Source organism: Cinclus cinclus, chromosome 6, assembly GCF_963662255.1.
Source record: "Cinclus cinclus chromosome 6, bCinCin1.1, whole genome shotgun sequence".
In the NCBI taxonomy this organism is placed as follows: domain Eukaryota; kingdom Metazoa; phylum Chordata; class Aves; order Passeriformes; family Cinclidae; genus Cinclus; species Cinclus cinclus.
The window spans coordinates 18,913,199-18,985,287 of record NC_085051.1 but is presented as its reverse complement, the minus strand read 5'-3'; the positions used below and the strand labels follow the sequence as shown (position 1 = coordinate 18,985,287).

General features: G+C 37.9%; 1 protein-coding gene across 5 annotated transcripts; it reads right to left on the bottom strand.

Moving 5' to 3' along the window:
• Positions 1–21,358: 21,358 nt before the first annotated feature.
• PPP6R3 (protein phosphatase 6 regulatory subunit 3) lies at positions 21,359–71,787 on the bottom strand. 5 transcript variants are annotated; one of them, XM_062494189.1, is made up of 26 exons: positions 71,655–71,787; positions 57,903–58,073; positions 52,394–52,521; positions 50,172–50,404; positions 48,969–49,155; positions 48,017–48,154; positions 47,397–47,462; positions 46,635–46,747; positions 46,053–46,166; positions 45,234–45,363; positions 43,979–44,131; positions 41,896–42,045; positions 41,354–41,418; positions 38,819–38,934; positions 38,348–38,433; positions 37,081–37,167; positions 35,393–35,490; positions 33,446–33,500; positions 32,644–32,774; positions 31,899–32,017; positions 30,407–30,560; positions 29,200–29,306; positions 28,131–28,281; positions 25,242–25,259; positions 24,791–24,913; positions 21,359–22,827 (listed from the first exon to the last, which is right to left on the bottom strand). In XM_062494189.1, the coding sequence occupies exons 3-26, from the start codon at positions 52,403–52,405 to the stop codon at positions 22,776–22,778; spliced, it is 2,658 nt and encodes an 885-aa protein (XP_062350173.1). In that variant the 5' UTR covers positions 52,406–52,521; positions 57,903–58,073; positions 71,655–71,787; the 3' UTR covers positions 21,359–22,775. The 5 variants fall into 5 exon arrangements, with proteins under 5 accessions (XP_062350173.1, XP_062350174.1, XP_062350172.1 ...); XM_062494190.1 differs by lacking the exon at positions 25,242–25,259 and having other exon boundaries at positions 35,393–35,439; positions 71,655–71,784; XM_062494188.1 differs by lacking the exon at positions 25,242–25,259 and having other exon boundaries at positions 71,655–71,783.
• Positions 71,788–72,089: the final 302 nt, after the last annotated feature.

The window sequence follows — 72,089 nt, the reverse complement described above, 5'->3', positions numbered from 1 at the left end:
CAAGATTTATAGGATTTAAATAAAGGAGCAGAAGCTCCTTTACCAAACTCTGAATTCTGATGCTTACCTGAAGGAGGTTGGTTCTTGGCATAGTTTTCCATTTAATTCCTCACTCACTGATGACTTCCTCCTCCTTTGATCAGCTTCAGGGGCAGCTCACACCTACCAAACACAAGGGAGTTTCTGGTCCTGCAAGATCCCAGGAGGAATTCCTGCCTACCCAATCCCTATAGGGCTGCATGCTGTTTAACATCCTTTCTCAATGGTCTGGATAATGGGAATGAAAGCACCTTCACCAAATCTGGTGGTGTCACCAGACTGGGTGGTGCATTGAATATGTCAGAAGGGAAATCTTACAGGTAGAGCTGGACAGGCTGGAAGATTGGGATAGAAAGGACAGTATGAAGTTTAACGAAGACAAGGGCAAGGCTATGCCCCTGGGATGACATAACAAAAGTTACCAGGACAGGCTAGAATCCATCAGTCTGAGGAGGAGCCTTGGCGAGAAGGACCTGGAAATCCTGGTGGACAAGATGATATGACCCCACAGTGTGCTGCTGCAGCAAGGAAGGCAAATTGGATCCTAGGCTAAATCCATGGAGCATAACTAGCAGAGAGAGAGTTGTGATCATCCCAATCTAGTCAGCACTTGTCAGGCCACACCTGTGCCCAGTCCTGGTCTGCACCATTCAAAAAAAAGACATAGACACATTGGAGAGGGCTCAAAGGAGGGCCACAAAGGTGATCAAAGAGCTGGAGAACCTGCTCTGTGTGGAAAGACTTAAGGAGTTAGGTCTTTTCACCCTGGAGGAGAGGAGGCTCAAGGGAATCTCATCATAGTTTTCCTGTTCCCAAAAGTCAGCCACAAAAAAGCATGAATGCTCTCTCTTCATAAGGGCACACATGGAGAGGACAACAAGCAAAGGGCACAAGCTCTACACAGAGAGGTTTCATTTTGATGTAAGAGAGGAATTTTTTACAGTGAAAACAATGTCCCAGGGCCTTAGTGGAGTCCCCATCATGGAGGTTTTAAAGTCAAGTGGTCAGGGTGCTAAACAGGAGATGATTTTTCAAGATCCATTCCAACCTGAGCTAAATTACAACAACTGCTTTACCAAATTATGTGTACTAAAGTGAGAAGCTGCAGGAAAGCAGGTCAGTGCTTTCACGGCTCTTATCTTTTAACAGGACAGAGTGCCAGCTGCTTCATTAGCAAGTATGTTGCAATTTTATAATACAAAAAGCCTCACAAGCAGGCATTTTAGACATGAAATGCATTCACAGTAATTCAAAAAGGAGCTACAGAATAATACTTACATCAAATATTTTCCATAAGTATTTTTATGTTAAGTTCATTGAAATGTAAATAAAACCCAGGCTGACTGTTAAAAGATAGATATTCTGCTACAAAATATAATTGTGTATCTTGTTTGTTGGCTTTTATTTTGTTAAAGCACAAAATAGAGTTAGCAGGATGATCATATGCAGCCTTCATTATCATACTGTAAGTGCACCCTGTTAGTCTTTTTCTGCTATCATAAGAAATAACCCACTCCATCTGACAAGCTCGCTGCATAACTTGAAAACAGGTTAGAGAATAATGGGTGGAATACCTTTCTTGTTGTCCTTGACATCCTTTAATTCCAAGTGGACCTGAGCATTCCTCATCACATCTGTGCATATTCTGATGTTCCTATATTCCTCCCAAACAGTCTGTCCCTTTTTCAGCATTTCATAAACTTTCTTCTTCCTTTTGGGTTTTGCCTGAAGCTCTTTGCTCATCCATGCAGGTCTCCTGCTCTGCTTTGTGTGATTTCGTACTCATAGGAATGTACCAGTCTTGAGGTTGAAGGAAGTGATGCTTGAGTATTAATCAGCTCTCTTGGACACCATTACCTTCTAGATCCCTAACCCATGGGATTCCCCCAGGTAAATCCTTGAGGAGGCCAAATGTATCTCTCCTGAAGTCAAGGGTTGTGATCCTATCCATTGCCTGGCTTCCTCCATGCCAGATCCTGTACTCCATGGCACTGCAGCCAAGGTTGACCTCAACACGCACGTGGTTAAAGGTTGGACTTGGTGAACCTGGAGGTCATTTCCAACCTTAGTGGTTCTATGATTTCATGATTCTATGATTCCCCAGCCAGTCCTTCCTTGTTAGTCAGTACAATGTCCAGCAGCACACTCTCCTCGATGGCTTCCCCACCACCTGTGTCAAAATCTCACCATCAGGGCTCTGCAGGAACCTCCTGGGCTCCTGTGTGCCCACATGAGTTGTTTTCCCAGCAGAAATCAGGTGAAGTTCCCTGTGAGCAGCAGAGCCTGTGACTGTGAGGCTCTTTCCAGCTGACTGGAGAATTCCTCATTGACTTCCCCTTCCTGACAGAGTGCCCTGTAGCAAACACCCAAGGCAATGTCACCCATTGTCCCTTAATTCTTACCTGTGGGCTCTTGTTTTGTTCTTCACCCAGGCCGAGGCAGAGCTCGATTCATCCCAGGTGCTCTCTCACATGAAGAGCAGTTCCACCACCTCCCCTTGGCAGCTGGTCTTTCCTAAAAAAAAAGAGAATATTCCAGACTGGTGAGCCATCCCACCACGTCCCTGTAACTGCAGTGAGAATGTGCACACACATCTCTAATTCTGCCTGTTTTTCCCCATGCTGTGTGTATTAGTGTACAGGCATTTCAGAGAGGTAATTGATACTGTTGCCAAAATACTCTGATAAAACCACTTTGGAGTCTTCTAAGTACACACACACACACACACAAAAAAAAAAAAAAGCTAGAAAACATAACAAGCCCCCAATCAAAGGCCTGGTTTGCAAGACAAATGTGGGAATTGATTTTGTTCTACCTATCCTCTCAAAAGACAAAGCATAGGATATCCTAGATGTGGATAGACCTGACACAATATTTGACCAAGGAGAGGCTTAATCTGGCTGCTTGCAGAGCTACCTGGCCTTTTGTGTACAGAGACGGTATGCTCTGAGTTTTGCAGTATTTATAAAGTGGAAAATTCCTCAGGTGTTGGAGCAATGTTAGAGCTTTTTCCTAGTGAATCAGCATGGCTACTTTATATGAGAATCTTGGTTCTATGCAATTTTCAAAACTCTTACTGCTGGTAGGTAAACGTGAATTTGCAGGATTCAAAATGAGCATTTCCTCCCACTTCTATCAAAGGAAAAGATATGTTTACTATATACAAACTTTTCCTATACTACTTCAAAGGACCTCAACTTCCAGAAGAAGATGACTCATTTTTTTTTGAGTGAAAATTAGAGATTTCTATTAACTACTAGCAAATAGTTGCAAGTTCTTCAACAAAAAAAGAAAAAAGCAATATCTCGTTGAGTCCTTTGGATTGCCACCTTTGGAATTATTACACACATTTATTATGTAGCACCAAGCAAATTCTGATAAAGCCTGCATTTTATTATTTCTATTTTCCCCATCCACATCCATTTAATTCTTTAATGTCTTTTTCTATGGGTAAAAAGGAATAAATGTGAAACATTTACCAGAGGAATATGGTACCTTCTGGTTGTTGTCTTCGTTCTGTGTTTCCAAAGAGGTACTTGAGGATATTTTTGTAAAATTATTTCCATCTGAGTCAATGATAGTATATTCATTTCCAAAACAAACAAACAAACAAACAAACAAACAAACAAACAAACAAACAAACAAAACTAAAATAAGAATGCTTCATACCTCTTTTTGGGACTACTATTTTGAACTTTTTATAGGTTTGTGAAGACATCATTGCAGTTCAGATGTATAAGTACCTAAATTAGAGATCACTGAGGTCTCAAGAAAATTCTGAGTATTTGTTAGCAATTTTTCTCTCTCTGCTGAAAACGTGAGCAGCTATAAATTGTACTGAGAGTCTTGGTTAGATTCTAAAGGTTCAGGGTGTAAATGCCTCTTTACAAAAAAAAAAAAAAAATACACTTGCCTATATTACCTAGAAACCTTTAAGAACAGATTAAATGTTTGTTCTTCAGAACTTCAGCCATCAATGCCTGACTTTATAAGCCAATCTTCACTGAAAGAGCATACTTCTTCCCTTTTTACAAATAGTAGAAGCTCATCATTGACCTCAAAATTTAATTACCTAAATGTACAAATGCTGAGGTAAAACACATGGGTATTTTTTTTAGATTAATTCTGCATATTTATTCTTTCTTTATTTCTTTCCTTCTTTCAGCACAGCAGTTCAATTATTACTGAAAATTTACAGGCTCCATTTTCCCTAAATAACTGAATAAAGAAAATCAAATAAACCAGGAAAAAAAGAAATATGCCTGTCAGGCAGATACCTTACTAGTTTTCTTGAATAACTCAAAAATATTTATCAAATAAGCTTTGTAGACACTGAAAAATACAAGTATTATAAACTGCGAAAATAGTTTTGCCTGTTTTTCATTAGAAATCTACAGAAATTTCATAAAGGTTTCTGTAACAAGCACTTGTATCAATATAGACTTTCCCAACATGATAAAACCAGGAGTAATTATGCTTGTTCTTTTTGCAGCTGTTTTTTCTCTGTGTGTCCTGGGTATCATTAATATATCATTGCAAAAAGAATTAATATCAGTAGCTGCAGAGTCTGGCATGACCCACAAGTTAACAAATAAATGAAGTAGTATGGGTGGTCTAAAGCTTTACCTGCTGGGTAAAGATATGCACACATGCATAAAATAGACCTTTGCTTTTCCCATCTGATTTTGGCTAACCAAAATGGCTTTTTCTGGTCTTTGCAAGTTAGTAAATACACACTCTGGTGAAGGTTATAAGGAAATGTTTCATAATCAAAGCCCTAATATTGAAAAACTACACATTCTGACAGACAACTCAGCTGCAAGATGATATTCCGTGGCATGAAGAGCGTTTTGCCAATAGAAGGTTTTTAAAATACTGAGAATTTTAGAGATTGTATCTGGTATTTTGACTTGGGAACAACAGGTAGATGAAGAAAGGTGGATTGGGGCAAGGTAAGAAGGAATAAAGTTGTCTTTTTACTTGCAAGTGTCTCTCTAGACTACGGAGAAAAAGACATTTAAACAGAAGTAAAATTTATTTTGCCCACCTACCTTTAGGCAGCTGTGCTGACCTTTTCAGCTACCTGAGCTCCATTCAAGACACTGCTTCAACACTGGAACTTGGAGAGCAAATCCATCTCTAGATAACTGTGCTCTTCAGGATGAGATGCATCATTTTCTGAAGCAAAATGGCTTGTTTTCTTTCAAATATTATGCCACCTTGAACAAAATTGCTTATGTAAATACCCTGCAGGGTGGACATGGAAAGTTATTTACTTCCACAGTGGTGAAAACGACATGCCAATTCTAGTTACTTTACTGAAAATGAGAGTACCAGACTTGTTTATAAGGGGAGGACTTTTGAGCTCCACCAGCTTTAGGCTGTCTATTCTGTAGGTGTATGGAGTTGGGCTAGATTTAATTTCCTTCAGCAGCTCATATATTTGAAAGCACACCAGTGTTTCAGCTATTGCTGAACAGTGCCTGCACAGCATCAAGGCTTTCTCTGCTTCCCGTGGGAGTGTACAAGAAGCTAGAGAGGGCCCAGCTGGGATCCCAGTCCCTTCAATATATGTTCAGTGTATATCAATATTCTTAGTAACCGACTGGTGTGGCAGACTGTCTGCTCTGGCTTCCTCACTTGACTTTGTCATAAAGTTTGTTTGTGTCATGCGAATGTAGTCTTCTTTCAAAAAATTATGCTGGACACTGGTATTCCAGGCCTTTGTAAGAAGAATCACTACAGCAGTCAACTGTGATAGGAAGTACATTCTGCATGTTTTGTAAGCAAGCATTTATCCCCACGGATGAATTCAAGACTCAGGTGAAATTGGACCTTGGCTGAGTACAAAGAAATAAGATGCAGTTACAAATTTGAAAATAATGTTGTCACAATTTAGCTTATAATCTTTCAAGTTCTTTGTACTAACATGAAAACAGTATCCAGAGTCCCACAGGCAGACAGCTGGTAAAGGCTTGTAGTTTGTATTTTAGGAGCTAAATTTGAAGCATCAGTGGTTGCAAGATTTCTCTGTGTGCTGTGGGGAACCAAAGCAAGTGCTTTCTTTGCCTTATTTAGCAGCAGACGTCTTCTGAGTGACTGGAGAACTTCCCTTCACCTTCCTGCAAGGGAAAATGAGACACTGCCTCTTCCTTTGCTCCTCTCACATAAACCAAGATCCCTCAATTTTGAATTAGGTCATTCCAGGCTTCCACTGGGAAAAATAAAAGCAGCAAGAGGAGGAGCAGAATGGAAGAAGGATCACTGTCCCATCTGGTAAATGACACAATGTCTTTGATAGACACTAATCAAAATGAGTATTTTCCTTATTTTAATTCTTTACCATGCAAGCGAACTGAAAATGCAAAAATAAGTAAAACTTCTGCCAAGTGATTCTGAAGAATATTACTTTTGATTAATCCTTTTTCTGTTACAGACTTCAACATGAAGAAGACTGGATTTTTAATAAAATAAAACCTGTACCCATTAAGTTGAAATTTTCGTTTTATTGTTTCCATTCATGACTGTGGTTCCAAATTTCAAACTGTGCTTGTTAAAATGTGGTTTTTCTTTTTCACTTGTAAACCAGGTAAGAAAAAGTCAGTTAATGGAAAAAAAACAAAAAAAAAAACAGCTGAAAGATTGTGCATAAAAGAGCACAACACATGTTAGAGCTGGTTTCTTCTGTAGCAAAGATCCTATAGATACCATGTGCATAATAATTTTTAAATGCATTTATTGTCATTTTTGAAGGCTAAGAAAAAGCTTACCCTTTGAAGTGGCAGTTCTGTTCTTTTCTCACATGAACCACAGATATTCAAAATAGCTAGATAATTTTCTCTTCCATGATTTCTGTCACCACAGAGATCTTCCTCTTGGTTTCTTTAAAGAGCACCACATTTTTCTGTCAGTTTTCACTGTGTGGCCTACAGTTAGAAAATGACATTGATGGTTTATATAAATGAAATTTACTCATTTTGTGTATATTTATGGTTAGCTTGCTTATTTTATTAGCATTTTATTCCTGCATTAGCTCCTATTTGAAAAATGTATGTGATATTTAGGGAAATTTTAATGCTTCGAAACACATTTCAATATTTACGGTTGTCTAGAATATTTTTTATTAGACTTTTGTAAACTAAGACCTTTAAAATGCAATTGGTGTCAACCATGAAGCCTTGTGAGTCATTCTGTGCTATTAAGAACCAGTTCCATCTTGAGAAAATATGGCATTTTTAAAACAAAATACTAATTCACAGAATATTCAGAAAATACTAAATAGCAAAATAGTCCTCTCATTTGCAAAATAATCTCACTGTAAGCAATGTGAATTACATTTGTTTTTGTGCACTTCCATGCAGCCCGATCGGTTTTCTGGACACTGCTTTATTGCTCCATCTGATTTATTGGATTTTCTCCATATTGAATTTTGCTGAAATTGTTCTCACCCTTTGCCTTTTTGTTTGTTCTGAACTTCTCCCTCCCCACTCCACCACCCCACCCTGGCAATGGAACTGCTCCTAAAGCATCAGGACTTGGCTGAAGACTGTATTAACACTCCTTGGGGTGTAGAACTCTTGTCCCAGTCATACATCAATCGGCTTTTCTGAAATAAGCCTTACCTTTACAGTAAATGCAGGATGGAGAAGTGTTAACCTCCCAACTTCTTTATTAAGCCATGTTTAAATAGATTTCAATAAAAATAAATCCCTAAATTCAGGGTTCTAACTCTGTATTAGGATATCTTAATATCTTTTAATTTAATCATGATTTGATTGCCTTTGAATTTTAATTAGCCTCTGCATCCAGAGGCAGAACTGTATGTTTTTGTAAATTTGTGATGCTTATTATTTGCAGCTCCACATTTAGTTGAGATGGGACTAAAAATGTCCAAACTGTCAGCCTATACCCAACCTTATTTAGGAAACATTTCCAAGTAGCTTTACCTTATAACACTCATCAAGCGTTTATAATTCAAGCAATTTAAAACTGCTACAGTCAGATTTAAGAAAAAACCTAAGATTACTGTTCCTCCCCTAAATATTACCTTGGAATGACATGCATGGTAACTCTCCCGTTCATCCTCACTTTCCCCTCCTTAGCAGATTTTTAAGACGGATAAAGAAGAGTGTCTTTAGTTATTAGCATATATGAGGGTCATGAAAATCAATATGTATTTCCAGTTTCAGTTACTGCTGGGATCATTCCTTTGGCCTAGCTCCCATTTGCTGCATTGTTTTCAACAGAGCATGACCACAACACCCCGGTGCCGCTCCACCCCTTGCTCCACATCTCCCTCCTCACGGTACACTAAGTTCTCTCTGTGTTTCTGCTCCTAAGGTGTGCAGACAGTTTGTCCCTGGTGAATCACAGCCAACACAAGCATGCCCTCTTGCTGAACTTTGTTTTTCAGTATTTTACCCACAGCTGCCCAGGGAAGTGGTAGAAACCTCTCTCCTGGAAACATTCAAAAAATGTGTGAAGGTGACATTTGGGGACCTGGTTTAGTGGTGCTGGGTGAAGAGCTGGACCTGACCACCTTAGGAGCCTTTTCCAACCTTAACAATACTGACAATAAATGGCATTCACTGGTGCTGCTTGCTGCTTTTTCAACCACGACATTCACTGTGATGCAGTACATGAATAAAAGCACATTATTTCATGTGTATCTTTGTTAGGCTACTGACAACCATATCTGAGTGAAAACAGGAAAATTGGGATAAACTATAATTACCCAGAGTGGCCTTTGAACAAAACACAGAAGTCTGTGGTGCATTCGTGCAATGAGTATAATGAGATGTTGATGAGTGCAGGCACACAGAACAGCTCCTTTGGGAACCCAGCCACAGGAGCTCCTCCTCTTTCAGGGTCTGCCCAGTGCTTAACGCAGCCCTAGCAGGCACTCAGGCTCTAGGTGGGTGTCAGGTATGAAGCTCTCCATGTACCTTGACTACAGGTGTTGTGCAGGTTATATGGTCTTGATTTTCCTCCAAGCCATTCAGCTGTATGGCAGCCTTTTCCTTAAAATTGCCCTTATCCTACACCTTTCATTTTTTGCTGGTTATATTTCCCTTTCTGTAATTTTTCAATTATTCTTTTGAATGGGGGCTTTTCCATTACCTATATATGTTTTCAAACTTTGCCTGTTCTGTCACAGGCATATTCCTGTCATAGAGGTTTGTCTTTACTCTGTGTGGATTAAGTAAGGATTTGGATTCAAATCCCCTTCAGGTGCTTTAAATCTTAGGAAATTAAAGTATTGTTGGTACATATTGAGAAATACCTTTCTAAACACTATCTTGGGATGTAAAAGTCAACAATCCTTGGCACCAGTACTGAACCCTCTTTCATTTTTACCTGATCTCCTGCAACCTGTAACCCAAAACAGGCTGACATTCACGCAGAAGGAGACAGTGGGTCCTGAAGCGTTGCTCCTCATCACTGTAGAATGAACCTTTAACTCACAGAATCACAGAATGGTTTGGAAAGGACCTTTAATGAACACCCTGCTCCAACGTCCCTCTTGTGGGCATGGACAGCTTCCAATGGATCAGATGGAGCTCAAAGCTCCATCCAGCCTGACACTTCCACTTCTCAGTGCAACCTCTTCCACACAGCACAGGCCACACACACTTGTTACTTCTTCTAGCAGTACTGCTTCGGCAACACCTGGGGGTGAACAGAAGAATATCAGCAGCACAAAAGCCAGCAACTGATAAGGCCTCTCTTCAAGATCTCTCTAAATTCATTTTTGGACACTGACTATCTTGTCCAAAACAAGATTTGTGACAGGAAGGTTGAAAGATTGAGAATAGTTTTTGCAAAACATGGGGAATATGATTCCTGATCCAATTTCAAAATAGCTACAGACATAAAATAGAGGAGAGGTATGTTCTCTTTCTTGAATCTATTACCTTTTGAATTAAGAAATATAAATTTCTAAGGTATCATAAAGTCTTAGGAAAAACTAAAAAAGAAAAAAAAATCTAATTTTGAATTCTTGCTTCCACAACATCGATTTTCATTTCTGCAATAGTTTTGTGAGCCAGTAGGGTGGTGCCAATGCAACCAGCTATAACGCAGCTGTTTCATTTGCTACAGCAATTTTGAGTAACGTAATTGCACAATTACTCTTTTTGCACTTTCCTAATGAAATGATCCATCCTCTACCCTCTGAAGACTGTATTCTGATATGCAAATTTTTACCTATGTCACAGATAGCAAATGTATCTTCCTATGATACAAAAAGGAGAAAATAAGTGTCTTGTGCAGCTTGGAGTCTGGACTGGGGTTTTTCCATCCTAGATACCTTAAGCCTTATTTTTCCTGTACACTTTTGTAAGATTTTTTTTGCATTGCTACCACCTAATGGTCATAATATCTTGTCTTAACTCTAATGGTAGCAATTTTGTCTCACTCATGTCCAGCTTTCAGACAGAAATCATACAATAGCTTTTGTCTTTTTATAAAAAAGTGGAATAGTAGTAAAATACTAAAATTACTGCCAGACTTTCATCACTCATTTTTTTCTATTTGCATGGTAAAGTCTTTTTCCTCAGTGTTCCTGAAATTCTAATAACAAAGAGGGTTATGATTAATTTGCAGATAGAATACCCCTTTTCTAAATGCATACTGTTCAATAAATGAACAAGCTGCTTACAGTAATTAAAGTAATGTCATGCTGTGTTCAAATTGCTTGTGCTAATAAAGCTAATTGGCAACAGCAAGCATTAACTGTGATTAGTCATATGCATCTAATGTCATCACCAGTGCCTATAATTTTCTACACAGAGGGCATTTCACATCTGTTTTAAATCACTTGTCCGCCGCCTGCATTGGTGCTCCTTCCAATATTATTAAATCAGAGATTCTTTTACTACAATAGATGACAAAAAAGTTGATTTTCTTTTTTCAAAGAAAGAACTGCGTAGTAGTGAATAAGATATGAAGCCTTTCCAAGTAATTTATTCTGAAATAAATGCTTGATTTCAGTTAAATTAGCAAATCTGCATTTTCCTTCTTTTGCATATAGCGTAATATTCCCTTCAACAGAACGTAGATTATTTGCAACAGGACATTCATTTTCTCAATTTAGACTGCACACTGTGTTTCCCCATAAAATGGATGAGTCAAAAGATCCATTTTGTATTTGCTTTGGAAATTTGCAAGCAATCATTATCAGGAAGACAACCTTTTGCACCATACAGTAACTCATATCTGTGAACAATAACTATTTGGTGTGTCTATCCAAAAAGGTAAATGTTAAATTATCAAGACTCAGGGGGCTGAAAATAGAGTTTTAGAGACACAAATTATCCAATAATTCATACAAGTGTTCATCGTGAGTTACATTTACTAGAGGTCTCCAACTTTCTAAGTTCTCTGTCCAAAAGGTTACACATTCTTCTAGAAACACAATAGTGTTCAGTTCTGCAGCTGAGGTTTTTTCCTGTGCTGAACTAATATTTCATGCATTAATCTGTTTGCTATAGTTCTTAGTTTGCTTTTGTCCAGCTGCTTGGATTTACTGATCTATGTTTTATTGATGTTTGGTCTTATGGCTCCATTTGATGGACTACATAAAAATGCAGAGCTATCCTGTCACCTCAGGATCAGCAAAGGCAAACCAACCCCCTTCCCAAATTGCATAGATAGCTCAAGGAAAGTAAAGAGAACATGTGCTCTACAAACTGCTCTAGGGATCCTTTTTTTTTAAAAAACAGCAATTTACCTGACTTTATCCACTTAAGATTTCAGTTCTATGTCCATTATTCAAAATGTTACCTAGCTGATTGCAAGTTCTTTTTTTTTAATCCCATTTCAGAGTATTATCAGGTCATGACTTTTTTTCATAATTTTTCATTTTCTAAGACTATGAAATGTACTCATAAAAATCCTCATAAATTTGGAATTTGACATGATTATACTCCTATGGATCATATGCAATACTGTGACCCAAACTCTGCGGTTAACATGATGATAGTATCAGCACTCTTTCATAGAAGAATCTTAAGTTTCACAATATAACTTAATTGTAAAGAGGTAAGTCTTTACCCATAACAAAACATCCAGTTTTGAATCAGCTTCAATTTCTTGGATTGTTTTTGCTTATGTAGACCACAAATGGCTTAATTTTGTTGGGGTTTTTGAGAGATCCAGTAAAAATCAAGCATACATATTTGAAATCACCTTAGAACTGCAGTTATTAACTTTCATTTTATCAGATGACAACATTAACTTCATGGTATCTTTTTTTACTTATCTAAGCAACTTGTGAGTTCAGAGGACAGTTATCATATGGCTCACTTTCACCTATGTAAATGAGCAGCTGCATGGTATTTAGTTGCTGGCTGGGGTCAAGCCATGACAAGTCCATAGACCACAAGTTTTTATTTTTCACAGCTTGGATAACTTTGCAAGTTTTCAGAGCCTTTGTAACAACAGGAGTACTTGTATTTTAGGAAAGAGTAATCCTGTTTGCTTGGGCACACAAAATCAGTAATGTACCTCTTTGAAATCTCTAAAAAAACCCCCAAAGTTTTACCCTTGTATACCCAAGAGTACTCAGCATTTGTTTTCCAAGCTCATCAGCACCACTAAAATCCAGTTCACTCTTTCTATGCAATATGGTGAACTCTGTTACTTAACAAACACTGTCCAGGAAGCACAGTTAGGATTCCTGGTCTTTTGGGTGACTGGGCATAGGTGGTTAGTGAGAATGTTTTATAACTGAAGACTTCAGGAGCCAAGTTCAGATGCTGTTACAGAAGTTTACTATGATTGAAAAGACAAAGAGAGTATACATGATCAAATATCATGCAACCACAAAAATTACTGATGTTGAGACTGATTATGAAGAGAAACTAGTTTGTAACCAAAGGAGACACTGCAATGACAGGAAAAAGTTTAAGTTTCTCATGTTTGCTTTTAGGGGGTTTGGGTGGATAGCCTGCATTGGCTCATACAGTGATGTATTTGCTGTAATCTGCCTTAAAGCGAGTCAAAATTTCTCTGACATCAATGCTTCCTGTCAAGGGCAGAATAAAGAGTAACTGGTTTTGGTTGATTAATACTACTCTGTACTAGAGGAATGGAAAACTACAAAATAGGGGCTATTTTTGTGGGGCTTTAAGGACTAAGTATGCACAGGTTGTTAATAAGGAATAAAATTAGAAAATAAGCAGGTAAATGCAATCTTTTGGGCAAACGGAAAGTTAAAGGGAAGTTGTGCCTCACAACTCAGATTTGGTATTACAAATGGGGTTGTGACCTTTAAAGCCAATCCTAACAATAGAAACAGAACATGCATTTAAATTAATTTTTTTAATTACTGATCAAAATTCATATGCATCTGAGGCACTTGATTTGCCTGATGCTATTTTAAGATGTCATAGGATAGTTACTTAATTCCTTTAAACTTTTCTAGTCACTGATTCATCTTGTTTCCCTTCTCAGTTTGAAAGCTTTAAGGTTCTTGCACTCACTTCAGATTTTACATTCTATGAAGTTACTCACCAGTCTAACAGGTAAGTAGAGCAGTAAGGGGCAAGCTGACCGACCTGATAAGGAAATGCAGCACACTGCTTCTTATATAAGTACTGTTCAGTGCTATTCTTTAGGAATATAACTTCCATGTTATTTGCACTTAATGTTCTGCTGACTAGAAAGCAGGAAATTTGAAAATGTAATTAAGAAGCTGGTCATTCTCTTGCCTTCCCCAACACAACATCAATCTATTGTCACAAGGATGGAGGAATGGAGTAAAGAGCATTATAGGGAGAGAAAAAGTGTTTTTGTGAAAGGACTGTATCGTTCAGTCTTAGTTAACATAATGACATCATTACACATGACAGATATTTCCCTAAGCTTTCCTGATAACCACTGGAGAAACAGGTTCCTCTAGAGGATCACTCAAGATCTACTTAGAGCAGCTCAGGAATACTGCCTTCTCAAACATACAAGATGCCTATATCCATAGATGGGTATAGGCAATTGAGGTTTTAGATGTTAATCTTACTATAATCAACTAATAATGTTTACTGATGCCTACAACACCAATCATTTACAAAAAGTGTTATTCTGGTCATTGTTCAAAGGTTTTCTGCAGAAAATTTTTCACCAATACAAAAATGCCCAGTTCTGACTAAATCTCAGTGTAATGACTTGTCAGGTCTTTTCAATTTTAACATATTATAAATTCCCTGGCAGTACTTCAGTACAGCCAAGACTGCCGAGGTTTTGTTTTCTTAATTATGCAGTTAGTAAGATTATTCTGGTGTACTTCATTAAGAATATTTAAAACATTCTTGTAATAGGAAATTGTCCATTTTTTTTCTTCCTTATACTTTCTCAGGCACAACAGTCAGATTTATATCAGTCATTGCGGTGTGATGGATGATATGTGCAATTTACTGCGCTGTTTACTGTGTGTGCTCAAACTGTGAAAAGGGGCCACTTTTTCCCTTTCTGGTTTTGGAAGGACAGCCAACCGTGTCTGTCAATATCACATTAACATCTGTTGGGGAACATGCCACTACTACTGATTACCTGAAGTTGTAAACAGCTGTAAAACTTGATGAAAATAACAAAAGCTTTGATCTCAAACCCACTTAAGCATTCATATTTTTATTTAACAGCTCTAACCTATTACAAATAAGTTTGGCTCTTTTAACTAAACAAGTATCTTCCTTTAATGATACTGACAGTAGCAAAATATATTATGGGAACAGATTTAGAAACTTTAAGGAACTTATAAATGTGTAGAAATGCATTGTGGGGGAAAAAATACCATGGGTGGGATGAGTGGTCATGTTTTCCCTTCTTGTATTGCAACTTGGCTGTGCAAGTCAGAAGGTTTTGAAGTATTGGCTACTACAATCTAAGCAAACTGAACTGCACAAACCCTCACTGAACTTCATGTCAGCCCACTCCATTTCATTTATTTCACTTCAGAATTTTTCTTTTTTTTTTTTTTTAGCATTTCATTTCTTCAATTTCTTCTCCTGTCTCTTTATTTCATATTTTTCCCTGATTCCAGCACCTCAGGAAGTATAATTTTGGTAAGTTCTACTTATTTTTAGTCTCCCATAGAGGAAAAATACATCCTATTTGGATTTCTAATATTTTGTCATTTCTCAAGAAGTGAGTGAGGACAGGGAGGAGAAACAGAGCTAGAATTTCAGCATCAGTGATCTTAATTATGCTGTGTGAAGCCAAGTTAAACTGAGCTTTTCACAGAGCATGTGACAGACTAGGGTTCAAGCTGATCCAGAATGAAGTGAAATTCTAGTCTTTGTTACAAAGATTTGTATAAGATATATTTTTAATTACCTCTTTCAGTTTTACTTGGCAGCTATCACGTCTGTTTAACTTGTAAAATCTATGAAAAATAAAACACTTTTACTTCATAAACACCTATGTCTTCAGTATGTGTTTTTAGCCGCCCTGATAAAAGTTCATTCTATCTTTCCACAATCACAAATAGCTCTGTGAAGTCTTCCATAAGACATCAAGCAAAACAGAATGACAAATATAATACTGCCAGGATTCTTACTGGGGAGTAAGGAAGAGCTTCCTATAAATAATTCACAACCTGCAAACACTTATCTGACACTCTATTTCTTATTTTCATCCTTTAACTGAAAAAAACAAACAAACAAAAAAAACCCCAAAAAACAAAAACAAAAATGCCCCAAAACACCACAAACAAACAAAAACATTTCTATGACTGGTTCCTTTCCCCTTATTTCTGTAAGGGATTTTCCTGATAAATCACTTGGAGAAAAAGGATACAATGAAAAGCATTGGGAAATACTGACATGGATTATTTTCTCCTCTTTGCTTCTTCGACTAAGAGTGGTTTGTTTCAAAGTTCAGGTATTATTACTGTATGACTTCATCAGTTCCATCCTCAGCCAGCACAGAAGCTGCTATGGCAGCAGCAGAGTTTACTCGTAGACACATTCAGTGAACTGATAATGCCTAATAAATGCCTGTCAGCTTAGCAGTCAGCCTCATTACATTTATTTCTCCTCAACAGAAAAGCTGTAGCTAATATAAATGCTTGTGTTTATTTTTAAATTTCTAAGACATTCTTAGTGGCTTGTAGCACACATCAAGGTCATAGGTTGTTTATATACAAGTCATTCTTGCTCCATTACACTGTCTGCTCTGAGGTCAAAAAAGCTTGTCTGTCATAAAAACATACAATGAAAATTGTCAGAGATAGCAGTATTCAAGCACTGAAATACTGGTTTGTGTCAAAGCAGGGGCAAATCCAAAGTCCAGAGGCTACACTAAGTCCCTACAGTCAGATAAATGCCTGTGGAATACGTTGATGACACATATGGCTGGACATTAGAACAGTTGCAAAAATAATCTTAAAAATTCACTAGTTACTCTTTCAAACACGTCATATTATCAGTCATATGTTTTGTGAGTAAATGAAGACTAAATTGACAGTCCTCACAGCAAGTTTAGACAGAGGAAGGTTTCGTACGACAACTGATGTTAACACAAAATCAATAACCTTCTAATTTTATCTAGCAGCAGCAATCATTCAAGTTTCTGAATCTTCATATTCCAGAGGGCCAGATGTCACTACATAACACATAGCCACACCTTGAGTATAAATTCTGACTTCAATACGCAACTTATTCAGTGCATTTCATTAACGTGTATTTTCTTCTCCTACTGCAATACACAACTTCAGTTTTTCCCTTCATTAATAACGTGCCACATGCATCGCTGCCATGAACTATGAAAAAGAATTCTCCCAGGAGCCCGAGGCCATTTGAGGATTCTTGTTTAGAGCAATCAATTATTCCACAGGCAGATAGCCAGCCAGAAAGATTTCATCTTTTTCTAGCTCCTCAAAGCACTGCAATGACCAAAAAGTGAAAGGAGGCCTTGCCTGAGATTAAGAACTGCACTCAAAGCTTTGCTGTTTCCCTTCTTTATTTCTTTCAAGTCGGTATCTTGATACTTGAAAGCAATCACCTTTCCATTTGAGTGTTGCCTACCTCTAACTGTTTTGCATACTTTGTGTGAACACAAAGAATTCTCGCTCCTAAAAAATGTTTTAATGTGACTAGATGATCTAGTTTCTGTACAAGTGTCACACTACACCGCCATTACTTTCTTGATTCCTTTCCAGACACTTGGCACAAAAATGTATCCAGAAGTAATACCTACTCTCTCACTCAAGGAACTGGTTAGTCATTTAACACATAGTCCATACCTTCTCATATGATAAAAAAGGACATTGGAGAACAGCTCACATGGAAGAGCACCAAGCATACACATGTACTAATTCATGCTTAACATAACCTTGCCCTGCACTTAGTTCTGCAATCCAAGTCCTTTCCTGAGTTTCTCCATTCTAGATCACAACCAAGATTGTAAGAGACTCCCAGTTCCATGCCTTACCACAGGCTCAAATGTATCACGTAGCTGGACTAAGAGAACATCAGAGAAATCATCTGACAAAAGCTGAAGTTTACCTCTGAAACCACAGGCACCAGTTCCTCCTCCCATCAAGACACCTTCAGGCTGGCCAGAGACCACTGAATGTCTACACATGCAGACACAAACCTGAAGCGCTTTAGAATGGGCTGTAACCTTTGCACAAGTATCTCTTCATTCTTCCTGGTATTTTACAGTTCAGTAGGATACTTTGGAAATGCACTGCACCAGCCATATTAACAGAATGTATCCTACACACTGATGTGCATGCACACAGGTGTGAATCTATATTTATTTAAACAGTTCAGTTAAAAACTTTCTTCAGTGCTTCCACATAAAGACAAGTATGAATTCCACATGAATCGTGGAACTAAAGCTTGAAACAATTTACTTACCAATAAGTCGCCCACTACTTTCCAAGTTCACAGATTTGTCTTCGGAGTAATTCAAACTAGATAAGCAATGTACTAGCATTAAAAAGTGGCAGGTTTTGTCAGCCCTTTTATCTTTTTAAGCTACTTGATTCTGAAGGGACTAAAGAGAAACCATAGGGCTCCACAGTCCCATGAATATCGCAGTTCCTTGTTACTACCTTGTCTGTCAATATGCACAATCCTCCATGGCCCACTCCAAAGCACAAGCCTGTCTCATCTGAAAGCACATCTCAGAATTTTAAGTTTAGCAGTGACTAAAGAAAAACAACCCTTTTAAAAGAATACAGAGTTAACAACTGTTTCTATAAAGATAAAGGAGGAAAGGTGCTTTGGAGAACTCCCATCAACAGAAACAAGATCACTTGAGTTTTAGCAGTCTTAGCTTATTTTAGCAATCTTGTGCCTCTGTCTGATATGAGAATCAGTAGAAGAGAGTCAACATTTTTTATCTTTCATTTGAAAAAATAGCAGAGAGATTTCGCAAACACTTAACTCTGTTTGGTGTAAGGAAAAGCAGGTTTTATTTGCAATATCTGGTGTCAGGCTTCAGTGCCCTTGCAAAAGAGCCAGGCTAGTGCATTACCCAAGGTGAAACTGTGACAACTTTAGACAGATAATTGGTGTAGATAAGGGGAATAGGAGAACCCTTCCCAGGTAAGAAAGATAGAAGTGTGGCACATAGTAGAGTTCAAAAGCAGACCTAACTGATTTGTAATAGGTCCAGGTTCCATCTGAAAAAATTATCTCTATTAGACCCTTGAGAATCAAACACCCATCTACCTAAGTATCACCCACAGACCACAGTAGTAAGAGTACCAGATAAACTTCCCCTGTGCAAATGGCAAGAATTATATCTCATGGGACATGAGCAACAAAATCTACACAATCACAGCTAGGCGAGGCATAGCTTGTTCTGAGTGGCTGTATGCCAACAGACAATTATGATCTAAATTACAGTCTTCAGAATCGTGATTTGAGAGACAGAAAACACAGACCACAGGAAAGCACCCACACCATACACAACTCAAATCCAGAATGAGGCCCTAGAATCAGAATTCCAATATTTATGCTATGGCCAGAAAGATAAAGGGAATCCCACCTCATTTTGCAAGGTACTTAGTGACTTAGATTACAGATACAGATAAAGTTCCCTTCTCCAATAAAAAAATACACAAACACTAAGGCCAGACTCATCTAAAAGAAAAATTCTGAAAGACTATCAGCAAAATACAAGGTAAAGCTTGAGTCTCAGTGCTTTAGCTTGTGGCAGCAGAGTAAGAAGTACAGAGATTTCCTTTGGATACCATTAGAAGTGTACTATATACATTAACCAAGACTAAACACAGGGCAAATCACAATTTGAAACAAGTAACAGAACCTGGTCTGAGCAAGTCCAAAAAGTGTCATGAACTGTCCTACCTAAAGGACACAGAAAAATGCCTCTATCTTTACAATATTTTTTATTTTAATTTTATTGCCTTCATCACCTTCCATGCTGTAACTTTACATACTCAAACAATAATGGAACAGGAAGATGCCAAATCCTTACCTGCTAGCAAGTAAGACACAGAAGCTAAAAAACAGACATTAAAACCTTTACCAAAAAAGGGCATTTTGCTGCCACAGTAACAGCCATTTTCCATCTTGGTTTGGAAAACTGTAATAGACACTTTCATAATGAAACTCAAAGCACTTATACTACACTGGAGAAAGCACTATTTATTCTGAGACAGTCAGAAGTGATTAAGTCTATTAATAGAGCCAGCTATACACAGTAAGTAGTTCCTGATATAACTGCATGGGACATTAAGACAGAAAACAACATCTCCACGGAAATTAATGCTTTAAAATTTAAACAGAAAGGTATGTTTATAACAAATGACGGTTAAGAATCTGATTCATCTTCCTCACACAAAGAATGAATATCACAGTAAGTTTCCACAAGAAGTATGCAGATGACAACACAGAACTCACTGCTTTCAAGAGGTAGATACAAGGTTTAATAGGTGCAAAAATGTAGACTTCACTCAAGAGCAAGGTCACATGGGATTCCATGTACAACAACATAATGAGATTGTTTCCACTATCCTGTTATCTTTTCAGTGAATTAATGGCAATGTTAGTCAAGATGATGACTTATGCTTTTACTTAAATGGAACAATCTTGCTATAAAACTAATTCAGGGCTTATGCTTAAAAATAATAGTTTCACTGGTCAAGAAGGCATGATCCATCCACTCTGCCAGGTGGGAAGAGGCAATGATCTACTAGAGGTACTACTGGTCTAGTCACTTTTGAAACTTGCTTGAGTAAAAATCCTTTTTCAGAGAAATCTTGAGGGTTAAATCCACTGCCCATTGACATCAACTGATATCATTATTTCTCCATTTCAAGTGACTGAGCCTTTGGCCATTTCAAAGAACACTGTGGAATGGGGCAGTGGACAAGCCTTTCAAAACAAGCTCATTTCAGCCTAATTGCTGCTAAAAACACCGTTGGAACTCAAACCTGTACAAAGGTATTAAGACTTCAGTCCATACTGCAAATGCATTAAAATACCTTTTCATAAAGAAGACTCAAGTTCCACTGCATGCAAGTCAAATCACATTAAATAGGCTGGGTAACAGCCATTCAGGATTCTCGCAGTACGTTCAAACCTCTATAAGGCTATGTGAGCAGCATGTCAGCAGCAGTGTTGATAAAAGATGGCAAAAAAGGTGTGTTTACACACACCCATACACTCCCCTTCCCAAAACACACCTCCAGTGCTTTCGAGTTCTGGATTCCTTGTGCAAGGAATAGAGTGAGTGGGTAAAACACACCCTACACACTTCCTCTAAACAGTGGACTGATATGACAGTTTGTGAACAGAAAGACAAGTACAGGACTGCTGAACTGAAGGCAACAGGGCCCAGATTCAATTTCATCTACTGTATTCTCTGGTTTTCATGGCTACAGAACTAGATAAATCAACTTTTTATCAAGGGACAAATAGTCCCATGGGAAAGGACCCAAGTTTCTCTCCTTATCAAACTTACACAAACCAACTTGCTGCCTGTCTGTATTTGGAATTTCTACTTGACTCCAATTCATGTGTCAAAATGAGCAGTTTTGTTTCCAAAGCTACTTGTTCAGTGACAGATCAAAAGTGACAAGAAAGACAGCTGCCAACCTTAAAGCTAACACACAAAATGGTTTTGGTCAAGCTGATCTGAAAGTAATTCTGAACTGATAAAGAAAACACAAACTGACTGGATTCCATCATTTATAAAGCACAAATAAAAGGGCAACCATAGCTACCAATTCCACTTATGATATTGTGGTTTTACCCCTTTGTTTTCACACAACTGATCAGTCTGCAAAAACTTCCAAGGACAAGTGCACTGAACCTTGCAGAAAATGCAAAAGAAAAAAAGCAATAAGGGCAGTGACATACATGTGGGTTTTTTATTTCTGTATGCAATGTAATGTTTAGGCACGTTGTTTGGGACGCCTTCTAAAATAAATCATTGGCCATTGTTTAGAATATCCTTTTGGCTTTAAATACTGGTCAGGAAAACAAATGATGTAAAAATAAATGAATATGACTAATACAGAAACAAAAATGGTTTTGCGTCTAAAAGTGCAGGAGTATTTTAACCCTTTCACCAGACAATGTGGCAATATACAGTATATTGCTTCTGTTTGTTTGAGAAGGCTGTTGGAATTTTACACTGACATAGAAAATTATAAATTACACAGAATTAGTTTCCATAATCACTATATATATACACAAACCAGCTGTGAAAAAAACTGGTTTAGAACATATAAATGAAAGCCTCACACAGATCAGTACAGTGAAATTACCAATTAACATGCTCTGCTGCCAAAATTTGTATTAAAAACACTATTTACTTTTAAAATGCAGGTACTGTAATTACATTAGCAGCATGAGCATTTCTTTTACTTGACTTGTCTAAAAGGATTATAGCGTTTTAAATACGCAGATTGTTCTGAAATGTTCCATTGTATAATGCTTGGTATTAAACTAAATCTTGGTGAACTGTTTAAAGGCAGGTGAACCACTTAAACACAACAAGCCATGTGCACTCCAAATATTCTAGTGTTTCACCTGGAAGGTATTGTTTCAAGCAAACTAGACTTAACAGAACATATGGCTTTACAGTAACATCAATTTGTCAACTAAGCTGTTGCAATAAATACTTAAAATCTCTACCAATAGACTTACATTTTTTGATCTGTTTTGAACAATACAGAAAACAATTACCAATTAAAAAACCTGTTGTAAAATGTTGAACACCAAAAAATTCTTATTTAAATCACTTTTGTAAGCTAAACCAACCAAAATAACATTTATAGGGCATTTAAGTTTCAGAAAAAACATGAATTTTCTTTTTCTTTTTTACAAGGTGAAAAATGTAAGAAAACTCCTAAATACTTTGGTCACACTAATCGTCAAATAGTTATGTCTCAAATACATTAGATTTTTGTATTCACTTTTTTATAAAACTATTCTTACAGCCATTTTAACTATAGTAACACTACTGTCATCATTACATGGGTAGCAGGATCTTATTTCACAGGCCCCCCATTATTTAGAACAATACAATATAAACATACACAAAAATTATTGGTATTTCTCAATGTGCAATATTTTTACACTTATGAATATCTGTACAATGTCTTAAAATCTAGAATATAAATGTTGCTGGTCCTGATTCCTTGCGAAATTAGTGCAGCAGTGACTGGCTTCAACAGGGTCTAGATGATATCCTCAAGAAACACTCAAACATCTGGACATCAGTTCTTTCTCTTCAGCCAAGGTAGTAGACATCACATATCATACAGGGCCATTAACAGATGCCTCTCCTAAATGGGCATGTTGATCAGTCCTAAGAGGCCAAAAAAGAGATTTAAGTACACAAGAAAGATTCAAAGAAAATTCAGGTAGGTGCAATAAAAACCAAACCAAAAACCAACAACCCCACATCCTGTGCAGCACAACCTATGAACTGTAGGAAGGAAATGTGCTAATAACATCCTCATCTAAATTATCTTCTGCAGTCCAGCATTTCTGGAGTCCTCATTTCCTCATTAAATATAGCACTCATTTAACTGAGCATACCATTGAAGAATGTGTGGCTTTCATTAACTGAGATAATAAGTCATCTCTAGAGATGTGGTATCTCAGAGAATTACTAATAAATAGCACGTTTCTGATACTTATCCAAATCTTACTCTGTGAAGCAAAATGCGATACCAGGAGTATTTAAGGTTGCACTGGAAAGCCAGCAGCTAAGATAAAACAGGAAAAACATCAGCATCTTAAATAATTTCTTTATTCATCTAATCTACAAAGAGCCTTTCACAAATACTTTGAATGCCAGTCCACCAGGATGAAACATTCGTGAGGTATGGAGGAAAATGGAGAACAAACCTACAAGAGTGAAAACAGTAACAGTATATACATTTCTAGATAAAAGTTTAGTGCGAACATGGGCTCAGTTGCTCCGGACTGGCACAAAGAGAACAAACCAGTGCATGAAGACATTAAAAATATGCAAGCAACAGAGGCAAAAAAAAAAAAAAAAATCCCAATTTCCACTCAGTGCAAGTCTATGGAATACATCTGAAGATTCTCTAAAAGAATGCAAATATCGCTTGAAACTACGGATTAGGAAAGTTAACTGTAACTCCTGTTCTCTGATGGTGGACATCACAAAGAAGCCACTCTGGGGTCTGTGCTCTACATGCACATGGCAAGCAGGAGCCCCCTAGCTAAGTCTTTGGCTGCTAAGCTCTAAAAACACTTTTTAAAAAACATATGTAAATATTAGAAAAAACACAGCACTAGACAAAAGCAAACACTTTTTAGACAAACCTGGAAGGCAAGAAACAAATGTTGCATGGACAGGAAGTGTGACAGCGCACAACCATCAGTCATTTATTAACTGGAAAAAAGTCCATGATAGAACAGGGTTCCTAGCAGAGACCACCACTGCTAGCCACCAGCCAGAGACCTACCTAGGGGAGTCCCTCCACTAGTCATACGTACGTGGAGCCCAAAAGCACCATTAGGTTTATCTTTGTATTTATCCTGTGCTTATGAGGACCTACTCCAACAGCCACCTATAGAGAAAGTTCTGAGCTTTGCTGAAGCCACCAGGAGTCAGTGAAAGGAGTTCAAGATTTCCCACAACCTAGAGACAATCTAGCAAACTGCTAGCTCTGAGAACCCTCTGTTGGTTCAGACAAGCATCTTCACTCAAAAGGTGATCACCTAGTACCCAAGGACTTTTTCCCTACAATATAATGCTTAGCAGCATTTAAAAAATAGTGTCTTGATAAAGACAGCATCTCTAGGAGACACTGTGAAAGTTTTTGGGTTTCCCACTAAATAGACAGGGTTGTTGGTTTTTTTTTTCTCTCGTTTTTTCTTCTTGATCAAGTCTGAGATTTATGCAGAGAAGTTAGAAGAAAGGAACCAGTTAAATACTGGCTCATAAACAAGTCTTAAAACCCAAAATCTAAATTTGTCAAGCATGCTTCCATCTTTCTAGTCTATCTATAGTATAATCAGAACATGGAGTAGTTCTGTGCATCAGCTCACTACTCTAACTTAGTAATATTCTCACAAAACAGAATGGGGATATTTACAACTTCCTGCAAGAAAAATATACCTTTGATGACTCAAGAGTGTTAGAATCAACTGAAAATTCAACTTGCAAGAATTCAATAAAATAAAAGCAAGCACATTTTTTGACTGAGCTAAATTCAATCTCTTTAGATCAATCCTATTAAAAAAGCATACAAACTGCTATTTAGAGAATTGAAAGCATCCTTGAATGCAGTTACCTCTGCTCTGGATTGCTGTTAGTAGGCTGAAGACCTGAAGGGACCTCTTCTGCAACCTCTGTATTCTCTTCTACTACATATTTACAAGAAGGATCCTGCGAGGTAGTCAATTTTCCTTCCTCACTTAAAGAACAAAACAAAAGCAAAAGGTTATTTAATGTATCTAACTTTAAAGTTTATTTTTAGGGCATTTCAGGGAACAGAAGAAAACTGAGACGGGTCCATATTTCACATGCAAATGGATTTTAAGTTATGATTGCAACATGAAGATCAAGCACATGGCTTTACAGACTTTACAAACACCTAATGATGCACTGGTGTTTACATTCCATTAAAACTTGACCGGATAAAAGGGCAGGAAACACAGTGATTGCAAATAAGATCAGAAAGGAAAAAAGGAATGTACGTGATGCCTGAAGTGGTAACAATCATGATCCTTTACTATACATACCGATAGGATTTCAACACTCTGAAGCCAGAAGTATGCAAAAATGGAAGAAAGTATAAAAGAAATTCAAGATTCCCTCAGAAACTGGCATTAATAAAGTCTGTCCATGAAACATTCCAGCAAAATCATTAACTCATCACTATCTTTCATAATAAACTTCCTAGTAACTCCACAGTGAATACGATGTACTGTTTACAGGGTACAAAGACTGCAGCCCAGTCTACTTCACAAACTTCCTCTTATAGACAAAAACAAAGTTCAGTGAAAAAGCTGTACACTCACACTATGTGAGACAGTACCACGTAACCAGGCAGCTTCAAAAGTCATTAGCAAACCTTCTGGTTTGCCTCTAAACCCAAACTTTCCTGCTTCTCTATTCCACCCTCTTCCACCTCAACCACGCCATTACGAGCGAACTAAAATACAAATTTGAGCATATATACCTGCAAGAGATAGTTATAAAGTAGCTCTGAAGTAGACAAACATCAATCTTATACCTCTGTGGCAACAAATCTATTTATTCAAGAAGTGCCAATCTCCTCTGCTGGTTTTCTTCCTATTCTCACAGTTCTCCTTTCCATGGATCCTTTAAATTTCAATGAATCCTTCTCTTTTCTCCTTCTATCCTGCAGAGCCTGCAAAAATACTGTCTTTTGCATTGCAATCTCTCATCAGGTTTTCCCCATCTAATCTCCCCATCTTATTTGCCTTGATACTCTTCGCATTCCTTCCAAATAAAATATTTGTCACCATCACCATCAAAAGTGATGCCCTAGTTTTTTTGTTTTTTGTTTTTTTGTTTTTTTTAAGAGGCAGTCTCTGCTAGCATTCTTCCTCCTTGTTCTCCACTCTGAACTAAGTTCAGAAATCACATATTTGTCCTTTGCTGATTTCCACAAATTAACTACTGCACTTATATATCCCCTCAGTGTTGACTTCAACACCAACAATTTTCTATTGACAGAAACCTAGATAAAGCTGGAGTCTGGAAGCATCCACTTTGAAAGGCAAACAGGTCAGAGTAGGACTTCCCCTCACTACTCTAACTGTCCCTTAATTTAGGCCTTTTCCCAGCAAGTTGGTTTAAAAAAAATGCCAAATGAGCATTGAATCACTACAAAGCTGCATATCTCTATCAGAGTCTCCACTTTAAGACCTCATGTCTGCGCCCCCTTGTATGTTTATTTGACATCTCCCTTCAAAATCAAGCTCCCAGAGTCCCCATTACTAGAAGCTGTGCAAGCAGAGCACCTGGTAATCTCATCCGGGCTCCCTTTCCCATAAAAGATTGGAATGAATAAACTTTCAAGGTCCCTTCTGACTGGGGCAATTCCATCATATTGCCTCCCTTTGTACCTCTATGTCCTTTTAACTACAGTTCCAGCAGGTAACCCCATGAAGGTAGGCAGGAACTGTCACCAGATGCTGTCTCCTCCTTAGTTTTCGCACCAGTATCACAAATCACACAACTTGAAAGCGCATATGAAATAAACTAGTCTAAAGACACCATGGATAACTAAACAAATGTGTAAACATCTAAGAGACCATGTAAAAGCACTGTGTAAAAGACAGAACAAACTGGAGAGCAGACACATCATTTACTAAATCAGCTATGCACTATGGATGGCTTCACGTGACATCGATCTGCACGGAGTCCCAACACTTCTCCAAAGTGCTGTGGTTCATTCCTCTATCAATGCCATTTGATTTAGAAGCACTGTGCAGTCACAGATTTTCCCTCCTCTGTGCTGAAAAACCATCAGAAGTTAAGTTACCCAGATAATCAAAAGGATGGAAATAAGAATGATGGAAAGCTGTTCAGTTTTCAAGGTCTATTCATTTTGGATGGTTCAGGAATTGTCTCCTACCATTAACAAAGTAAATTAATTTATACAACAGGCAATATAAGGAGTAACACTGGAAAAGTTTCTTATACTGGAATTGATTCGGGAGGGTCTTTTTAAACAACTTCGAAGACATACTGACAATTTCATTTTGGTATTTAAAGCTAGAATAGGGACAGATACTAGGAAGTTATTCTAAAAGAATGAGAAGAGGGCTGCATGTCAAAATGCTCTAGCAGTTTGTTCCAATTTGTCAACATCAGGGTGGAGGCAGGATACATCAGCTTCAAGAAAGACAAAATTTTGCACGTTATACTGTTTGTAGCCTATGTTTCCCTACATAAATATTTGATACTGAATAAACACTTGATCATTAAATCTGAGATCACGGTATCTTAATAGATGGCATGGATTAGACAACACTGAAATGTGCTGTATTCTCATAAAAGGATCACAGTGTTGATATACATATAATATACAATTTCAGCATGTTGTAAGACATTTATTCCTGAATCTTTGTATCAGAAGATAACAAAATTAAGTTGTTCTTCTTCCAGTTAGTCTAGAATTCCATGTGCCACCTGTAGTCCAGAACAGATTTCACGCCATTGTGCATACCACCAACAGTGATCTCCCCAAGTGTCTGTTGAGCTACAATCAAAAGCAGTGCCTGGCTGGCCTTCAACTTCTGTCTTTTATCCTCCTGGATGAAAATAATGAAATTCCAATCCAAATTCTAGGAATTCTGTGCAAATTTTAAAAGCTTAGTTTTGATGGGCAATGTTAAAAGAACTGTATATGAAAAATGCAAAGTAATGTGCATCAGGGACAAAAGCTGAGTCAGTCATCTGCTAACAACCTTCCACTGAAACTAAGGCTTGATAAGCAAAGTCGCATGTTACAGTAACACATTAGGAGTCAAATTTCAAAACAATTACTTTGAAAGGTTTCTAGTTAAAGCCTCAGGAATCATCACTTTAAAAGAACCCTCTCTGATGATACAGTGTTCTATTTACATGGTGGGAAGACAATAAATAGGCATTCTTACCTTTTGAAAACGGCAGTTTCAGTTTTAGCATCTACAGTTAGGCTCAGTGTCTCCTTCATGCTGCCATTCATGACTGTCTCGGTTACCTTGTCTGCGTTTTCCACATCATCCTCTCCATCTGAGCTGGCCTCCATAGCAACACTTGCTGGGGCTGCAAGTAGATAGAGAAGCAATTTAGTACATGGCTGGTCATATTTCTATTTCATATGCAAGCACATATATCTCAAGAACAGTATATCTGCAGTTCTGCACACTTGGATCCTTCCTTACGGAGAACGTCACCTTTCTCCAAGTGCCACATAGGGAGTATTACTTACAGATGACTTAAGAAAAAGGCAGAGTCTGTAACTTTTTTCATTTTGACTGACAATGGTTACTGCAACAGTTTGGCCTAAAAAAGGCCTTGGTAGGATTACAGTGAAAAATTATTTTTCTGTACAGTCACATTCATGACAAGTCTACACAGTACAAATATGACTCCAAGCTTCCAAGTACTGGCAAATCTTTGAGAAGTCCAGTCTGCCTGGACTTCTCACATGCACTTCTTGCTCTCTCTGGTAATAATAGATACAAAAAAAAAAAAAACATTAAAATATTTTTGTCCTTTTAACTGGTTCGTACACATAGAACAAAAAATTAGGGCATGCATTAGTGAAGGTGGCTTAGACAGGCATGAGCAGGAAGGAGAAATTTGAACATATTGAGGCTACAGACCTACTGCCACAGGACAAGAGTGGAGGCTACCATTCTTTTTGGGCATCAGCTCAGCTAAATGCTGACACAAATGAGAAGACTGTCTAACAGAACAAACTTTGCTTCCTTGTAATGCTCTTCTGTTCATGATGTGCAGACTTTTTAGAGGTATCAGTAACACCGGCTCTTATTTTAAATTGGAAACTACTTCAAATAGCCTATAAATTCTTTGAAAAGTGACTTAATACCTGCCAGAACAGCAGCAGAGCCAGAGAATAGTCTCTGGAAACCTAAAATTTAAAAGTTCAGGGAGATTTTTCTTGTGTACGATTCCTATAATCAAGCCATTTGCATTTGGGAACGCAGTTTTACTTACTCTCTAACTGTGTTGTAAGAGTAGTTGCATTTGCGCTCAAGGGATCACCTGGATCTGTGTTTGTTTCCATTTCCACAGGAGAATTACTTCTTAAAGAGTCTTTTGAGCTTCAAGTAGAACAAAAAAAACTTTAGAAACATTTCTGAATATCAAAATGAAGTGTTCTTAAACAGTATTAGTTCTCAATGAAAGCTGTAAGGCCTAGAACTATACCAAAACTCAATTACAGCAAGTTTGTTTCTAGGAGTGCTGGAAAGCCATGCTAAATAGAAGTTGAGTAATGGAAAATGCACCAGAACTGAGCTGAGGGTGTTTGATGGTCATTTTATTTTTATTTGATTTTGTTACATTACAGGTACTAGAGGACATGTCCCTAGTAACTAAGGCATACAGGTATCATCAGCTCCTTGCAGTGTTTCCAAATATTTTTAACTGTTTTGCTAAATGCATTTTTCCAACTTGATAGCTCTCTGTTGAGACTGCCAGTGTAGTCATGAACCACTACAAAAGTGATTTCACTACTTGATTTTATATATTGTACAGCTACAAGTTTTTAATTCTAAAGGAACTCAGATGACAAGATTCAGCCACTTGAAAAACATCTCACCATTGAGAGAATCTTTTCTATCCAGTAATGTGGCAACTCCAAGTCTTCATTTTCTAGGCCCTTAATCTGGTTATCAATTTACCTGCCTCAGTCATGAAACAACACTGTTATGTTGAAAAAAAATCATACTTTTATATCTGAGCTGTTTTAATGCCCAGACAAGAAGTGAAAAGCCAGACGTATAAAAGCTAAGTCTTCCAATACGAGAAAGAATTAGTTCCTGACTGTCAATATTTGGCAACTCAAAACTTACACCTATTTAAGTAGGTATACATACAAGACTACAGTAGAGTGTAGAGTTCAATCCAAAAAAAAGAACAGTGTTATCTTGGGTGTTCTCAAAACTGTGCAGAACTACTTAACCTAGTTATCACAACTGCCTAACAATACAAAACTAAAAAAAAAAACCCCCCCAAAAAAAAAAAAAAAAACCAAACAGAACACTACTACCCACCCGTCCTGGAAAGGGACATCATACAGACACATGCTGTTGGAACACACGGTGCTCTTCAGACACCTCACATACACCAGCAACTCAGGCTTATGTAGAGAGGGACATGCCCAAAAACCAAACTCACCTTGAATAACTGACATTCTTACCTCAAAGACGATGTGAAGTCAGAAAAGGAAGCCCAGCCAGTTTCTTTAGCAGGCACAGGTGCTTCATTACTCCACACAGCAGAGCCAACAGAATCCAGACTGGCACCATGTGCAGTCTCCATGGGTACATCAAAGTTTGCTGACCAGTTAGGTGCTGAAAAAACATCATTAAGTTCATTAGGAACAAATCTCTGTAAAGAACATAAGTGCACATATGCCTAACACACTGATTCTCTCTATGTACATTCCATAAAGAGAAGCAAGAGTCATAACTAGACTTGAAAGCACATGCAGAAAAATCCTGTACTTCCTGTTAAAAAATCAATGTATTCCCTAAAAGGAAAATTCTGCTAGTAAGGCAGAATTTTAAGACAGTAATTCAGAGTACTCTGCTATGAAAAAAAGTTTATCTGAAGAACAAAACTAATAAAACATAATAAATCACAAGTACAATCCCACTTTATCCTTCAAATTAATCTGAGTATTTGCTACCATTTTTCAAACTCATTTCTATAATAATGACAACTGTAAGAGTTCTCACCCCTTTTTCAATTTTTTCCAATAATTTCTCATGCACTAACACCATTGCTAAGTTTCAGAAAAGTTTAAGGCATTTTAAAACTTAAAATATTTATTGATATTTTAAATTTGGGAGCAACTGTGAATAGCATCTAATTTAGGATAGGTCAATTCAAAATACTTCACCTACCCAAGGGAAACATGTTTTTCTTTAACACTTACATACAAAAAAACAGGCTGAAAAGGAAGCTCTGACTAGCAATTAGAAATTCCAACCCAGGCAGATATGGGAGGAGACCCACATGGATCAAAACTTGTTTGACACACAGATGCCAACGACACCAATCTGACAAAAGAAAAGAAAACCCTTAACTTTTCCTTCTAATTTAATTCCTTACAGTCTAGATAAACACAGGGCTTTTATTTGCAGACATTGCCAGTTTAACAAAAGCCAGTTTAATCTTGACTTGAATGTGAAAACTTTTCAACTTATTACATCAGTTAAGATTCCATGTAAGAGTCTCCTGATGTGTATCCTTCATTCACATTTGAAACCAGACCAAGGCAAATCCACTTAGCTTCTGTAGGAAGCCTTCTAAAAGAGCATTGTTTGACAAAAAGCTGGCCTGAAAGGCTTCCAGTAAAAATACCATCTTTGGGGTCTGGATTGTAAAATATTAGGCTTTTGTAGGCACTCAGTACTTAAAAATGAGTATTTGATCCTCCCCTTTCTGACTACTCCTCCTTTTTTAAACTCTTGGAGAGTAGAAACATGAATTTTAGACAGAGTAAGTAATTTAAGACATGTAAGGAATTCAAACTTCTCAATACATGCATGCTCTGAGGCAAGTGGGAAAGACTACTTTAAGACAGTTGGAATAAAAGCAGTCAATGAGCAAAATCCTACAAAAATCAAGCTGCTATATCTAACAATTTCCTACAACCCAAAGCAGCAGGGGGAAAAGCTACGTACGTTCACTTAAGTCTACTTCCATTTTGTCCTCTGTACTGGTGTGGGATTCGAACAAGTCTTGTTTAGTTCCATCCTCTTCTTCAGAATCTGTACTTTCTTCACTGTCTGTACTGCCAGAACTTCAAACACAAAGAGAGAGTTTATATTCTGTTTTTAGTGTAACACCCTGGGCACAATGAAATACTGCAGAGTTTCAGGATAGAGAGAATTACAATTATTTCTGAAAGATTGCCTGAGGTATAATTTTTAGCTCTTATTATTCCCCTCATTTCTCTCTCAAAGAAACAAGGCTTAAGATTTTTCACTTGATCACATGAAGAGGCTTTCAGTAGATACTGAAGAAGGCTGAACAACCCCAAGTTTTGGGGACTAGATGCTCCTCTCAATGCATTTTCTTTTGTCCACAGCCATACTGGTACTGTGTAGTGAGGACAGCAAGGTCTAATAGAGGTGTGGAGCTGGGATGCCTCATCTAAAGTAAGGACAGCTGGGCCAATTTAAAGGCAAAAGGAAAGAAGACACAGCAGGGAAAAAACACCAACAAGCTACAAAAGCCAAAGTGTATCTTCTGCAAATTATGGCTGGAAAATGAAGCACTAGAGCCACATCTCCACTCATTTCTCCACAGAATGGAAATGCCTAGTTATGCTGGACAGTCTGTACTAGCAGACAGACTGAACCAGAGGACAGGTGCATTACTGCAGGCTCACTACACAGTTATTTGGATGAGAAACATCCTTCTCACCTGGAACGCCTCTGGGACTCTGGTGCAAATGAAATATGTTTTTCTTCCCAAATGTCTTCTTCATCAGAGCCACCATCATCAAACTGCTGTATCCGCTCCTTACAGCAAGCCTCAAACAAGGCTATATTGCCCTAAATACAGCAAAAATATAAAATCCACATTACATTAGTAAACATCTTGAAAATACATGACTATTCTGAAAAGAATCAATCATAAGCATTTCTCTAAAAGCAGCAGAAAACCAGAATGCCTTAATTTAAAACTTGTCAAGCAAATGTGCAGTGCTGCTTGTTTTACTTGGCAACTAACAAGCTGAGTGGACCAAAGAACACTTAGGAGCTTCTATCATGTTTAAAAATGGGATGTGGGAGTGACCTCAAAGAGCTTTCCAGACAACTAGAGCACAAAGTACTCCAGCTTTATTTTCTGTAGTGGAGGATATTTTAGCTCAGCTAACAAATAATGTCAAGGTTCAGAGACTCTGTCATTACTTTCCTGTCACTACAATCTCACTGAAGATTTAAAAAGCTTCTAATCTTAAAACACAAGTGTGCAACATGCACAAATCAGATCTAAGAACAATCTTAAACCCAGCTATACATTTTACAAGCAATTCTGCTTAATACTTATCTAAAGAACAATAATAATGTCTTCCAATTATGATATGGGAATAAGGCTAGGGTAATTATTTTCCAGTGATTTACACATAAAAGGAGTAAATATAACCACTGCCAAAACTTTGAGATCATGCCGAAGTTTAAAAGGCAGTAATTTTTCTGATAGTAGTGGAACATATACTCACACTTTCATTTGTGTTGAGGGTAAAGTTGATGTCCGAAACCCGATCAAAAGAAACACTACAGGAAAAAGAGAAATGTATTCAATAAAACAGGATTTTCTATTGTTACATGAAGACATTTAATTTCTCTTTGCTTTCTTATTTCCCAATAATCTAAAAATAGAAGACAAAAGACAAAGTAGTCTCCAACACAAAATAGTCAAAATTATACACCAAGGAGGCCTGGCATTCCTGTGATTTTTTTTAAACTGTTAAATATTTTAAACAAAAACATAGAATATTGCCATCTACAGTTAGGTGTATGCAACAAGCCTAAACAACCATAACTGAAATTAGATATCCAAATCTCAAATACTGTATTGCTATAAACTGGAACAAACCTAAGTCTAAAGAATGGTCTGACTATGCTCTATCATTAGTATGTCACCTTTTCAACAGGAAGGGACAAAATGAAAAATAATATACCAAATTCTGTTTCCTAACAAAAGAACCCCACAAACCTTTTAACTTATCACTGAAATATTTTCCCAGAACTAATGCTATATATTAGGCTTGACACATCTTCACATATCAGAAGAGTTCATGTATTCTTTGTCTAGCCACGAGTGTGTTCAGCAGAGCACACGCTACTCCTCCTCTAACATTCACTGCATTACAAAGCAGGGAAAAAGATAAGCAGTCTAAAGGAACCTAAGTTGCAAGTGTGACTGTATTACTATGCAAGACACCATCTGAATTACTGTACAAAGCCATGCAGGTAATTTAGAGTGCAAGTAATGCTTGCACAGAAGGCATAACTTCAAAGTAACTTCACCTACAGTTTAATTCAACTCATCAGTACCTGTCACAAGTCCTGAGACCTCTTTACTTAAGTAGTCATCTTTCTACCAAGAGAACAGACTTCCAAAGGCATGAACTTTAAGAAATGCCAACTCCTATCCTTGCCAAAATCCATGTGCCTCTAACACAGTTAAGGAGTACCCTGTGTTGCTTCCTCTACCATCATATCTTAATCTCTAATCTCAGCAGGTTCTGTGGTGTAAAAAGGCAGCAATGCCTCTTGGATGGAAGATACAAGCTCCAGTCAGACATCACTTACTAAGCATAGTGATACCAAGCATCTCTCTTATAGAAGAATACTAGGATTATTATAAAAATACCCTTCTAAAAACCATCTTGAAGTAATGCTTCTTATTCATACCTGCATGTTCTGGCACCCCAAGCCATGAAACCTTATAAAAACCATGATCAACTCTACCATCAGCAAGAACCTCTATTCTCCCCTTTCCCCTTTATTGTATCCATTTACTTATGAAGAAAGATATCGGCTTTTGTGAAAGGTGTTTTCTGTTGTGTGCTGTTTTTTGTTTCATTTGGGGTTTTTTAACCTGACCAAGACTGTTCTCATTTCCTCATTTTTCACCTAAGACTGCAGAAATCAGTTTTAACTCCTCAACTTTATAAACAAAGGTAGATTTACAGTCCCCTTCCTTACTCTCCCCTACAGAAAAATATACTCAGAGATATGTTGTTCCTGTAATCTTTTCCAGGAAAACATAGAAATAATGTTATTCATCTGGTCATCAGCAGGGGAAAAAAAACTGACTCTGAGACAGAAAGTGACCCAAATAATGTCAGGTCAACAGAGACACACACTCTCTGTTAAAAAGCACAGCTAATTATAATTCAGTTTTATGTTCACAAGCACAGCGTTCTTAACACTGGCACAACCAGGAGATTAGAAAAAGAAGAGAAGCTGTTGGTTTCTTCTGCTCAGGGAAGCTCCTATCAATGCACACAAATGGCATAAAAAGCCAGGACTGATTGGCAACTGCTTCACATCAGTAAACGCTTGTACTTATCAGCAAAACCACAGCCAAAAACACAGTAAGAAAGAAAACTCACAAGACTATAGCCAAATTCAGTATTATTAGCCAATATTATACTCACTTGCCAATGTCATCTTGATCAGCAAACTTCTCATCGTTGAAGCCAAACTGGTCAATAAAATTGGACGTCATTTGTTGCATCTGATAATCAGAAAAGGCCTGGCAACCCCAGGACCAACGACAGTGATATAATGATTCTACTAATATTCTAAAATCTATTTGCCCATTTTTCTTCAAAGAAATAAAAGTCTATCTAAACTAAACATAAAAGGACAGGAAAAATATTTGTCAACATCTAAATTTTGAAAGGTAGCATCAATTACAACCCTACTTACATTTACTGACTTGAAAGCCAATCTAACAGCTTTCAATAAAAAAGTTAAATCTTTAGTTTAATCACATTAACCAGCACCTTTCCAAATGGACCCCAAAGAAACAGAGAAACAACACTATGTCAAAGAAAAAGCTGCCTTACTCAAAAAAACCATGAAGTTATAAATAGTAAAACCAGAAACGTAAACTATATATAGATAAAGTACAGTTGCATATTTATTATGCAGGTATCACTATCAAAATCAGTCTTGGGCACACACACCAGCAGCATCAACTAAATATTAGAAGAATGAAAGCATGGAACATTTTCCATCGCAGTGCAGTGTCACTGACACTACTGAGCTGGTTTTTAAGATAAAGATGACAGTGTCAACTGCCAGCAGATCAGTATATACACTAAGGTACATGTGGGCATCATCTACTCATAACAAGAGCTTTTGTCTCTTATTTCCCAGGACTATCATTAAATTATAAATTACTGCACATTCTCTAGAGACTTTTAATAATGTTATTTCCATGTATCAAGTCAGCCAATGCTAAGATACTCTAGGGAAATAAAGCTGTCATGTCAACTCTTGGTTCCTTGCCCAGGTAGCTGAGAGGATACAGTATGGTGGTAAAGTTGAACAAAGTGAATATGGAAAGAAAACAAAAGAACAATCAAAAAACCCAAGTTTGGATTAAGGCTTTATGAAAACTGAAGGAAAAAGAAAATATATATAAAAGGAGGAGGTATACAGCAAGACAAACTTGAAAGAAGCAGCACTGGACCATCTGCATTTCTCCAGATTAACTACCTGGAACTGCTGGGATTGCCTAGGCACAGCAGGTCACTAAGGGGATGCATGAAAAGCACAGAGATATTAGAAGATCTTACTTTCTCACTAAAGCTGCTACAGATAGCACCCGACTTATCAAGTTTTTGTACAGGTGCACCTTACAGGTACAAAAGCACTTAATCAGATAAAAATGCAGCAGATTCTTTAAGACTGAGCCACCACCCACAATTTTAACTTAGACAAGCAATTATTTATTATAAAAACTACAGAAAACGCATAAAATACCAAAGCCAGTATTAGACTAGGTAGCTACTACACAGCTGTTAGTGATCTGAAAGATTTTGGCTAGTAACCCAGACAAATAATGCCATCTAAAGCATTTGATTCCATCTTAGTCATCTATTGGCAATCTTGTGCCACAAAGCTCCCACTCATTCATTACCAGAAAAAGAATTCAAAGAGATGCTTTTGAGTCTGGTAAGACACAGTTGTGCGCATGCACACGTGCCTAGGTTTAAATTTAAACTTTCTAGACTTTTATTTGCTTTTGAGATAAAAGTTCCACTGCATTTTAAAAAATGTCCTAATTTACTTTTACAGAAAGAGCAACTTAAGATGTTAAAAGAATTCAACTCACCTGCTGCAAAGAAGAATCCTGTGAGAAGCCAGTTTCTTTAAAGTCTATTTCATCATCACTGGAAGAATGAATGTGGCAGGTAGTAACCTATACAAAGAAATCAGGTCATCAGTGCATAGTATATAATTTGATTAAAAGATAAAAGAAATTGTTTTAATTCTTTGTCTTTCCATTCTACTGAAAACTGTGGAGTTTGGAGGTAAGTTTTCAATTCAGTTTTACTGTTCTTACATCAAGTTCCTCCAAGCATATGATTATGTACCTAAAGAGCCAATTAGTGTCATTTTTATAAGCCTAAAATTCTTCCTCTTTATATGATCCTTCACTTGGTCTTGACCAAGATGTAGTTTCTACCCAGAGGAAAAACAAACATTCATCTGCAAGCCCTACACACTTCTTTGCATTCACTGGCTCAAGAAAAAAATGCCCATCTTTTGGTCCTGTTCAAAGTTACAGTTTCAGATAAATTCCCTGTTGCTCCTATTGACACCTGTTAACATCATGCTCCAGTTAATATTTATTTTGAAATAGCAAATGCAACAATTAAATATAGTCCAAATAACATAGGAATAGCACAAGTCAATGAAGCCACATGGAAAGCACTGCATTCCTGGAGAAATCAGGTAAAATAAAATTCATTAATTGGTCTGTTGACATTGGAAGCTGCCTCTGCTTATTAAAGTCTCCAAGTAGTTACCCTAAGACTGTATTTTTAACATGATTACACAAACCTCTTCTACTTAAGTGTTTCTCTGAAAGTGTAATTGCTACAGCTGCATACAGAAGAAATGTGGCAGGTGCACAACAGTAAGCAAAGTTACTTGAGCAAGGTCAGTAACACAGGCAATAGAATGCAGGTAGCAGTCTTCTGTTCAACTTGTACTAGGTCGTTTACATCCTGTAGATAAAGTAGTTAACACCAGCTCCTGCATTTTTAGTTTGTACTCTCAAGCAGACAGGAGTTTTCAAGGACACTATCTTGAAGAGATAAAGAAATCCTCATCCTTGCAGACTGCCTGGGATTAGCAACACTAGGTAATGAGCCAGTTAGCTATTACAAGCTGATTGTCTGCATTATGCCTGCACAAATATTAATAATATGGCTTTAGCTGAAAAGTAAATTAAAGAATTGTCAGTACCATAGCTCAGCTATGGAGGGACTCCTTACAGGGACACTGAATTTTGGGTGACTGACAGTGCTGCTGACAAAAAGGAAGAGTCCAAGTAAAGCAGCAGCAGTTTTTGTACCTTACCCATCTCTACTTACCAGATCCACTGTATTCCTCTTGTTGGTTTCTCCTAACGAGCTTGTGCAGAATGTTTCCCATCGCTCTCTGACCTCATCTGGAAGCTCTAATACAGGAAACAAAGAAACCAAACCAATTAGAAACTATCAGCAATGAAGCATCACTTAATTTTCAATTTTTTTTCCACTCTACCAAAAATACTGGTAAGAACATATACATCCCCCTAAATCCATAAACATAACTCCATCCAACAAACAAGTCCAAATTAAGCAGGTCAGCACATCTCTTTGCATTTATTTCAAGAAGCTTTAACACTGCTTGAAATGAAAATACTTGAGCATTTAAGGATGACAGCTTTAAATTGAATGCTTCAAAAGTAATCTAGTTATGTTCTTTAAACCAACAGCTGCCTTCTAATTCAAATTTGCTTAATTTCCTCAGCATTTGATAACAAAAGCCTTGAAGATAAAGTTAAGATGATGAATGAATACCTTTGATGAGCTGCTGGACTAGTGTGCTGTTTGGCCCCTTATCTGTACTGTGCACAATGCAGTTTGCTATCCTTGTCAGGTGACCCATGTAGCCATGCCTTCTTCCTCCTTCAGCCCTGCAAGAGACCAGGAGTCCAAGAGCCAGCCTCAGACCAACTCTGATACAGTATGCTGCTATGAAACACTGCCAGAGTCAAGATGTTACATAAGACAATGAACTGGGCTTCTTAAGTTAGAGGTGCATCCTAAAACCACAAGTTCACAAAAATACTTAAGAATTTAAGGTATCAACTGGTTTGACATCACTGAGCCAGTTTAGGAGACTTAACAAGCACATAAAGTACCAAGAAGGACGTACAAGCGTTTGTACTGCTTGTGTGCAGAAAGCAAAATGCATAGCATTAGCAAAATAATGACAGACCTAGTGAAGGATTCAGAGTTTATAGGAAATTTCTGTTGCTGAGAGTATTCTACAAAACCCCAAAGCACCAAATATTCCCTCAGAGCATTCAGCTCATGACCAAAGGGGAAGAGCATTCTTAAGTATGCCTCAGTATTTCAGGGCTTCGTATCATTACATGTAGCATAACCATTTAAGTTAGGATCATTGCTTTCCTGACATTTAGGAACATTTACATGCTTACCAAAACTAAAGTTACAAAGCCATTTAAATATTTCATGCAGAACTGCTCTGCAGAAACAGGAATTACCAGATGTTAGAGCAGTGCTCTGAACACCTACTGCCAGTTGGAACCATTCTAAATCTGACCAAAGAGCAACCATGAGAGGTCCAGCTTGAACTCTCTAGCATTTGGCTGCAAGCCAACCAAACTTTTGCTGCAGCAGTTGAAGGTTTTGTGTTTCAAACAAAAACCAAGATCCCCTCACCCACCTAGAAAAACCTCCCATATTTGAAATCTTTGTAAAGTGATGGCAGCTCATGAAGTACCTTGTTATGCACACACAGATCACATGATTTAATTTTCCATGAACATCATCTAACATAGGAGGTAACTGAAATTATGTTATGCCTATGCAAGATATGAATAAACTACCACACTACTTACAGCTTGCTTAGGTAACAAGCACATTCAAAACAAGCAGCACATGATAATAGCAAAGGTTACAGTTTCTAAGACAGGATTTGACACAGAGTGCTTTCCATTTGACAAACTAGACTGACTTGTCATTGCCCAGCCAGAAAATCTGGAATACAATTATCTTGTTAGCAAACATTTATTAATCCCAGAAAAGCAAACAACTTGTACTATGTCAGATTTTCACCAGCAGAAGGCAGTCACCCTTAAGCTTTCAGAGGTGCTTGAAATAGCATTAAGTGATAGAATGAAAAGGGACTAAAAAGATACCCATTTCCTCAAACAGCTAAGCTAAAAGTACCCTTAAAGATTTATCTTTTACAGTTGGAGCCACACCTGTACAAAACTGGACAAAGGAGTAAATTCATTACAAGTCTGTTTCCAGATAAAAGCACTACCTAAGGTTTGAAACACTATTTTCTCCAACAGTATTCCCAAACCTGAGACTAAATATTTAATTAAGTTGTTCATATGGTAAGCATTGGATCAAGAACAGTCTTATCCAAGTAAAACTTAATTTTTAGGTTGGAATTAGAGAGAAAACTTTTCATACTTCTCTCTTATGAGAATCCAATTGCCAGTAAAGTTGGTGATTCTCTATAACCTCAGGAGAATTGATATAAAAAGGAAGAAAAATGGAAGATGTTCAGGAGAGCATGCTTTCTATAGTTAAATTTATCACATTCCTTTTTTTATTACCCCTCCTTCACCATCCTTATTTCCCGGTCAGTTGTATTGGCCATATATTTACTATCTTGTTCACTTAAGACAGGAACAGGAATGTTTTGGGGAGTGGAACTCTCTCAACATTTCATCAAACCAGCAGTACTACCCCAGCTAGCTAATTCAGTATTTTGACAGGTCAGAACTAACATTTATTGTTCAGTATCTCCAGAGCTAAAATTATTTGGCCTTCATGAGAACGTTTTACCACCTCAGGTGATGACTGAGGATTTTTTTCTCCTCCTACAAAAACAGTTTCAGATTGTCTTAGTGACTTGAAGCTTACATCCTTTCAAACACATAATTTTAGAAGGTATTCTATTGCTGAGGAATTGGCTTTTGCTATTTAGAAGTCTGCTCCCCATTATGTGATATGCTCTGATGTGTTCATAAGTAATTCACAATCACTTACTGGGTAAATTATCTCCTGTCCCCTCAAAACTTACATTACGTTTCTGTACTCAGACATGGGTAAACTTTAAAGATCATAAGAATATCTTAAACACAGCAACATGACAACTCTTGTTCTCTCAAATGGTCAGAGGAAAAAAAAATTAGAATGCTATCAAAAAGTACAAGAGAAAGCTTTGAACTAAATATTAACATAAAAGTGATTTTAGAAAACTGGCTAGATCACTTCTGAATTGGTTATACATTCATTTCACAACTCAAGTTTTATTCACAATTGCAGGGAATGAGGCAACTAATTACTCACTGTTTCTTCTCATTCATCTCCCACGCTTCAAGTATTCTTTGTATTAACTGGCACTTAAGGAAGAGCTGTCAAAAAAGCAAAATATTCTTAGTAGCAGTAAAATGGAACACTATTTATGTATTTTACAGCTGATACTAAAGTCTGCAAGACTGTTAATTTCACATTCAGGATACATACATCATTAAAGGACTGAAAACCAAGCAGTCATATCACAACCTGAAACTTGCGTTAATTCTACTCTTTCTAAGCGTTGAGTTGTTGTAGTAGCATAAAGCTACTGAAATAGCAATTTTAAGCCTTAAAAATAGGAGGAACTTCAGGGAAAATAAATACTTGAGCTCTTCACTGTGCTCACTTTGGAGCAACAAATAAAAATCTACTCTATAGCAATTTCACATTTAACACCCTGAACTAACGTTTTAAGTAAAACCAGACAGACATTATCTTTCATTCTATACATCAAGTAGAATTGGGGTGTATTTTATGTAAAATTAACTGCATGGAAACAGGAAAATTCAAGAGACTGCCAAAACACAACTTACATGTTTCAGTAAGAGATTGTCCCCATTGGAATCCTGATCTGTAATTGTGCCATTTTCCGTGTTTTCAAGAGGACTTGCAAGAATCAATGCAATACATATTTCTACTTGAGTATGTAAAAAGTTATTCCACGTATACTTAAAAAACATGTCCTGAAAAACAAATTCACCGAGATTTACACAGACCAAGACCTTTTCATTAAACATAACCAATAGTCTCACCCACCTAATCATTTGAATGGCTATACCAGAAGAAATCTTTTACCACTAAGTGTTATTACACAAGAGAAAATTTGTGACCCACAAAATCAATAACTTTTGTGCCTGCCATTATCTGAACGTAAGAAATACTATACTGGATCAGAACAAGAATGCAACTAACAGGATTTATTGCAGAGTCACAAGTAAGGCACTTTCAGACTATGAAGACATGGAGAAATAATGCTCCCCACTTACATTCCTTCTGTCAGCTGCAGCCTAGAAAGTCCCAGAGTTAGAAATGTTATTTATGACCTTAGAAGTCCTTGACTTGTTTGAGTTTGCTTACAACTTCCTAGTATCTACTATACCCTTTTATAAATGTGCTCACCTCAGTGAGACTCCTTATGAAATTGTATCTACCTGTTTCAAACCCAACATCATCCACTACCTCAGAGAATCTAGAAGCAGTTTAAGATTATTAACAAAGCACAAGACAAATAATGAGGCTGAGATACAATGAACAGCATCCATTTAGTCAAGTTACTTCTCCCCATTTTTTCCCTTAAACACAGGAAAGATTTTTGTCAAGCCTAGCTATTTTAGGCTGCTCTGAAAAATTCAAATTATTGCTGTCACTGGTAAAATGTAGTGAGTTCTGGAAATCTGTGCAGTAATTGGAACAGTATTGAACAATTTCAGTCCCATTCAAAGTACAGCTAAAGGTCTTCAATCTAGCTTCAGTCCTCCTAAACTAAAATGACATTCTTCCATAACTTATCTTAAGTCAAGTCAAAATGTAAAAAAATGCGCTGTTTCAGCAAACAGCATGAAGCACTGGTGTTTCTATGGCTACAATTACTTTCTTCCTTACCTAAAACCTGCAACAGCAAGGTATGTTCAGACCTCATTGAGCTTAGTTTACAAAATAACATATTTACAAGAACATGCAAGTATTCATAGCGTGTACCTTCCCTTAGCCCATGGGTCTAGGCAAAACTTCAGCTGTTAAGATTTTGAAGAACATAATGAAGTCAGCTATTTGCATGAAAGTTAGTACCTGTCTGCAAACCCAAATGTGAAGAAAATTTGAGATGAAAACATTTCAATCACACTGTATTAATCAGTCACAGGAAAAAGGGGTTTTGGACTAGAATCAGGGAGACAAGGTATTTACACTTTAAGCTTGCAACTGCAAACTTAGAAGTTTACATATTGTTATTCAGTAACTAGCTCAAGTTCCACATGATTTACTAGTTATTTTTTAATCAACCAACATTTGGATTTCTAGGATGAACCTAAACCAAGAAGAACATACATCTGCTATAGGGGGAGTATGAGGTAGGAAGTACTCAAAGTATGTGTTCATATTAGTAAAGAGCAATGAGTTAAGTAACTGAGTTTGTTGTACACCATCTTGCTTTGAGTTTTGAAGGAGTACAAGCTACCAAGAATAACTATTCCTTTACAGGACACTGCTGAGATACCATTTTGTAGGCCATATATTAAGTGAGAAGAAAGGGCTTTGAGGGAACACCTTAGGGAAAAAATGAAAATAGCAATGAAGCCTTGAACACTGCTCAAAACTCGAGAACATCCAGTTGAAAATAAGATTATTAAGAAAACCACTTCATGTATTTATGAAGGTGTAGCAAGTAAGAACCAGTCAAGTAGTCAGAGGAAAACACTGACCTCAGACAGATTGATTAACAGTAAAATCTAGTATTAAAAGTTCTTAAACCAAGCAACAGACATCACAACACAAAGGTGATGAAAAATTAGGGCTGGAAAATAAGTTAGACCAGAAAATTATCTGCAGAGTCAGAAAAAGCAGACAAGATCTTAACAGCAATCCATAAAAATAAAGACGACAGCATAAAGGTCTTACCAGTATTACTCCTATGCTGTTAAGTTCTATAAGCTCCTGATTCACACTGCTTGTGTTTGTCTGTAAAAGGCTAGATATTAGTCTAATCACATTTAAACGAGTGTTTCCTACAGGTGGATCCAGCACACCCCAGGTTGTCTTCATGACACTTTTCTGAAAAAGAAAAAAGTTTAATATACAAACCCATTAAAATGTCTCTTTAAAAAAATCAGCTTATCATTACTACAATGACTGAGTAGTGCTTAAACAGATACATTTAGTCCTTAAGCAACTGTCTTACTTTCATCCTGCAAAAAAACCCCAACTTTTAATTCCAAATACTGCAGCTTATTTTAATTCCACAGACAGGAAGCACTAAAACCAGTCACCCGAAAGCAACAACTTGATAAAAAAAATTATTGCTAACTACAAACAGGATCTCAAAGTAGATGAGGTCCACTCAACTTTGACAGGAATTGGGAGACAGCACCTCAGAAATAATTCTCACTCAATCCAGCTATATTCTACATTACTACTATATATATATATATATACACACACACACAGAACAGCTAGGCGGACAGTCTAAAATTATAATGCCTCAGCAACCCTGACTTCATGTATTTAAAAACAATTTCACGTTAATTTCTCTGCTAAAATCTACAGCACTCAGGTCAGGGTGCAGGGCTTCAGCTGAAACTCTGCCAATGAAAATGCGAGTAGAAAATGTGAATCACAGGTAAACCCCCCTATTCATGCATTTTTTTATCTTTGGCAAGAGCATGACATAGGTAAGTTGCTTAAGTCAGTTAAAAAGCCCAAGCAATTTAACATGCCTAGAGTGCAGGGATATGTCATGGAGCTAATCTACTTGAGTCCTGGGAACGTCAAGAGAATTGCACAAGCCTAACATGGGCCACTCCAGAGTTCCAAACAACTGTAACATCCATCATCTGTAGCTCCTATCCAGACTGGATTTCCAAGCAGAAAACAGGACCTCCCTTGAGAATGTACAGCAAATCTCTTTTGGGTGCTTTCAGAAAGAAGTAATTGCTCCAAGGTTACTTTGCTAATTAAACAAAGCTTTTGCTGGAAAAGCACAAAACATTGCTGTTCATTATTACTGTTTGCCTGAGCCAAAGCTCACAACAGGCTAGGAAGCAGCCTGGGCGCTTGCCTGAAAGTTGTCAGACTGGGTTTTGTTTGTTATAATCTGCCTAAAACAGACATGTTGAGTTTTGCTTCAATTAATTGGCTAACACACGATTTCACTTACTTTGGGAGGCTCAAGTAGGAGCTCATGGAAGGATGAAAGTCGTGCTTTTATGGCTTCTAAAACACTTTTGTTGACAGAATACGTGGAATTGCTCATGCCTGGAGGACAGATCTCTATATGGCCTTCAAATCTAAAATGAGCATAAGCAAAATTTGGTAATTAGTACCAAAACTAGTTGTAAAACATCTGAGGTATGTAACAGTTCTGAAAGGATGTGAAAATAACGAAGAAGAACAAAAATATGCAGAAACACAGAGATGTACACACACAAAAATTAAGGGTGACATAATGGTTAAACAAGAGATTTTCCCAAAGACTAGCCCTAGTATTTCTAGGTTTATTGTGCTTGAAATCCCCAAAATAGTTTTGATTTTAATTAATAGTTATTAATTTTTAATTAATAATTTTAGTTTGCTTTATTAGAGCAGATAAAGTGCTTCATTTGTCTATCAGAAACAAGGCAAGTTGAATGTACCAGAGATCTGTTCAGCAGTTTCTCCAAATGAAGTTGCAACAACATTACAAGTAACTTTTAAAAAGTCAATATTCAGTCACCGCACTACACATATTTACACTACTCCCTGTATCCAGAAACAAACTGATGAAATTGATTTAGTCTGATCTGTCTACTGGTACTCACACTAGAAAAAGCTGCAGAAAGACCAGTAATTTGGTGAAAGTGTAGTAATGCAAATCACAATCACTTGATTTGGATTTTTACTCCTTCAGCTACAACAGGTCACAGAAATGGTTTGGTCACAAGCACAAGGAAGGCATTTAGTACTGCAGGCAAAAACCAAGTGAAAAAATAACACTTACGTCTGTCGTCTTGTCTCAAGTAAGGTCAATAGGATTTGAATTGCACTGACTATCGCAGATTCATTTTTTTCTTTATGAAAAATATTAGACAGAAGCTGCTCTATGATTTCTTGTCTGAAAAGAAAAGCATTGGCAACAGATGAAACCACTTCAGGATGCAGCTGTTAGCATAAGTAACTACCATTCACCCGCATAAAAAAAAAGGGAGAAGGGAGTACAGGAGAATCTTTTCTGGCAGAAACATACACTTAGATTAACTTAAAACAACTAACAGAACAAAGCTGAACTCTCCTGTATTTAGTCTGCACAGTATCAAGCTGACCTCCACATATAAGATACCATTTAATTGGGCAGCACAGGAAATGATTTAATAAGACAACTCCTCTCTCACATTCCCCAACAGAAAATCCTCCAGGTGTGCTCTGCTTACTTGCCAAGTTATTTTTCATTACACAAACAGATAGGTAGTCAAGAAAATTCACCTGAAAAGAGCTTGCCATTTCTGAAGGTTTTCAAGGTCAAAATTTAAAAACTAATTTCTTATGAAGTGAGAATAAAATTCAAAAACTCAAATCAGCTTACTTCTCTAAACTTGCAAGCAGTGGATCTGGTTCTGAACTGTTCTGTACTTGTAGCATCTGGTCTCTGCTTAGACGAATAATTTCACAGAGTGACTGTGATGCATTTGAATGCCTCTGAAACAGAAAAACAGCACTTTTCACTACAAGAATAACAAGGAGGAAGGGAGGTGAACAAAACCACATAACCCTCCTCAAATAACCACGCTTAATACTGGAATCAGCTTACTGAAAAAAGCAAGATGAAAACAGTAAAACTTAAAGTTCTAACACCACACTGTACAGCTGAACAGATAAACCCAGGAGAGTGCCAATGACGCTTTAAGTTTTAGCTTCTATATTTTTGAGATCCTGCACTGTGTTAGTGCGTAACTCTAAACTTCATATAGAGTGTTAGCAAGCTCCCATCACAGTTCGGTCAGACAAAAATCCTTCCAGGCCTGAGAACCAAGGTCCCCATCACAGCCTCAGGCCTGAAAAGTATGAAAAAAAGTGAATCCAGTGGAGAAGCAATCTGGGGTCATGTGACTTCATTACCTGAAGCTATAATTGGACAATTAACCTCTGATATGAAAGTAAACTAAACTTATATCTGTCAGAGAAAACTTATGACTAACGTCCATCTTGGGTGCAGCCTCTGCAAGGCTCATGCACTGCCCAAGGTGTATCTGTCAAAGGCCTTTAATAAACACTCACTTTATTCTCTAACTCTGTCTAGCCTCTGTTCTAGATATCCAGTCCAAGGCATCATCAGACCAATACTTACATCTTCATCTTGAGATGGGTGTACAATTTCCACAAGTCGCTGGATAATTCTCTCCTCATTCAGCCACTGTAAAAATATTTGCAGATGTTAATATGAATTTTTCCCGAGTGATTAAATTAAATCAACTAATGATATTGAAAGAAGACTTTTGACAACTATCACAAGTCATAATGTCAATACTTCTAAATAAGTATTAACAGTACTTCAGAAAAAAAAAAGAAAAAAATCAGCATTTCTGAGCCACAGTCAAAAGAAAAAAAATCTTCGGTTAATTTCAACAGATTTTGATGCGAAAAGTGTGTTTGGTAAGGTCCAAGACAATTTCAAATTTACATCTGCCAGGTAGAAGTTAGACATTAAAGATTGGTGAAGAGACCAGCCACTCAGATTCTAAGCTGTCCCCAGCAGCAGTGGGATTTCACTGAAAAAGTATTGGCAGCTCAGAAAAACAACAAAACCAAAAACTAACAAACCAAAATAAACAAAAACCCCCACAAACAAACAAAACCCCACATATCTAATTTCATCAATTCAAGAAATAAACTTAGTGAAGCCAGCAGATGTTAAGCCAGGTTAGAGTTCATACATGTCAGACAAAAGTTCTGAGACATTTTACTTACATTTAGCACTTCTTGCCGGGGCTGTGGAGGTTCTATGCAAGTCAGTAGCCTGAGCAACAAGTCCATGATAGCAGAGGTCCCTATGTGCTTAATAATGAGGTCTACAAAATCATGCTTCCTCTTTAAAAAATCCACAATCTGGAAATGAAAAAGTAAGCTTATACCTGCTTTATGTATTTTACATTATAAATTACACCAATTACTTTTAATTTCATTTTCCTACCAAACTGACAAAAGAGATGAGAACTTCTTAAACACTTCTGCCACTTAAAGTCTGCAGTACAATGCAAGATAAAATAAAACCCAGGCAGAGAACAGCAAAAGTGGCACAGGGCAAATCCATACTACATGCAGTGTGTCCTGGGTCTCCTCTCAAACCCAACTTGCTGACCATAACCTACCTAAAACCCAGCACAGAGTCAGGTTTTCTTTTTGATATGAATTTGTCTCATCTCTGCTTAGTGAGCAAAGCTCAAGACAGCAAAACTCTTTATACAAACAGTATCTCAGGTTTGAAAGTCAAATCATTGCAGCTATTTGCAGTATTGGACCACATGCACTGAGTAAAAATCCATTTCTGAGCAAGGACTCCAAATGGTTTTCTCCTTTTTCTAAATAATTCTTCACACCAAGTCAGGATCATTGCCACTGGTTCAAGTAATTTATGTTTAACAGCAATAAGTGAAAATATGATCATATAAAACATTGAGCTAAGCTAAGCCAAAAGGTAGACACTCACACCGATTCCATAAATATCTCAGGCAAATCTGAATCAAATACATCCTACTCATCCAAGTGTATTTTTTTATCATGTGCATAATGAAAAGGATGGAACCTGAATGCTCTCTTTTGACTCTGCTGCTATCCCTCAATCATGTAGTCTTAGAGCAGAGTTGCTGAGTACTACAGTGTTATCAGAGCACTTGCAAAATGGGTGAGTTGGCAAAGTTACCTGTTCTGGCTTTCTGCTGATAAGAATACTTAACACCTTGCTGAAGAAACTGGCCAGTAGAGGGTTTAGAGGAGATTCATTTAAGAGGAAGCTGTACAGTTTCAGGAGTAAGGATTCTTCTTCTCCCAACCTATCATTGATCTGTGAGACATCTGATGTAAGCAGCTCACATGATATGTTTGGGTACCTGAGGAAAAGAAAAAAAATTATCCATCACTCGTACTTCAGAGTTCTCATAATTCCATCTCTGAATTCAGAACATGGTAATGCATCTGACTAAATTTTCACGCAGGGTTGGTCTACACTAACATAGCAAACTAACACAAAGTAATAAAACTGCACATTCAGCCTATAAGTTCTGTTTTCATTTAAGAAGGGCACTACCTCAATCTTCAGTAGCCATACAACACCAGTAAGGAAGTTGAGAAAGGAAAGAGCAAGCTTTCATTTCAAGATATATTATTAAATCCATCTCTTCAAGTACTGACTTCTTATATGCTTCCATTTCCAACTCTGCTAGAAACATTTACATGAGGCTTGTTTTATCAGAAATGGTGAAGTTCTGCAACCAAGAGTGTAGCTTATTTCACACTGTTTTAACACACCATTTTAAGAAAAAAAAGCAGCTGTCTGTATGGACAGCACTAAAATAGGCCAAAAGCAGTAGAAGTGCTTGTCTACAAACTGATGGATGGATTTTGAGTTTGAACCTTCTCAGCAAGCCAGAAGTCATGCCCATACTCTGGAAAGGAAAACATCACCATTTAGACCCTCATGACATTCTCCCAAGGAGTACCATACATCTTCTAAATGGCATCTTCAAAACACCTTACAAGTCAACAAAACAAAGTTAACCATTCAGTTATACTACCCAAAAAGGGTTTTTCTTTCAGCTATTTTTTTTAATCACAACTACATAACTCTTAATGTAAGTTCTGGTTGGACCTTTTTTTGTCAACTCCTTTGAACATGAACTGGTTTTGGAAGCATTTGTGGATTAGAAGCTTCCATCTGAAAACTATGCATATATTAGAATGATTTACTTCTAAGCTCCATGAAGTCTCTTGAAAACATACTTAATCTAAGACACACCAATATTGTACTATACACCAGCACACAGGGATTCACACTATCAAATTAACTAGATTTATTTAGTCCTCTTTCCATCCTCCAAATCTCCCCCAACCCCAAAAGTTTTCCTACTTATATCGAATTTTTTCATCCATGTCTTGAGGTGGCTCTTCAATAATAAATGAAACTAAGTCTTCCAAACATTCTGACTTCAGCAGAAACTCTATAAGTTTGCGATTCTGAGCCTTGCACTCCTGTAGAACATCCTCTTCATCCATCAATTCCTTCAGTGTTACATCTTCTCTCTCTAGAAGTGTATCTATGTGCGATGACGAATGGAGATCAAATTTCCAAAACATGCTGGTCTGTGTAAGAAGAATAGCAGTATATTAGCAGTAGCTAATGTGTTAGTATTCTAACATCCAAAGGTGAGAGCTAGGCAAGGTTTTACCTACATGAAAGGAACACATCAATTTACATTAAAGAAAAAGGTATGAAATTTGCTTCTCCCATTCCTTGTTTTTAATCTGTGCATTGAGTCAGATTCAGAACAATTTGCTCAGCAACTAATCAAGCTGGGCGAAGATGAGATGGACAGAGTGTACCTACACTGAAATACTACCCCTACCATTGAAGAAAATATCTATAAAGGTAGAGGAATTAAATTTTTTCTTGCAGGGAGCACACTTCAGAGTGCAGGAGCTAATTTCACTATGCTAATTGTTCCAGCCTCCACAAACTTGACAAAGCAGGAATACCAAAGGCCAAGATGTGTTACACGAACATGTCAAGGGCTGTGGCTCCAATCACTGAAACACTCTGAGAGGCTATAACAGATCTGTAAGAATGAACAATCTTCCCCCATAAAATGCTCTGGCACCTCTATATTAATTCTGCCTCTCTAAGGCACCTTTTGAACAGTTGCTACTGAAACAACTGTGCTATCAGAAAGGAGTATTTCAGTCAACAGTATTTCCAATAAATTCTTGCTTTCACCTCTCATTAAGCTCCATACAAACACTTCATTTCCCTCCAGCCCTGAAAACAGGGCTTTTATATGACATTTGACGTCTGACACAGTATTAACTGGGCTTAAATGAATGCAAATTTTAAGTGGACTGAAAAGAGATACTAGATACACTAGAACACAGTAAGAAAAACTTTACTTTCCTTACAATTGACAGCAGCAGTTTTGAGCAGAACTCTTAAAGAATGCAAGGAAGAAACACTCCTTTTGCTCCTTTAGTAAATATTTTCCAAATGTGAGAGGTTAATTCAATATATTAGCTACTGTTGTGCATTAGCAATATCAGCTGTGAGGACGTAATAAGGCAGGGAATTTCAGTGAACAGTATTTTAGCAAGGACACTTCTGTAAACTGTAAGATGTATACAGGAGCAAGCAATGATCCAACTACGCTGTTGTCATACACTCAAAACACCTCATAAAATTAGAATAGAAATATCCAATTCTTTTGCAAATAAGATGCAGTATTTAAGCACTTATTTCCAAGTTAAAATTGATTCAGCATGTACACGACAGCTACTTAGAACAGCATTGTGTCAAATTTAGTACTTGAGCAGTTTGGAAACAGAAACAACCTCAAGGACCTAGAAAAACCTCTCTGTGGTAAATCCTCCCAGAAGCAAGACTCCCAGTACTCAACCTAAATATTTTAAAGCTTGGTATATTCACTATGGAGACATTTTAATTGCTTTGAAGGTTTTAATTGTTGCTTTAACCACTACATACTGATCACTTTACTCTGCTTAAGCTTTTTTCAGAAATTATAACATTCATAACTGGCCCTAGACTATATAGCTTTCTGTTTATAAAGATATGGAGTTCAAATAAAATCAATCAAGCAATGTACAGATGTATGCGACTGCAGTAGTGATACTAATCTAATATCCCAGGCAGGTATTAAATGATTAGGAAGCAGAAAGAAATTATTTTGCACTAGCAGTATTAGTAAACTTTCAAGAAGGGTTTAACACACCTGATCTTACAAAGTGGCTTAAATCAACTTATACATTTATGAAAAACACTAGGTTGTGGCTAATGCAAGCTACACATAAACTTACTGTAAGGAAGTGAAACCAGTGCATTATTAAAGCCAGAGGATATTTTTTGATTGGGATTTTTCAACCTCTTGAAAGTAGATCAAATCCCTCCCATTGCCCCAATTAGTGAAAACACCATCCTTGTAAGTAACCACTATCAATGCTAATTCCAGATGTAAATACCTCTGTAGTGATTAATGCTCATTTCAATAGCGTCAATGTATTTCTCAGTCAGTTATTTCAAGAGAAATTCAACAATGGCAAAGAGCAATAACAAAAAAAGAGGCATACTACTGCAAACATGTTACTGTGTTATTTCACAAACTGTCTCCCAGGCAAGCTCTTTTAGAGGCTGCTCCCTCAACATGTCAGGTGCCGGCCACAGATTATTCCATCACTTCTCAACAGGAGCCCAGGTCCTTTGAAATAAGGAAAAATAAACAACATAAACTGTGCCAAAGGGAAAGTCCAGGAGCCCTGAAGAGAATTTTCTTAGGCATTATTACCGACAGTAATCTAGAATCAGCCTAGCATAGTTTTGATTGGAAGTTTTAAAATCAAAACATTTTATTGCTATTTTTCTCTGAGCATAATGTTCTACCCTCCCTCCCAACTACTAATTCTGAAACATCATCATGATTTTTTCAAATTTCAGTCCCATTAACAGAGTCAGCATTAGGCCTTCTTTCCAAAACTCACAAGTCAGCTCCTTCCAAAACTTCAGCACCTTCAAATTTACAAAAAACCTCAATGGGTCACATGGGTTGTATTACTCCCAATGTTACTTCACTTTCAGTCAGAGCAGAAAAAGACTTTTGGACACAATGCAAGATACAAAAGACGTCCAAATATAAGGCATGCTCAAGATTAGAAATTACAAGAAGCAAAATGTTCCATGATGATGTTAAAAACTTTCATATGTGCAAAGACAAAACGTGTTAAAGACGGTAAATTTGGTGCATGCATGACTGTCTTTTGTAACATGCTAGTTTTCTATAATTTCTGAAAGTTCCCAGTAAGCAAGACTGACATAAGTACTTTTGCTGATGCACAACTTATGACAATTCAAGTTCCTGAGTAGCACCTAATATGCAGAAAAGTATGCCTTTGTTTCTTCTTAATTAATATTGTCAACAGATTCTTCTCTGAATGAATGCTGAATAACATTCCATGTAATAAACACCCGACTTAAATCTGAAAATAAGAAGTTTAAGAAAGCAAAGAAAGCCTGCTTTTAACTGCTGGCATACAGGTAATTGAAATTCTCACTTTTATTATGTGCTAAATGGAAGACATAAAGCTTAGAAACAATCCTTTCAGACCAAGAAGGAAAATTAAATCTTCCGTCTGTTACAGGGAAAGAAAATCGCAGGAGTATTGTGAACAGTTATCAGTGGTTCTTCCTGGAGATCAAGTGCTTAAGTGCCATTTCCATCAAAAAAAGTTGCTAACAGTTGTATCACAAAGTCTCTCTTTAGCTTCGAGTGATGGTAGCTGTCACACACCTTTCCTGAATAGACACATTCCTGTTTTCAAGCTACCAGACTAAAATGTGAATTCCAGTCAGAAAAGCATATGGTTTAATTTTGGACAACATCTCCTACACTGAACCTTTTACAAAACAGACTAACAAGTCTTTAAGGCATCCAGAAGTCTCTTCAGTAAATAAGAAAACTAAACTAAGCAGTTCCTTTGAGTTGGGAAGGGTGTTTTACACTGAGCTCCTTCTGACTTGGTACCTCAGATTTCCACATAAAATTTGAGTATATGCAGCTCCAAGCATACAGACCAGTGTAGAATGAAAACCAGAAGGATTTCAGCTGAAGGATCTTTACCTGACAACTACACAGATGTCAAAGGCATATACACAGAGCTTCAGTGAGGAGCTCTGCAGGTTTTACTGCAATGCCCAGTTCAATTTTTCAAGCAAGAGAAGCTTTAAGTGCATCAGTGTCAAACTGAAGATTCTACAGTATGTGAAATTCTGAGAAATGCTACATAAGGAGTTGTAACAATTACCGCATTATAAAAAAAAAAAATCAAACTCTGAATCTGTCACTTTTCTTTGTGCACTATTGTATTTTCTTACTATAGGGCTCAAGTACACAGATGGAAAAGAAAATCAGTTACTTTTGCAGCAACAAATGTTTCCACAATTAAAACACATCTTAGGTGAGATAGCCTACTTCAGCAAAACAGGATTTATAATTCCTGTGCAGCAACTAGCAAAAGCCAAACTAGTTATTGGATGCAAGGAGAGCAACCACCTAAGGAGTCCTTGATTTTAAGATAGGCTTGCACTTCTTAATGATAAAAGCATTTCCAATGCAAACAATCCCTTGCCTCATAAAAATTAAGTAGGTAGGTTTAAGGAAGGACAAAGTAATGATGAAGATAAACTTCACATAACCTCACCTAGTTACTATCTAGGTATGTTTAGTTAGATTCCAGTTTGGGGCAGGGGGTCCCTTTTCTCCAATCAATGGACAGTAATAAGACTCTGTCGTAGCATTTATAAAGTGCTTATTTTGACATTGAAAATGGACCCTCTGTTTAAAACAAACATGAACACATGTCTGAAAAAAAACTGAGAGCTACAGAGAACTACCAGTAAACAAAAATGACAGAAGACACTCTAGCTGCTACTTTGTAAAGTGCCTGCTGTACTCAGGAAAGCATCACCCATTGTAAACTTGCTGTCTACAACTGCCTGGCCTAACCTACTCAGAATAAATTTCTTTTCAACCAGAGCAGAGAGGTTCACTGAGTACCATTAGCAAGAAAGATGCAAGTTGGTGCTCAAAATCCCCAGATTTAATTACAGTACTTTACAATTACACACAACAATCACAAAAAAATAAAAGCAGTAATAAAGGAGAACTTGCACGGTACAGTTACTACATTTCCTAAACAAAATGTAAGATCAATTGTCATAGAATGCAAGTTTCAAGTGAATACAAAATAACACTTAGCCATTTTAGTGTCGGAACAGCCTATTCACATCACAAACCTGAGAACTAATGGAAAAGAAATACTTCATTACTTATAATAAACTAGTGACGTTTCAAAGAAACTGTGGAGAAAGGAGTGAATAAGTGGTTTGAAGACAATAGGAATTAAACAGAACAGAAAATAGAAACACCTCTACCTCAATAATTTAATACGTGCATTCCTTCCTAGTCCATGGGCATAACAAACTAGAAGAGATACTAAAAAGGAAACAAAACCAGCCAACAATTCTTTCATGGAAGGCTGGGAGATCTTGTGCAGGCTGGCTGCACTTCTTTCCTCACAGCAGGATTTCTGGATGCTTCACCCTCCTCTCAGCCACTGCTGGGCACAGGGGGCTGCATGGTGGGAGGCTACCAAGGATCTCTGACCCTCCTGCAAAACTGCTGCCACTGTCTCGTGCAGGGGACCCCAGGCACAGGATGAAGAGCAGGCTGAAGCTTAGGCACATGAGGGGAGGCAGAGGGCAGTCCCTGTGCCCAAGGAACAGGGGAGTGATCCCCAAAAAGTCTACCTAAGCTTCCTTCTCCCACATGAGTGCACCTCCCGGGCCACAGCCTGCCCAGCTCCCAGAACAGCCACACTTGGCCACATACACTGCTGCCACGGTGGCCTCCTGATGTCATGGCAGAATTCCTTCCAGGCACTATACTCATTCACAGCACATATGCTCCTCTGCTAGCTACTACTATACTTTCAGAGGGTAACTACAGCCTCTTGAGAGAAATGCAGGAGATTCCATGTTGCAGTCTTTTCTTGACTGGGAAAAAAACATGCCAGAAAACTCCATGAAGACAGACAGTGATCTCCTAACATGCTCTTTAACAAGGTGCCACCTCCTACTGAGGCAAGTTATTAAACAGGGACTTTCTGTCCCCTATCAGATATGAGAAGGAGGAGCCTGTTAGTGTTACAGAATGGTTAAGAAGTGAAATCACACCCTTATTTATCAACCTAGTCTCCCTTATTTATGAATCCCAGCTGCACTCTTATCTAGATGAGAACTATAAAAACACATTTGTGGATGAGTCAGCAGTGTACCCTTATAGCCAGGAGGGACAATGGTATCCTAGGGTGCATCAGTAAGAGTGTGGCCAGCAGGTAGAGGAAGGTGATCCTGCCCCTCCATTCAGCCCTAGCTAGGGAAGCCACATCTGCAGTGGAGTGCTATGCTCAATCGAGTCTCCACTGTTCAAGCAAGAAAAGGAGCTACTGAAGAGGGGTCCAGTAGAAGCCACACAGATGGATTTGAGGTCTGGAGCATCACTTATGAGGAGAGACTGTGGGAGCTGGGCCTCTTTAGTCCAGAGAAGAAAAGACTTAGAGGGCATCTTATTCTTGCCTACAAATACCTAAGCTAGGTGCCAAGACAATGGTGCTGGACTCTTTACCATGGTGCCCAGCAACAGGATAAGGAGCAATGGCCATAAACTAAATGACAAGAAGTTCCACCTCAACATGAGGAAGAACTTCTTAACACTGAGGGTGGCAGAGCACTGGAACAGGCTGCGCAGGGACATCATGAAGTCTCCCTTTCTGGAGACAATCAACCCCCACCTGAGTATGCTCCCATGTCACCTGCTCTAGGTGACCCTGCCTTGGCAGAGGGGTGAATTAGATCATCTCCAGAGGTTCCTTCCAACCCTAACTACTCTGTCAACCTATGATCTTTTACGTAATACATCATACACATATAAACAAACACATCATGGGCATATACACCTTCCCTTATGACTGAATGCCCCTATAATCAATAGCTTTGACTTGCTGAAGTATGCAAATAAAACCAAACTGTTTAAAGTTTACTCCAAGACACCAATCCCTCAAAATTCAAGAGGTCATAACTGTTCAAAAGAAGTACAAAAATCAGGTGAAATCTACAGTCTACAGTGAATTTACAAGAGCAATTTTATACCAAGCAACAACTATATCCTCATAAATTCCTACACTATCTCAAACCACAGGTTAGTAATTGTTAATAAATAAAGATCTTAATTACCTGCAATAACTACAAATTAAGGCACTAATCTCTCCTGCCCAAGGAGAGAGGATGAATAATTTTCTAGTAATTCCACATCAACTGCCAATTACCAATTTAAAATATTCACTGGTGACAGAAGTCAGTCAGATTTTTCCTATTCTGAATTCTGCCAATTAGCTTTAAAACTAAGAAAATGAAGATATTTTTGCACTAAGAAATGCACATGATTCCACAATAATATAAAATGCAAGCTCAACAATGCATAGCTACCCAGAAGACACTTTTGCACTAAAACATGAAGTTTAGTAATAAAAAATTAAATTACAGAAGACAGTATTACTTCAATATAATAATCTATAAATATAACTCATACCTACTATATGTCAGCTCATGAACACATTTGCTTTGAAACTCTTTTAAAAAGGTTAGGCAACAGATACACTTCCTGGCACAAAAGCAAAACACTGTAAAAGAAACAGAATATCCACAACAGTGTGTCTGGAACTTGTCCCAGTAAACTAAAGCAGGGTGGAGAAAGAAGACAGTGCAAGAGCAGGGTAGGTTAAAAGACAAAGTTACAATCAGCCAGCTAGAAAGTAGTCAGAAACAAAACTGCAAGAGAAGGGAAGGCATGGCCACAAAGCCTGAACTGAAGAAGGTAAATGTGAACCTATGAAATCAGGTGACTTTAGCAGACATCAGGGACGTGAAAAGCTTAAATTTTAAGTGGTTTCTGAATGCTTTAGGATAAGGCTTTATAGATGGAGTAGTAAAATCTACTGCTGTAGGTGAAGTTTAATAGTTTCTTACCTGTTAAACACAAAAGTTTTTAAAAGTTAAAATATCAGAATGCTTTGTATTCTCTCAGGCTTCTTGCCCATTACAGGGTATCCTGGTAACAGCAAAAATATCTTTCAATCTACAGTACTAGCAGATTAGCAGGACTGAATTAGCATTGAATTAGATGAAGCAGATTTCTTCCTACAACGACAAAAAAAATTGTATAATTTAATAATGTTAATAGATTCTATTCAATAGCTCGACAACTGCATGAACACTAAGGACTGTTTTGCAACAAATACAACACATGAACAGAGAAAGGAAACAACTTGCTAGGAAGAAAAGTGTCCGTTCAGCAGAGCATACACTGAAAATAAAATGAAAAGCAACATGTCATCTGAAATACTTATTTACTTGTAAACCAATTTTAACATTTTCCTCCATTTTCAGGAGTTAAAGGAAGAAACTTCTTTGTCTCACTGAAATGAAATTGCCTTTATAATCTGCACTTTACCAAAATCTAACACAAATCCAGACTTTAAAAAAAAAATCTATTAGCAATTTCCCATAAAGTAACATCTTCAGATCTGGAAGACCTGAAAAATCCCATTGCTAGAGCTTTCTGCAGTAGTTTTTTTTTTTTTCCTTATCTTCATACCTATTCCCTTATACTAATGTCATTTATTCACAAAGCTGCACAGAAATAAATTAAGCACTAAGAATGCCTGTTATGTTGGCACAAATCTATTAAGAATTCAGCCAGTTTCAAGCTGAAAACAGGCCAATTTTGAGAAAACCAACACAGACTACATCCAGGCTTCCAAAATAACAGGCTGAATTAAGACAGCGTTCAGTCACCATTATGAAAATCTGTATTTCTGACAATTTAATGTTACTTTGCTTTACACTGGAATAATTAAAGAGCTCTATTAGGTATCCTTAACTGGCTTCAGACTGACACTTACCTGTCTGTGCTCTAGACAACACCAAACAGGCAAGTGAAAGCATCCTATGAACTGACTTTTCTTTCCAGTTAGCCATTTGTAATAGTTGCAGGGAGAATTTCTAAAACAAAAATTCACCTCCACTTTCCAGGACTTTGAGGGGCTTTTTGATTTTGCTTTATAATACAGGTTTCAAGCAACACAACATTTTGGTTTCTTTTGGGAACGTGGGCAATACTGTTTATGGAAATAAAATACTAGAAACTAAGAAGGGTAGCAAAATTAGAGGCATGTTTATTAACTCACGTCAGTGTTTACCTGGCATTCGGCTAAGAAGCTCTGCCATCAGTTTGTCACAAATGTATCTTGAGCTAGAAAAAACCAAACTATTCACCTCAAAAGCATTTCAAGTATTCTGACAAAGAGAATGATTTAATTTTATGCCTTCCATGTTAAAGATAAGGAACCGTGTCTTCAAAGCTGGTTTTTGATCTTTGCAGGTGATTTGACAGATGGTCTCTGCCAACCTAAAGATCATAGATTCAAATAATACCTTGGGTGGGAAATTACCTTAATTTTTAATTTCTCAGACTATTTCAGTAACCAACATACACATGAACTGAAGCTCAGTGTTAATACGTTGACCATAACTCTCTTAAAGGTCCTTTAAATGTGATTTTGCACTTGCAGACCTTCAGGTTTCCATGCCTGACAGACCTGCCAATCCCCTGTGAGTCAAGTGACTAACTAGAGCAGAAAAAGTAAACACATTTTCTGGACTCAGTTCACTTTACTGAAGTTTTCTAAGTTATTGTTTCCTCATTTTAAAAAGTGCTGTGTTCCAAAGCAGAGTTCCAAAAAGGGAGAGAACATCACTTCTTCAGTTATGTCATGTGGAAACAAAGCAAGAAGCCTGCTTAGCTTAATGCACTTTCAGAAGAGTTTACACATTAAGATCCACAGATATCAATTGCTTAGTAGAACTATCCAAATGAAAACCACTATGATTATTCCCCTTACAAGGATGTCTTTGTTTGAAGACTTTAGTGTCTAAATACCATCATCTAGCACCAGAACAGTTGGCTTCTGAATTAAATCCAGTAGGATTACATAGTAAATTACCAGTGTAATCAAAATTAGCAATATAGTTGGAATGCATTATTATAGCACACCCTGTGAAGGGTGTGCAACCGGAACCTTGCTCTGGTCAATCAGGACCTTTTCAGTTCACCTCAGAATCTGCAAGAGTAGAGAGGATGGTCTAAAGACTGACTTACACTTAGTAGTACATATGGTTTATTAACAGACTGTCCCTCTCCACAGCACAGATGAGGTATTATTGTACCATGAAAAAAGGGACAAACCCCCACCCCCAAAAACCCGTAGGAGTTCTTTCCATAAAATAACGTAAAAAAGAAACACCTGACAAGTCTATTTAAATCTGACTTTCCTACATCAAGGGATGGCTTACATTCAGCAATAGTTCAGCCAAGTTAACACAGTCCTGTCATGGAGAAGGATTAAATGATGGAAGGTCAAAGCCTTAGACCTGAAGGTAACATGCAAAGGCAGGATGGAAGCATTTGTCATGTACACAGATGGATTACATTCAAACACAGAACTATGAAGACTCATCACAACCAGTACCACACCCACGTTCATGTTTATCTGACATACACAGAAAATAAAGCAAGGCACAACTACCCAGGGCAGGATCCATCTCCACATGAAATGTAATAGCACAGGAAAGTCTCTTTTAAGTACTTCCTACCAAACTTTATTCACACACATTTAGATAAGAGAAGTTAACCACTATGTGACCAGCTGCCATAAGGAAGACTGAACTAATTTTGTGCATTTTAATGCTGCATGAACTGGGCCATGTCTGTTTCTACAACCATTCCCATGCATTTCTATTGGCCCAAACACTGAAACCAAACAAGTGGTTGTATTCAGTATTCGTAACCAGGATGCACAAATGTTGGATAAAAAGCGCAAGAACTGCAAGCTCCTGAACAGTGCTTCTCTTACAGTAATTCACTGCATGCATTAACTTATATAACATCATATATCTGAAATAAAGTTACAAAAACTTGACAAAACCACTAGCAGAACACCAGCATCTCTTCTGGAATGTAAGGGGCTGGACTACAATTAAAAAAGGGAAGCACAGGGCATGGGATGGTCTAGTTCTATCACCTCTCTGGGCCAGAACAAATGCAAGAATTTTTATGCAACAAACATGAAAAAACAGCTGAAGCACAAAACAGTGAATCTTTTCACTTCTTCCACTGGCCCAGAAAGATTGCCCCAGTGAAATTACAGTCTAGCAATACAAAACTGTTTAATGTTAACATTTAAGCAGAGCAATGTGAAATCTGTGCAATTTAAGACTCAGCATTGTTCCATACCACACCTCTCCAAATGTCAGGTGAAAAAAAATCAAAGTTATGTACACTCCTTAGAACACTCATGTTACCACACAATCAGGAGTACTTCTTCCCAAAACCTATTAAGTAACCCCTGGGACAGACAGTTTACAAGGAAACTTGACCTGAAAATGTTGTCCACAAGCATCTATCTGGTAGTGGTGAGAGCTGAAGAGCCAAGACATTGCAGCATCTGAACTAGTCTAGAATTCTCATTTATGAGCTAATTGAGTTTATAGAAAAAACTTCACAATAACCAAGGCAATTTTAAACTCTAAGAAGCATCTCACTTAGACCAGAACATAAACTTCAAATGCTTTGGCTATCAGTAACCAACACCTTGCTTAGAGGATACATTTGTTTGCTGAAATGCCACCATCCACATTCAGAATGAGGATAAGGACTGAAATTCCTCATGTTTTCTCATAGGAGTGCTTTAGGATGCTAAACTGGCCTAGGCAAAGCAGCTTTGCTCTACCCCTTGCTGTGCAGTTACTCTCTGTTGGCTCCCCAACACTGATGAAACTTCTACCAAGACATTTCCAAATGAAAAAAACTTACACCAAAAGTGGCAAATGCAGGAGGAAAGAGGGAAAAGAGCTTTTCTGCCATGTCCACGGGATGAAACAGTTCAAAGGGTCCATCAATCACCAGGGCCAAGGAAGAGGGAACACACCATTAGGGACAGTGCAATTGGCATCTGACTCTTCCATCTTTGCCCTAAATTATATCACCTCAAGCCTGTTCAAGATTACAGAGTAAAAGCTTCCCTCAATCTCAAATAAGATGGGTGATGTTGGATTTGGACAATTCAGCATCAGTTCTACTGTTGCCTCAACCAGCTGAGAATCTGCAAGTGCAAATGTGTCCTGAATTCCTGTACTACTACTCTGGAAATGCAAAAAACCCCAGTAACACTAACTCACTGCTTTAGCAGTAAACTTAACTTTTTTGTTTGAACATTTTAGAAACAACTATTGTAACTTAAAGACAGCCTTAAGTTGAAAGGCATGAATTTTACCACAGGTTTCTTTTATAACTATGTGTTTTATTCTGTTCACTGCATTAGTTCAAAGACAAGCATGGGTTTGGATTTTTTTTTTTTTTTCCTCAAGTTCATCCTCCTATTCCTCTTGTGGATTAGGCCTTGAAAGCTGGACATAAAACAAATTTTGAGGCACATGAAAAATACATGGAGTTAAAAGAAAGCTACTTCAGCAACTTCTAACCAGGACACCAGTGTTCTTTCTGTATAGACAGTGCATTTATGTATATTATTTGCTCTATTTTTTCATGCAAAATCCCAGTCTTGTTAAGAAGAATACTAAAAGACCATTTGCAGTTCAGAAATTAAGTCAGCAGCTTTTAGGAGCGCATCAATGTTTTGCCTCCTGAAGCTCCAGTCAGCTATAGCTGCAGCCAGAACTGGAGTGGATTCTTGCATGAAGACAGCAATTTCAAAATTAAATCCAAAGCAACTTGTAACTTCTGGCTTAAATTTTCACTTCCATTAAAATGAAGTTTAATAATAAAGTTTTCTGGGACCTGCTGTTCAGGTAACCTGAATTTTTATTGTAAATTACATGAACTGCACTAGTTAAAGGCTATGGGCAAGAGTATCTTCCTGGTTTTCCTCATACTAAGCTTTACAAAGCCATTCAAATAAGTTTTGACAGCTGCAAGTTCTCAAGTTCTTTTAATCAGGACATCAAGAAATGCTACCATATCCTGAAAAAACTGACAGAACTATTCAACCCACCTTACATGCATACAGAAGCTAAATACTTCTTTAATGACAGTATCATAAACATGTTTTGCTTTTCAAAATTAAAGAATCCCTAACACTCTTCAAAGAGTGTTCAAATCCAAAATAATGAAAAGTGGAAGATATTTCTTCTTTTAGTCTTCAATTTAAGCAAGTTAAAGCATCTTGTATTTTGATTTGCTCACAGGCAAAGACCACTAAATTGACTTGATTTACCAAAGAGCTTAAGCCCCATCTATACCTTTTTCTACAATATCAGCATTTTCAAGTTTAACAGTACAATCCCTAGGACAAAAGTAAAAAAGTTCTTCCAATGCCAAGCAACAGAAAGAAAACACAGAAGCAGCACCTAGACACAAGGGGAGTGATGTTACTTTAGCATACTAATTTCTCTAGATTTTGGTATCTGCATTTAGCAAAATGCTTTAGTGCCACCTGGAATCTTCCCCAGCCTAGTGCCAATTGTACAGCTTTATCTGAGCCTTTAACCAAACAAGAACACTACTTTCCTTCACAGAACATACCCTATATATTCAGGGAAAACAGTCTACACAACAGTTTCCCCACCTCTGCAGATATCCTGAGGATGAAGGTTAAGTACTTAGAAAACTATTCTAATACATATGAAATGTCAATTAAGTACTCGATGCCAAACAAATTAACTTTTCGCTCAAAGACTAAGACAGCTGAATAGTGACTCAACATCCTCCTTAGTATTGAGCACTATGAAGAAAACTGCCCAATATTATTTAAACAATGAGCACTAAAAAAGCATGACCAGCTTAGCTTTCTAAGATCAGTCTCAGAAAAGTTAAGACAATAATGCTTTGAATGGGAAGATTTCACCAATTATCACCTACATAAGTTTAATGAATTACCGTCATTTTTATTTAGGTACAAGCAAAAATATGTTTCAGAAAAGAAATAAAAAACCCAGGAAAATCATGAAACTTCAGTTTCATGCCTTCCCAGAGAAGTCTGAAGGGGCTATTAAGCTAATGCTGTCTTTCTTTCCCATTCCCCAGTTCCACAGGCAATTTATATTTTGGAGACTCCAGTAACACGTGTTTTGCAATGCTGTGCTTTTACAAACTACACACAGAGCAATCACACATTTTTTTTAGGCACAAGTGCCTCTGGTATCTCAACTGAACAGAAGTAATGCCTTCACCATGGAATTCTTCTATTTTGTTGGACAACAGTACAAAAATCAAGACTGTCCAACAGAGTAAGACACCTTCTTCCAAATGCAACACTCACCCTAGTTTAAAGGAAAAAAAATTGAAGTTACATTTAAAAAAAGCCAAACCTACTATTTTCTCTGTGATCTTCAAAATAATCTTTTTAAAATTCTACTTCATTGCTTCTTTCTGGAGTATCAGAGGAGCAGATTTGTTTGAGCACCTTTCAGAATTCTCCTGGAGTCACAAGTGGGAACTATGGGGCAAGTCTGTCAAAGATTTAGCAGCAGTTCTTAATAACACTGTTTCCAAAGAGTGATTAGTCTAAATTTTTACACGGAAGTGATCCTCAGCTGTGCAATACCATAAGGACATTAGTATGTACTTGCAAACAGAGTTTAAAAAACCCATTCAAGCAATATGCCATAGTTAAGGGACACAGTGTTTTTTTGAAATGACCCTTCCTTCAACTTGCTCTTTTCTCTTTCATTTTCTTTGTGCCCTTTCAAGACAGAGCTACCACACAGTAACTCACCACAGTACTTTCAGCATCCATCCCTTCCTACAAGTTCTTTCTCTTAACAGTTTTCTCCTGCTCAAGAAGAGCCTCAACTCTCACCAAGTATTACTTTACTAACTAGGAGTTACTGAACACACACAATTAAAACTCATCCCAATGCAAGACTGAAAACAGCAGTGATAGGTTATAGCTACACAAAACTACAGTGATACTTCTCTGCAAGATGCCTACTCAAGGGATTTAAAGCATAAAGTTTCAAAGAAACCAAGCTATTTAAAAGGCAAGCTCAGAATTTAAAATGGTATTGATTACAGCATTACGTGATAGAGCCCTAGAGAGAAATCCCCTGCTGAGCCAAAGACTTAGAAATCAATTTACTTAGGACCTTAAGTCTTCTATCCTTTTCAGTAACACTTAGGGTTCCACACAGACTTGTTAACTGTCCTATTACCATTCCAAAAAGTCAAGTTACTGCTATGCCAAGTGGCACAGAAATTAACTTAGTTTGAAATGCCTTGAAGTCCGTAACAAGACTTCTTTCTTAAGTGGTTTCATTCAATGTTCACTACCTACAATAATTTTGTAAAAAATTACACATCTGGATAATCTATAATCCCTTCTTCTTATGAGGATGAGATCAGTACCATATTACAAATTTTTATTATCTCTATAAATAATTTCATTGCTGGTTGCATGGGGCTACAGCTTCAACATAGGAGTGAAAAAACCCAACCCCACTGCATTCTAATCTCCAGCCTTATGGCTTGGATTGCAAGTTAAACTTCAGAATTCCCAAGTCCAGAAGAGGGGAAGGTGGACCAGTGCATTTCAAAGAAAAAAAGTACTGTACAGGTATTAACATCACTGCTTTCTGCTATGCCCTAAAAGGTATCCACCACAATAAACATCTGCTGGTGTTTCCTATAATAAATAAATATATAAATAAGTAAATACATAAACCCTGTGGGTTTTTCAGACTTTTAATCTTTTTTCCACTAATACCCTCATACATAAAAGATTCAGAATTATTCTTGTCTGCCTTCAATATCCTGTCTCTCCAATTCCAATCTGGGCAACTAAATTTACTAGTCAATAACTCAGGCATTAGGGATGAATTAACAACTTGCATTTTTACAAATTATAAATTCGCATTTTTGAAGCAGAGCATCAATGCTAAGTGTAGCTGCTACTCATTCAGCTATGTTAAAGTTTTTTGGGTTATGTCCTCAAAGTAAGTCATATTTAAGTACAGCAGGAAGGCATACTGGATAAGGCAGACAGGAAAGGAGGCAGGAAAAAAAATACATGGCAATCTATGACTGAAGTCATATTAAGAAAACTGTACCCGGCCCAACTACCGAGTAATTAAAGCAATCAAGCGTTAGTGGGTTGAGAAGTAGCAAGTTCAGCCTTCAATCACTTATTACTCATACCAGAGAAATTTATAAACTTTTATATTGTGACTCTAGAAGACTGCCTTAGCGCTTACAGTACAGGCAAGAAACCTGAAAAGACTCATTTAGTTTTTAATGCTGATCCTTAAGAAATGCAGATCTCTCACTAGTGTTACCTTTACCATCTCCTTTATCAAATAAATTTCATTCAATACAGTGTTCAGTGAACAATTTTTAGCTATTTAGATGTGGATTAAAGTTGTAACCAAGAGCCCATCATCAGCGTCAAGGACACACAGAGAAGAATCCTTTGATGAATATTTGCTTGTCACAGCCAAAAGGAAGAACTGATACTTCATGGCCAGCTCACTGTACCTTCTACAGCTGTCCCTCACAGACAAGAAAAGACACCTACATGTCATTACCCTCAGAGCTGCCACTAGCAGTGACAAACTCCTCCTTTGTAATAGCCAGAAAGGACACAGAAAGACAAACATGACTGACAGGAACAAAACCCCTGTGCTGGTGAACCTTCTAGGTGCATTTCCATCTAGACTGACCAACGTGGACATGAAATGGACAGCGAGTTCCCAGAGAAGGGACATGCTTACATCAGTAGGAACCCCCTTACTTAAAAGTAGGTCTGTTCCTGTCACCCCCACAGCTTTGTTTCAGCTGCCTCTAAACTTCCCATCCTTTTCCAGGAAGTCTGGTGACAACAGCTAAAGCTGTCAAATGTAACCTACTACTTTTTATTTTCTAGAACACTTAGCTTACAGTTACGTAGACATCCAGCAAGTCCCTCGAGACAGTAGCAGAAGAAATAACATTAATTCAAATTCTGCAGTTCAAACCAGACCTAAAGTTTACAGCTGAACTCTTAAGACTTGAAACTGGTCAAAGTAGTAGGTATGGTAAGCAAGAACAGAATATGGACAGCCCTACTTCTGCAAATCACAGAAAGAATAAGTATTTTTCAACAATACCTAACGTATGATTTTTGCCTTAATGAAACTTAAAGAGTAATTGAAAAAAAAAAAACCACACACACAAAAAAACCTCTCCACACAAAACCCCTTTTTTCCCCGCCACACTAAGTATATTTGAAACACAAGACTTTGTTTTCACTATACTTACAAAAAAAGCAAATAGTAGTGTATTTTCACTATTTCTATGATAATCACTAATTGTATAAGCACTCGGCTACAAAGATGCAGAAATCCACCCTGTGGAGGCAGCGACTTACTCTCAAGTTGCTTGCTGCAAGTTGATATTATTCCAGTACTGTTTGCATTGTGAAAGGAGTGCATCTGCTACTCCCTTGTTTTCTGCTCTAACAAAGGCTTAAACCAGTTACAATACAATAGAAAATGCAATCACACCTGCACTAGCATTGCCTACAGCCACTGCATAAAGCACTACTTGAAGCTTTTAATCTACCAGTTAGGTTACTCCCACAAGAGAGAAATGTGCAACACAACTGAGGATTAGTCTTTGGCTTTGCTCTTGTAAATGAGCATCACGTACATTTACAAAATAGTTAGGAAATAATGGGATTCACTTCAAAAACCCACAGCAGGAATTCAACTTGCACTACAAAATCTTATTTTATATAATGGTATCCAGTTAGAAATCCTGCCAATGGTCATCCAAGAAGGGAACTCACCCGCTGTGTAACAGGGGTGGGACACCTGAGATTCACTTGCGTAATTAACAATCAGAATGCTTTTAGTACTGAAATAGCTATTCTGTAACATAATTAATTAACTCAGAAACTACTTTATACTTAAAAATTTTAAGTTTTCATCCTCCATCCTAACTGTGTTTTATCACCAAACTGAAAACCATATGGCCATCTCTCAAGCCTCACCCAGGACGGGCCTGGGCATCCTAAACAGGCTTTAGAGACTTCTTCATGTTTAAAAGTATCTTTTGGCACAGGTGACAAGAGATGGCCTATAGTGTTCCTGTGCTATTTTCAAGAAGGCCCAGTAGACACAGACCAGAGACCACAAGGCCATGTACTCTACCTCCTTAGAGACACACAACCTAAACTGCATAAATGTTCAGAAACATCCCATTCAAAATTAAATTGGATAAAATTTTAAGAACATTCTAAGGAAACTAATCAATCCTCAAATCTCACCACTGGGCAGTTTTCGCTTGTATACACAAATTTTTTTATTCTCCTTTTCTACTCTCCTGCCCTTCATTAATCAAATCCCCACAATGCATTTCCCAGGCACTCTTCTCCTGGCCATTTTGCCAACATGCCTAACAATATAAATCTCCCCTCCAATGGAGTGTTACAGCTTCACTGGTCCATAAGGTTGTATGCTGAGGTGCTTTTGCTATTCTTTTCCACAGCTGGAATGCAATATATCCCACAGCTTTGTCATTGAACATTTCAAGTTTAAGAGGAAAAGATACATCCATTTAAAAGAATGAAGGGATGACTGTATGAACTAACAGCAAGAAGAAAAAAAAAAAAAGTCAAAGAGTGAGTCAGGAACTTTTTCACCTATTCTAAATCGCATACAGCATTTCAAACATGCTTCCTGACATGTTATATAAGCTATTAAATAATCAAGGGTCACAAAAGTCTTGTATTTCATACCAACAATTTTTTTGCCAATATTATGTGAAGAGCTATTCCATAAACAGGCAAGCTTAAACCACACGTCCTCCCGATCTTCACAAGTCAGTCTATTCCACTTCCTGAGAAGTGTCCCAAACTAGCAATAAAGCTACATATAACATCCAAGAGTAGAAAAATATTTTACTTCAGTTGCTTAGTAGCATATAGTTTCTAAAACAGATGCTGGCATTCTGACACACTACAGAAACAATTAGACATGCTATGCAGAGCTTTCAACATGAAGTTCATTTTCCCTGTGCATCTTCTCCTTGATCTTTCAGGCTTGCTTCCCACCCCAAAAATATCAGGACCACTAGTTTCTCAAGTTCTTTGCTCTCTTCTTCCAACTTACCAAAATAAGAAGACACAAGCAAGATATTACTTCTCATTTACCCATACTTGTTTTACTGTTGCGAAAAGTTTTGCCAAAAACAATACCTCTACATCTTGCTCCTAGGACAACCCAACCAGACATCTTATCTTCTAGAATTTGGCTGTGAGATATTAGCTTGAGATAACAGAGTATTCCTAAACCTGGCATATGAGATAGAAGAGTACACAGAAAGATTAAGGCTCACAGGTGAAGGTGCTACTACAAAAGACTAATCTAGAGGGCACACAATGTGCTGAAGCCATCCTACCTTACCACAGAAAGGGATCACTATGCTCATACCAGCACCTCCTCTGCCCAAGCACAAAAGCCATGGCTTCCCCCACAGTTCAAAAGGTCATGAATTAACTCACCCAAGAAGAGCGAATACAAAAGTCTCCCACCTACAAAGATGTTGTATACTATGCTGAAACACTGAAGCTAAAAAATGGCTTATTGCAACATAGTTACAAAGAGCAATCTCTAACTGTGGGGTTACATACTTCAAGCTTGTTAAGCACTTGGACAAAACAGGACATTAGTGGACAGAAAGGAGAGGGGACCAGACACTGCTTCAATATATTTCTCCCTTCTGACTGTCCCAACCTTCTGACTGGTTGGTTCTGAGCCAGCCCTTTAGCATTTCACAGCACACGCACGTCAAGCTTAAGCTGAGTAAATAAGCAAAGATGTTGAGCCATAACAGAGTTCATTCTCTAAACATCTATCAGTACTAAAGCTACACACACAAATTTCTGCTCTAATGCTGCTAAATTCAGGCGCCACCTACTAATTCACTTGATTTTCACTCTTGGAACACAATCCCTTAAGTGAAAAACAGAAACATTAAAAGGAAAAAGTCAATTTTGCTCACTTCAGCAGCTCAGCAGAAGTGAGCAGTTTACAGGCAGCATTGTGACGAGACACAAACTCCCCAGTACCTTTTAGTCCATAAGGGAATAACTATAATGAATAGCATTTTTTAAGAAATCCAAAGCTGTAATGCTTACAGCAGTTTACATACAAATCTAACTGGCTTGTAAAGAAGCTGTAACGCTCTACACTACTTAAAGGCATTCCTGTTAAACAAGTTGCTCTTCCGGAATTTCTAAACTACAGCTTTCACTTAAGTCAGTGTTTTCCTTGGTCACTGTAAACAGATCTCATCAACAGTTCTTCTGCTACAACAGTATTTTCAAGTAGTTTTAGAAGATAAATTCCTGGAGTAACTCAAGACAGTGCAGGATTAAATGACAATACATTTTGCTTTACAAAGAAAAAGCAAATAAAAAGAATCCCTTGCATTCAAGTAATATCACAGATGGACAAAACAATTTAAGTGAACCTAAGCAAGTACTTAAAAATACAAGCTATCAAGAAAAAAATGTAAACTGGATATCACTTTTGCATGACGACTCATTAACAATTTACATACTGAAAAGCAATTCTGCAGTGTTATTTTCTACTTGTTTCTAAAGAAACTCTTTCAAGCTTCAGTTCGTCCACGTCTTGCAACTGAAAACATAAATAACACAGACCTAAGTAATCAGAGTCTTATTTGAATACCTGTTGCACTGGAAATAGACCACTCAGTTCAAATAACTGCAGCAATCTTTCTGGAACACTGAAACAGAGAGACTTCCCATCTTTCAGCACCCCAGGAAAAAAAAAAAAAAAAAGCACACAGGCATTTTTGTAATGCAAAGACACACTGCACTATTAGAGTACCTTTGACTCATTTCACTGAAGGACATTTTAAACCTAAGTAATACCACTAGCAGTAACACAACGTTTCATTTCTAAGTTGTCAGCATCTCAAAGGATCCCTTCCAAAAGCTATCCACCTACTCCTAAGTTTTCTCCACGCTTCCACTCAGAACATTTTTTTTAAATAGTAACACACCCATTCAAAGTATCCTACTGTTCTGACTTAAACAACATTTATGCTGACAGAAGTGATCTTTAGCCTGAACTGCACTTATGTCATACAAGATAGTCTCGTATGACACCAAATAGACTAAAACCCTCTTACACTTTGGAAAGTTCTTAGCAACCAACACAAAACAAAACCAGAAAAACTGGCAGGTTCTCAGTGAGATTTTGCCAAATGTATTTAACACCAGTTAAAGCCTACCCAAACACTGCTACGCTCTTAAAACATTGTAGTTCAGAGAACCTGCCCCGTTAAAGCCCCAGAACAACCCAACCACCCCAGTAGAGAAGCCCCGCGCGGCAGCCGGGGGCAGAAGCGGCGGCGGGCAGGGAGAGCTCCGAGGTGCGGCCCGGCCTCCCCGCCGCGCCCCGGCCCCCGCGCCCCGCAGCCGCGCCCCGGCCGCTCCGGGCCCCGCGTTGCGGGTGGCCGCGCACGACCAGTCCCGGCAGCCCCGGCAGGCCCCGGCCCGGAGCTGCCCGAGCAGCGCTCGGAGCCCCCGCACGGCCGTGAGCGGGCGCCAGGCCCGCGCCGCCGCGGAGGAGGCGCCGCCGGAGCGCTGCTCCCCTGGAGGCGGCGGAGCAGAGATCACGGTGCCGTCCTCGCCGTACCTCGGCAGCGCGTCCCCCGCCACAGGCCCCGGGTGCCTCCGCTCAGGCGGGAAAACCTCCGCTCGCCACCATCACCGACGCTCCAAGATGGCGGACATAGCAGCTCCGGCGAGCCCTCCTCTACCTCCGCCCACCTGCCAATCACCTCGTCCCGGCACCGCCCTTCTCCCCAGTTCGCGTCTTCCTATTGGGCGCTGTGAGGAGCTCGGCTTCTCACTGGCCGCCGGGCCAATGTCAGTCACCCGACTACGCGGCTGCCACAGGGTGGGACGCGGATGGCGGCGGGCTCTCGGCTTCCCGTTGGCCAGTCAGCGCATGGGGCGGGTGCACCTCGACTCCCACCTTCCCGGCCTAGCAACAAGGCAACGTCACGCTGACAGGCGTCTCTCTCGGCCAATAGAGAAAGCAGATTCCTTTTAAAAATAAACCCGTTCC

Excerpts from the sequence above, each read along its gene's own strand:
- PPP6R3 (XM_062494189.1), bottom strand. Across the intron at positions 44,132-45,233 it reads TCCTACTTGAGCCTCCCAAA|AAAAGTGTCATGAAGACAAC; the intron begins GTAAGTGAAATC and ends TTTCTTTTTCAG. Across the intron at positions 41,419-41,895 it reads ACAATCTCTTACTGAAACAT|CTCTTCCTTAAGTGCCAGTT; the intron begins GTAAGTTGTGTT and ends CTTTTTTGACAG.